Source organism: Brassica napus, chromosome A1 (assembly GCF_020379485.1).
Source record: "Brassica napus cultivar Da-Ae chromosome A1, Da-Ae, whole genome shotgun sequence".
Lineage (NCBI taxonomy): Eukaryota > Viridiplantae > Streptophyta > Magnoliopsida > Brassicales > Brassicaceae > Brassica > Brassica napus.
In genome coordinates, this window is record NC_063434.1 from 24,569,192 (window position 1) to 24,637,941 (window position 68,750).

The following is a 68,750-nucleotide window of genomic DNA, read 5'->3' on the forward strand; positions in this document are numbered from 1 at the left end:
GTACCAATGTTCCAACGGTTACTTCAGGGATAAGAGAGTTCCAAGAAGTAAATCGGCACTGCTCATTCACAGACATGAAGTCTCATGGTCTCAACCTAATATGGAGTAATAAGAGAAAGGAGGACTTATTCAGAAAAATCTAGATAGAACCTTAGTGAACGAGGTGTGGCTCACAAAAATTCCTCAATATTTCTATGTTTCCGAGGCTGGAGGTTGTTCTGATCACCTACAATGTAGGTTTCAGATACAATTAGAACCTCTGAAAACACTACGCCCTTTCAAATTCACCAATGCGGTGGCTGAAGCACCGGGTTTCATTCCTTTGATAGCTGACTACTGGAGGTCTGCTGACCCGTTATATAACTCTACATCTGCTCTTTTCAGACTATCAAAGAAACTGAAGGATCTCAAGCCTGCTCTGAGAGATTTCAGTAAACAAAACAATGGTGATATTACAAAGAGAACAAGAGAAGCCTACGACACACTTTGCAAGAGTCAAACTCGGGTGATGACTGATCTACTCCTGACTTACTAAATGAGAAATCTCGTGCTTTTGATCGATGGATACTATTATCGAACATAGAAGAGAAGGTGCTTAGCCAAAGACCAAAGATGCTGAACGTGGGGGATGGTAACAACACAAGCTTTCGTAACTCTGTCAAGTCTCGAGCAGCAAAAAAATGGATGGGTCCATAGTATCAACTCAGGAAGAAATTAAAGCAGAAGCTGTGGACTATTTCCAACAGTTTTTGGCAAATGATGTAGTGGATTACAGAGGAATGGAAGTCAATGATTTAAAACAAATGCTGAGATTTCAATGTGAGGAGGTAGATACCAATCCACTTGCTCATGAGGTAACATCAGCGGAGGTAAAAAAACGTTTTATTCGCGATGGCAAACAACAAAAGTCCGGGGCCAGATGGGTACACATGTGAGTTCTATAAAGCAGCTTGGGATAATTGGAGCTGATTTTGTAGTGGATGTTAAATCTTTTTTTACTACTGGCTTCTTGCCGAAAGGGGTAAACTCTACAATCCTTGCTCTCATCCCGAAAAAAGAAGATTCAACAACCATGAAAGACTTTCACCCTATATCGTGTTGCAACGTGAACTACAAGGTCATTTCAAAGATTCTAGCAAATCTTGAAGCTGATCCTCCCAAAATTTATATCTCCAAATCATTCTGCTTTCGTCAAGGATCGCTTACTGATGAAAAATGTGTTACTAGCCTCAGAACTTGTTAAACGTTATCACAAAAGCTCTGTCTCAGCAAGATGTGCGATTAAATTCGACATGTCCAAAGCATTTGATACAGTTCAGTGGCCTCCTCTTGTCTGCTTGATCAGCTTTGGGATTCCCTTGTGAGTACATTGTCTGGATCAAAAAATGTATTTCATTACCATCCTTCTCCGTGCAAGTGAATGGAGAACTCGCTGGTTATTTTAACAGTAAAAGAGGCCGTAGACAAGGTTGTGCTCTATCGCCTTATCTGTTTGTTATATGCATGGAGGTGTTGTCCAAAATGTTGAACCAACAAGCGACTGACCGTAAGTTTGGACACCATCCGTATTTCCAAGATTTGAAACTCACCCATCTTAGCTTTGCAGACGATATGCTTGTCTTCTCAGATGGACAGAAACAGTCAATTGATGAAATTCTGGAAACGTTCACAAAATTTGCAGAGGTGTCGGGTCTGCATATTAGCATGGAAAAATCAACCTTGTATCTGGCCGGAATGAGCGATGAGGCAAAGCAGGAGATGCTAAGCCAGTATACTTTTGCCAATGGAGAACTCCCTATTCGCTATCTTGGATTAGCACTAATGACAAACAGATGTCGTCTGAGGATTATGCTCCTCTTTTGGAGAAAATTAGAGCTCGAATCAGCTCTTGGATGGCATGTTTCCTCTCGTTTGCTGGGAGAATGAAATTGATAAGCTCAGTCATATTCAGCCTCGCAAATTTTTGGATATCTGCTTTCAGGTTACCAAAAAAATGCATTGAAGAAATTGATAGCTTGTGTGCAGCTTTTTTGTGGTCAGGTCCAATGCTAAACACAAAAAGGCTAAGGTTTAGTGGAAAGGACTGTTGTAAACCTAAAGAGGAGGGAGGCTTGGGTTTGCGATCAATCTCTGAAGCAAATGACGTGTCTTTCTTAAAGCTAGTATGGCGCATCCTCTCCTCTGCAGACTCGCTATGGGTCAGATGGATCAGACGATATCTGATTCAAAAAGGTTCTTTCTGGTCGGTTAAGGAAAGTAGATTGCTTGGCTCATGGATGTGGAAGAAAATACTTAAATACAGAGATATTGCAGCACAGTTCGCGAAGGTGGAAGTCCATAGCAGTTCCTCAACGTCGTTCTGGTATGACAGTTGGTCTCCTCGTGGAAGACTTATTGAAAAAACTCAAGGTGGAGGAGTCCTGGATATGGGGATTCAGCTAAATGATACAGTAGAGAAGGTGGTGAACTCTCACAGAAGTAGAAGAGGCAGAGGGGATGTCTATAACCTATTTAAGGAAGAGATACACAACTTAAGAACAAGAGGTTTAGATCAGAGAGAAGATACTCGGTTATGGAACGTGGGGGAAAACTTATACAAAGAAAGCTTCAGCTCTAAAGAAACTTGAGGAGACTTACTAGAACAGCCCACCCAGAGGTTGACTGGCACAGAGGTGTCTGGTTTCAATTCAACACTCCAAAATACTCGTTCATGGCTTGGATAGCTATCCAGGATAGACTTCCAACAGGCGACAGAATATCTAACTGGAACATTGTAACAAAGACATCTTGCTGTCTCTGTCCTGCAACGCTTGAAACTAGAAACCATATGTTCTTCCAGTGTTCTTTTTCGGAGGAGATTTGGAGAAATCTTACTCATAAGTTACTGTCAGGGCAATACATAAGCGAATGGGATGAGGTCACCCGCCTTATAAATGATCAAACACGGCAAAATGTACATTTGTTCCTCCTCAGATACATGTTTCAGGCCACACTATCAACCGTTTGGTATGGAAGGAATGGGAGGCGGCATGGAGAGAAGGCTAATCCCCCTGCAGCTCTGATTAAACAGATCGACAAGCTGGTCAGGAACCGTATCTCAAGCTTAAGAATGATGGAAGATCGAAAGTATAAAAAAGCCTTGGAGACATGGTTCTCCTTTCGATGATCAAGCTTTTTTCTTTGGTTTCTAAGTTTAAGTCTTATTTTCAAAAAAACACTCAGCTAAAGTTACAACCATTGTACAAATGTTTTTTTGAATATATTTAACATTATTTCAAAAAAAAAAATCAAAGGATTATTTATTTATTTTGGACAAAAGACAACTATCTCCAAGTGAAATACATGCGAACAAAAGAAATTTCCCATGCCTTTAAGATAATCATTCACACTGGGTAATTCTGATAATTCTGCAGAAATTACGGACGATTTGAGAGAATTTCAAACTTTTGATTTAGCACAACAAAAGTTCCCCTACTTAAATAATTATAATTAAGACCAAATTTATCGCATATATTAATCATACGGAAGGGTTGATAAAAAAATTACATATGAAAACACGTACCCAATTAAATCTGGTCTCCAAGCCAGAGTTAAAACCCCAGTTGTTCAGTGATAAGAAAGTACATCGATTAATAATACTTCCTTCTCTTGGACGGCTGCAAAATGGAAACGAAAGAAACATTTGAACTAATGTGTTTAGTGTCAATGTACTCTTGTAAATTAATTAGTAACAGACCTAAAATCTACAATCTATATACTCTAGTTCGACAAAATGCAGTTAAATTGTATCACTATATAACGTGTACGACCAAACAAACTTTGTAAAAAATACCCAATTAACAGACAAACGACGATAATCAGCTCCATATGAACAGAAAATCATGACTCTTCACTTGGAAACTTATGTTAACTGAAACAATTTTAGGAGTTGTAAATCTTACTTCTACTGGTTGGCGTTTCAACACAAATGGCGATTCAGTCTAGAAAAGTACCTTTGAAATAGAGTGAAAAGAAAACGAATAAGTGGTTTTGAATCACAGATTCAATAGATATACATATACTGGCCCTAAATGATGTATGGGCAATTTACAGAAGCGATCAATGAGTTTTTGAAGAATATATGTTTTTGAGGTTGAGTAACATAATAGGAGAGATGGCGAGAGAACAATTGCGAACAGTGGTGGTGAAACCGGACGAGGGATAAAAACTTATTGATTCGTACTAACCCTAGATTCTTACTCCTGCGAAAGGAATAAAAATTTTATATTCTCCTCGAGCTCCATCCTGTACTCTCTTTAATATTCAAAAAAGTGTAGGACTTTCGTAAAATAGAACACAAAATGTCGAGCCAAGAACACCTATAACAGTAAAAATTTGAGAGAATGTGTTGGTTGGGGGATGACAAAAGATGTCGTTTGCTATAATAAAGAAACAAAAGACGTTGGTTCGGGGATGGCAATAGACGTCGTTTGCTACAATAAAGGATGACATCATTTCTTAAAAGGAAACTAAATCTTGTCCATTAGATTTCATAGTTAAAACAAATTTGACCAAAGGATACAACTTTTTTTTTCCTATAAAAAAATGATGACAGCAGTAGTTAACAAAACCAAGTTTGCTATTATATATAGATTAGAGGGAGAAAAAACAAAAGTTGATTTTTTTGATCAAACACGAATGTACTATTGAAGCACATAATCTGTCTTTGGCAACCCCTCATAGTCATATGCATCAAAGACGGTAAAAGTCATGGTTAAAGATTGTAATCATGATACAGATTTACCTATAATTGATGATGCTCCACAAAAAACTTCTACTTCAAGATCATATGTTTGATAATAATCAATTCACATTCCCTATGAAAAATGCAGTGTTATATACTCTTTAATTTAAAATGTTAGATATTTAAAAATTTCTTAAATATTTCAGAAAAATATAAGATCATAATTCAATTTTTTTAACATTATTAAAATAGTATAGATAAACTATCTATTTTTATTTGCAAGTAACTTTTTATTTCTGAACTTCACACTAGAAGTTAGAGCGTTTAAAATATTTAATACTCTTAATAAATTATTATATAACAAAAAGAAATTATATATTAACAACATAAATATATGTATTATGCATAATATGTAAACACGTCAATATGGTTGGACCTAAAATATATCTCAATAATATTATTTGAGAAGTCAGCTTCCTATGTGTCGCTCTCACGTTAACTCTCACGATGGTTGATTACACTGATACCCTTAATGAATTAATTTACATTTAAAATACTATTATTTATTTATTTTATTTAGTTTCCTTTTAAAAAAATTTCAAAAAATTTACACATATAATAAAAAATTTACACATATAATATTATTTGAGAAGTCACTTTCCTAGGTGTCACGCTCACGTTAACTCTCATGGTGGTTGATTACTACGATACCCCTAATAAAATTAAAAAGTACAATTAAATATTATTTTTTACTTTTTAAAATTTTCCAAATAACAATATAGATAAAAAGGAAACATTTATAGTGTTTTAAAAATAATTTAGAAACGAAAAATATATGTATATAATATGATTTCATAAAAAAATGAAAGTTCACAAAATAGTAATATTCCATTTAAAAGATATCTTTAAGTAACAAAAAATATAGTTTTGAAGTAATAAAATACTTTTTTTTATCTACATCTTCTTAGATGAAAAATTATATTTGTATATAATGTGATTTCATAAAAACAAAAGTTCACACAAATGATCTTGATATTAGAAAAAGAAATATTTTTCTCTTCTAACATAATCTTACACAATACAAATATATATTTTCAAAGTAACTAAATTTTTTATATATATCTATATATTTTCTTAGATGATTACACAAAATAATTAAGTAACATAAACGTATATAGGTTTAATTGACAAAAAAAATTTATTATTAATATTATTGAATTTTTCTTAATCTTTTTTCATATATTTAGTTTACTATAATATCTTACGATTACGGAAAAATAAATAAATTTTATTTTACTTATATAATATAAGTTATAAAATACAATCACATTTTTACTTCATATTTTAAGAGATGTTGAAAAAAACTAAAAATAAATTTTAGCAATAAACATATTAACAAATGAACATATTAGAACTAATCCAACTTATATCTTACAGGGAAATTGCCACAAATAACACATTTATAGTACCATTTTTCATGTTTACACTAACTATTTTTACCTTCACTTTTAATGAAGAGCAAAAGACAATTATACCCTTAGGGTTAACTAATCTAGACTTAGGGTTTAGAGTTAAGGGTGGGATAGGGTTTTTGGAATGTGAAATTTAAGATTCAAATAAATATATAAATAAATATTTAAAAATATATAAAAAAATTTTAAAAATAGTTTCAAACATAATTTTCGTTTTTCAAAACGAAATTTGAAAAAAAATAAAAAAAAATCGAAAACAAATTTCAAAGAAATAAAATTAAAAAAGTTCGAATTTGAAAAAGTATAATTCAATAACATAAAAAAATTATTTTTTATTTTTATTTTTATTTTATTTTTATTTAAATAATGATTTATTATATATATAAATAACAAAGGCATAAGAGTCTTCTGCCACTTAATGAATAAGGTATTTCGAAAATGTCTCTTTAGTGGTGATAAAAATGAAAAGTGGTACCAAGAAAGTGGTAAACATGTAATTTTCCCTATCTAAAATCATAGATGTAACTACAATAAGAATGTATAATTTTTTAGCAACTAATCCAACTTATATATAAAATCATAAACTCATAGATGTAATTACAATAAGAGTGTATAATTTATTTATTTTGTTTATATAATAATAATTTATTTATTTTGTTTATATAATAATAATTTCTTTATTTATAAATTTAAATTATATGATGACTTAAAACATATTAACAAATGATAAATAAAATATTAACTCACTATTACAATTTAGATCTTTTGTAAAATTTATATATATACATGCGACTTTAGAATATTATCATTATATTAATTTATGTAATTTGGAATTACACATTTTATTTTATTTTTCATTTCATTCTAATCAAAATATATCTTAAATTATACATAATCTTAATAAAATATACTTATGTATTTAAGACAACAACCAACCTAAAATACAAATAAGAAAATTAATCAAAAATTAATATATTCACAAGAAATAAATATTATAGTTGAATTCAAATAAATAGACAGAATCCAATATGTGCAAATGACAACTAAATTGACTGTAAAAATAACAAAACCAATTAGATAAATATTTAATTAAAGTAATATGATATAATTAATATAAATTATACATACAAATTATAAATTAATTTAAAATTAAAAACAAATATCAATTAATTATTATATTATATTTATTTTATAATTATTTATATCCGTGCATGAGCACGGAAAATCACCTAGGTACATTAACTCTATAATATTATTTGAGAAGTCAGTTTCTTATGTGTCGCTCTCACGTTTACACATATAATAAAAAAAGAAATTTTTTTTAAACTTCAAAAAAATAAGAATTGAAAAACAAAAATATATGTATATAATATGATTTCATAAAAAACAAATTCACAAAATAGTAATATTACATTTAAAAACTATTTTTAAATAACATAAAATGTAATTTTGAAGTAATAAAATACTTTCTGTATATCTATATTTTCTTAGATGAAATTATAAATTTATATATAATGTAATTTCATTAAAAACAATTTACACAGATAATCTTGATATTAGAAAAGAATTATTATTTCTTTTAAAACATAATTTTAAACAATAAAAAAATCAAAATAATAAAAATATTTTTTATATATCTATATATTTTCTTAGATGAATACATAAAATAATTAAGTAACATAAACTGATATATTTTTAATTGTCTAAAAATAGTTTATAATTAGAAATATTCAAATGTTTTATTTATTTATTTTATATATTTAATTGACGATATTATCTTTCAATTACAGCAAAAAAATATCGATAAATTATATTTTACTTATATAATATTATTTTTAAATACAATCACAATTTTTTACTACTTATTTTTAAGAGATATTCAAAAAAAACTAAAAATAATTTTCAAAATAAACATCGTTTGATCAAATAGTTACAAAATAGTTTAATGAGGTAGATATATTATATTTTATAATTATTAAAATTATTTATTTCTTAATATTAAATTGTCTTTTAAATTTTATGTTTTTATGTTTGTAACTTAATAGATCCATAGTCAAAATACCAAAGTAAATCTGAATTCTCATTTTTAAGATTATTTAAAATAAATTTAAGTCTCCATTCAATAAATCAAAGGCATAAAGTTATTTAGAATTTATAAAATATTTTAATTATTGTATATATTGATATGTGCTTATGAGCTTTCAAAAATGTATCCGCTACTTACGCATGTAACTTCCTATTGATCATCGCTTTATTTTCTAATATATATTTTACAAACCTAAACATATAATTTGATAAATATTATGGAAATACATGCACATTTGACTTAATTATAATAAAAATAATTACACTTCATTTTGAATTTGAAAGAATATATGTAATTCAATATACTCACAACATGAGTAATTCGATAAATCCAACTTATATCTAAAATCATAAATTTAACTACGATAAGAATATATAATTTTATAAGAATAGTAATTTATTTAATAAATATAAATCATAAGACAACTAAAAGCATATTAAAAATGAAAATAGAATATTAACCAACTGTTACAATTTAGTTATTTTGAAAAATTTATATATATGCGTGGGATTTCAGAATATTATCATTTCGTTATATTAATTTATGTAATTTGGAATCAGACAGTTTAGTTTATTTTTTTATTTCATTCTAAGCACAATATATCATAAGTTATACATAATCTTCATAAAATATATTCACATATCTAAGACAACAACCACCTAAATGCAAATAAGAAATTAACCAAAATTTTAATATATGGAATAAAAATATTACGGTTGAATTCATAGATGCAGTCTAATTTACCCAAATGATAACTAAATCGAATGAAAAAAAAAATTGATTAGATATAACATATATAAAAGCATATGTATAATTAAAGTAACATAATATTATTAATATAAATGATGCATATAAATTATAAATTAATTTAAAATTAAAAGTAAGTAGTAATCAATTATTATAATATATTTACTTTAAAAATATTTATATCCGTGCATGAGCACGAAAAAATCACCTAGTAGTAAACTATTAATAAATAATGAAATTTATTTATTAAATTAGATAATTGTTAATAAATTCATGCTATCAAAAAAAAATTAATAAATTCATACAATTAAAATTAACCAAAAACTAAAAAAAAAATTTTCAAAATAAAAACATAATTCCATTAATGTGTTGCTATCTAAAAACTATTTTCAATCATAAATGTTTTAATAAAAATGCATAATTAAGTATTAATCAAATATAAAAATTAAACTTTGAATAACTGAAAATAAAATATTCAATGATTTCAAATATTTATTTATTAATATTGAAGGTAATGCGTAAAGAGATTTTTCAATTATTTATAATACGTGAGAGTTTCTAAAAAATAAAATAATAACAAGCATATATTTTAGATATATAAATAATTTGATGTTTTAATTTTTTAAGAATGCAAACAATAATTTATTATGGTGATAGGTCTTTGAATTAACTTATCATAATCAAAAAAATTGGAAAAAAAAAAATTCAAAATAAGTATTAAAAAATTCAAATTTTTGTTTATTTAAATATTTATTTATTTTTATAACTGTAAGAGAATGATATACTACTCATCATTTATCTCTTTATTGAAGGCACTGGTCACTTTAATCTTTGTGGACTAATTTGAAAACAGAAACATGTTTTGGAGCTAATTGAAGCTTTTTCTATATTGGAAAGATATTGTTTGTTTAATCGTTTTTCATATTACTGGGAGGCATGCATAAAAATATGTTTATAATTAAAGATGCATAATAACGTTTTCCTAACCATAATATACTTATTAAACAATTTAAATAAATCGCTTTGAAGGGTTCCATTACCCAGAACAGAACAAATGTACAGCAATGTAATATAATATCATAAGAGAGATGATAGCTGGTGAAGAAAAGGGGTAATGGGAAGAGAGACAAGTTTCCCATTGTTGAACTCAAAAGCAATTCTTCTGGGAGAGATGATTGATCCCTTAGCATTCACACCCTGTAGACCTCTGTTGATTGCTTGTCCCGACATCGATTGTGTCTGGCAAGTACCTAGAGAACAAAAGAATAGACCAAAACGTTGAGACCACCAAACTAATGACTTCAAAAATTGTTTTGAAACTTACAGCTCTTCCTCTTCTCCACTCTTCAGGGCGTTCTTGGCGATGCATTCGAATGCTTCCTCCACATTGGTGCCTTCCTTGGCTGAGGTCTCAAAGTAAGGGATGTTTCCCTTTGAAGCACACCAAGCCTTAGCTTTTTTCTCTGAAACCTATGATCAAGTACTTGCTCATTTATGTTAACATCTCAGAGACATTCCATGAAGAGTGGAAAAGTAAAGCACATCATACATACCACTCGGCTGTTTCCACCATCAACGTCGACCTTGTTTCCAATAACCACAAAGGGAAAATTCTCTGGATCCGATGGACTCGCCTGTAAGGGACAATTACACACTTTGCGTTACTGCTTCTGCCTAGTGTTTACAGAAGGGGGGTGAGAACAAGATACCTGGATGAGAAACTCTTCTCTCCAGTTGTTGAGATTGTCAAATGATTTCATGGAGTTGACATCATATACAAGAACACAGCAATCAGCACCCCGGTAGAAAGCTACACCAAGGCTCTGGAACCTTTCTTGTCCAGCTGTATCCCAGATCTGTAATTACACACCCATTGAACAGAAAAAGAAACAAACAAGTGAGCTTTGTTCAAGGTAATGATAGATTGTGCTTATATATTTATCTATGTTTCTGGCAGAAACTTGTTAGTTAGTTAGTTAATGACTAAACCACATATACAAAATAAAGAAAGAGCCACTAGTAATACAAAATAAAGAAAGAGCCACAAGTAAGAACCTGTAAAGTGAAAAGGCGATCTTCAAACTGAACTTCCTTAGTCAAGAAGTCAGCTCCAATGGTGGCCTTGTACTGGTTGCTGAACTTTTTATTAACATATCTGAAGTTTTATCGTGTTAAAACCCAAAAACAAAAAAGTGCGAAATCATATAATGAGGACCAAACCAACCAAACAATCAAATTTTCCTTTTAAAATCAATTCAAGACAAAACTAATAAAACAAAAAAAGAAGGATACTGATTCATCAAAGAGGTTTTCCCCACCCTGCAAAAAAAAAAAAATCACAAATAATAAGAGAATTGCAAAATTAGTCTCACTCTAATAAACATAACATATAAAAAACAAGTACACGATTTTGATGTCCACCACAAAGCTGTGATTTTGATCAACAACACAGAAAGTAAACCTCAACCAAAAAAAAAAAATCACATCTAACGACAGATAAGTAGAGTGAGTAATTGAAATAAAGGGATAACACAAGTCAACAGCAACGAGATCAGCCAAATTAAGAGATCACCAGATCATATCAGTATCCAAACCGCAGGAAAGGAGTCACTAGTCAGACACCTAAATCTTAAAAAAAAAACCTAAATCACGGGTTTGATCGCATACATGTAGAACAAATACAAACACACAAAAAAAGAGAGTGTATTTGGAGAAAGCTAAACCCGCTATCGCCGAGGATGATGACTTTGAGGAGGGTACGTCTACGAGAAGGCATCGAATCGGAAGTAAACGGATCTAAAAGACAGAGAGAGAGAGAGAGAGGGAGATGTTCTACGATCTCTGTTTGGTTTAATTTGAGGAAGAAACACCTTCTCTATGTGTCCTGAAGAGTCCAAGCTGTGTTCCTGATCTGTTAAGATCTTTAGGCGACTACTCTTTTGTCTTTATATTAAAAGAGAATCATTCTGTTAACGTAATCTACAATATACTTAATACAATAGTAACTACCAATTAGCTCTCGTAGCTCAGTTGGTTAGAGCACCCGTTTAGTAAGCGGGAGGTCTTGAGTTCAACTCTCAACGAAAGCATTATTTTTTTTTTATTTCCCTTTTCCTTATGTATTTTTCACCAGTAATTATTGTCTATTTATCTCTCGCTTCTTTCTTCGGTACACCAACCGATTTGTTTGTAATAAAACATCGACTTCTAGCCTGTAATTTTCTATTACAAATTTAGCTGAAGGTACATAATTTGCATGGCTGTATCAAATCCCAAATATAGACCCTACAAAAATAAGACATTTGAAAATCTGAAAGCATTCTTAAAAATAGGATTTGGAACACAACAAAGAGCTTTGTGTGTTCTCTTTGTTCAAATCCTCTCTCTCTCTTTAAGAAAAAAAATCTTAAGGAGAGAGCTTCCGAATAAAAAAAAAACAAAAAAGAAACATCAAAAAGATATTATGGCGGAGGGGCAATCCCCAGAGAACTCACCTCCGTCATCTACACCTCCATCTCCTCCCTCCTCCGACACCACTCAACAGCAATCTCCTCCGACTCCTGACTCATCCTCCTCCTCTCCTCCTTCGTCTTCGCCACCAGCTACTACTCCTCCGCCCGATAATGCTTCCTCTCCTCCACCGCCGGATAATGCTTCCTCTCCTCCACCACCTTCTTCAGACTCACAATCTCCACCACAAGGCAACAATAACAACAACAACAACAATGGTGGAAACAATGACAACAACAACAACAACAATAACAATGGTGGAGGAAGCAACAATGGTAATAACAACAACAATGGGAATAGCAACAATGGGAATAATAACAACAATAATGGCAACAGTGGTGGAGGAAGCAACAATAATTCTCCTTCGCCTCCTTCTAGAAACAACAATGGTGGAGGAAGCAACAATAACTCTCCTTCCCCGCCAAGATCGCTAGCTCCTCCTAGATCAAGCGGTGGTGGCTCAAACTCGTCACGTAACGATGTTAATACGGGCGCTATCATAGGTATTGTGGCTGGTGCTGGATTGTTGCTTCTTGTTATGATCTTGTTCTGCGTCTGTTGCTGTCGCAAGAAGAAAAAGAAGCATCAGATGCCGTACTACGCAAGCAATGGCTACGCCACAGGCAAAGGTAAACACATTAATAGTCAACACCAAGTCACAAAAAAAAACACCAAGTCACAAACCTAAACTAGTTTCTGTTTTTGAGCCTTCCTTGTGCACCAAGATAACTCAATAAATAACCTAACTCAATATAATCTTCTTACCTTCAAACCACATTTCAAAGTTTTGTGGAAAACCCAATAAATTTTATTTTCTTGTTACCCAAGAAATAAGATTAAACAAAGTCACCAACCATAGCGTCCTAGCAGATTACCTAGTTTCTGTTTTGGAACCTTTCTTGTGCACCAAGAAAACTCAATAAATAACCTAACGAAACAAAATCTTCTTACCTTCAAAACACATTTCAGTGCTTCATAATCTTTTTACATACAGCGAATTTGATATATTGTGGAGAAGCCATTAGATATTGTTTCTTGTATCCCTAGAAACAACGTTAAATAAAGTCTTGTTTTGTTAATCTTAGGTGGGGGTGATCAATACCAACAACAGTACAACCAAAGCGGTCATGTAATGAATATGTCTGGTCAATATTCTGGATCAAACCACGGTAATAACAACTGGATGAATTCGCCACCTCCACCACCACCTGGAAGCTGGCAACCATCTCAACCACCCGTCTCAGGAGGTTTAAACAGCAGCGAGATCTACTCAGGTCCGCACGGTCCGGCTCTACCACCACCTCACCCTTCAGTGGCTCTAGGTTTCAACCAGAGCACATTCACCTACGACGAGCTAGCTGCAGCAACTCAAGGCTTCTCTAAAGATAGACTGTTAGGGCAAGGTGGTTTCGGGTATGTTTTCAAGGGAATACTTCCCAATGGTAAGGAGATCGCTGTGAAGAGTCTTAAAGCGGGAAGTGGACAAGGAGAGCGAGAGTTTCAAGCTGAGGTCGAGATCATTAGTCGAGTTCACCATCGGTTCCTTGTGTCTCTTGTTGGGTATTGTATTGCAGGAGAACAGAGGATGTTGGTTTATGAGTTCTTACCTAATGACACACTTGAGTTTCATCTCCATGGTAAAAATGGTACCATGCTTGATTGGCCTACAAGGCTCCAGATTGCTTTGGGATCAGCTAAAGGGCTTGCTTACTTGCATGAAGATTGTGAGTCAAAACAAATCTTTCAATGATCCTATAGAGGTCTAACTAGAGAGATGTGATCAAACTTTTAACTTAAATTTGTGTGCTTAGGTCATCCAAGAATCATTCATAGAGACATTAAAGCTTCAAACATCCTGCTTGATGAAACATTTGAAGCCAAGGTATGCTCATGATTTTGAACATCATTCTTATAAATTCTCTGTGTTGTGACTGGACTAGACGCTCTACAAGAGCCAAGATGTTTGTCACCAGATGTCCAACCCTTTGCGTTTGCTTTGTATGATATTGTCCGTTTTAGGTCTAAACCCTCACAAGTTTGTTTTTGGAATGGTTGATTTCCAAAGAGATACCAGACCTTTTTGGTTTAGTATCTGATTTTGGATTTGGATTTTGTCCTAACATTTTAATATTTTTGTTTTTATTTATAACTGGACTTGGCTCAAATCTTCAGGTTGCTGACTTCGGTTTAGCAAAGCTGTCTCAAGACAACGTTACACATGTGTCCACTCGTATCATGGGAACTTTCGGGTAACAAAGAAACATGAAACCACACATTCCATCCAGTAGCTCATTCTTCTATTTCAACACACTCTAGATTTATAGTCTCACCCAAGAATCTGTTTCTCTAAATCAAGAATCTCATATTCTGAATCAAATGGCAGGTACTTGGCTCCAGAGTATGCGTCAAGCGGGAAACTAACAGACAGGTCAGATGTTTTCTCCTTTGGAGTGATGCTTCTTGAGCTCATAACCGGACGTCGACCTGTTGATCTCACTGGTGAAATGGAAGACAGCTTGGCTGATTGGGTCAGTAACATATATACAAACATCACAAATTGTGATAATCTTGGTGGCCTAACGATCTATATACAAACTATGTTACTTGGTTACACAGGCAAGACCCTTATGCTTAAACGCAGCTCAGGATGGAGATTACAGTGAACTAGTTGATCCACGTCTCGAGAACCAATACGAGCCTTATGAGATGGCAAGAATGGTGGCTTGTGCTGTTGCAGCCATCAGACACTCAGCCAGACGCAGGCCTAAGATGAGCCAAGTAAGTTTTAGGACATAATTAATCATAGGTACGATCCAAACCACGTGTTCTGAGTCACTCTATGATATTTAACAGATTGTTCGAGCTCTAGAGGGAGATGCATCGTTAGATGATCTAAACGAAGCGAAGCCTGGACAAAGTGCACTCTTCGGAAGGGGTTCAAGCTCGGACTATGACTCGGGAAGTTACACTGCGGATATGAAGAAGTTCAGGAAAGTGGCGTTGGATAGCCAGGAGTATGGTGCAAGCAGTGAGTATGGGAACACGAGCGAGTACGGTCTTGACCCGTCTTCCTCGAGCAGCGAGGAGGCTCGTAGGGGAGGAGCTAACAACAACAAAACAACTCCTAACCGAGAGTTTTGATTTAGCTGTTAGATTCAAACAATTCAATCCTTGCTGTGTTTTTGTGTGTTTTGTTTCCTTGTGGAATCTTTAAACTTTTTTTAATTTTTTATTTTCGTGTCAGATTCTGACCGTTAATGTGTTTGTGTCTGTGAAGAAGTATTCAAACATTTGATTGATAAACTATACTAAATGTCTCTGCTAATATTGAATTACTATTTCTCTCTCTCCATTGACAAAATCTTTTCTAACTTCAGATTTCATAAGTGAGACATGAAATAAACGAGGAAGGAAGTCAACAACCCAGATTGAATCAAATCTTCAAGTTGGACACTCATGAGTCCTCTGGCTGCTAATATACGAACAAATGCCAGGGGGTAATCTCTGGTTGTTTCAACTTATGTCACTGCATCTGTCTTAACCCAACACTAGATTTTCGTTCTCATTAGGAAGAAGAAAGTAGTGATAGCGATCTAGAGAAAAAAAAAAATGATTCTGTGACCGCAAGAATTGCAATACAAACAAAGTACAAAAGGCAGTGCTAACATACGAGAATAAGAGTTTGTTTCTCACACTTCTCCCACCTTATGTCCCACACTATGTTCCGAGAGGCAAAGATCGCTTCTATGCCATAAAAACAGCTCATTTAGACTGAGAAGGTATAAAGATTGATCAGTCTCTCGCATTTATCAAGATAGTACAGTAAACAAAATATCCTTTGCAACCACCAACTAGGCAAGGTTTTTGTAACTGGCCATTGAAGTAAAAGTTGCCGCATATATCTATCTAAACTCCATCCATAACGGTACTAACTAATATATAGAAACTAAAAGCTAAACAGATGCAATCATCACCTTGTGGGTGAGTGTTCTATCTATGGATATTGAGCATAGCTTTAGCCTCCTTCTCCTGCTGAACCAAATCCTCACTAGCATACTCCCTCAACAACTCCATCTTCTTCTTCAGCAACACCATCTTCTCAATCTCCTTCTCATCAGGCAAAGGCACATGCACCACAAACTCCCTCTCCTTCTCCTCCTCCTCCCTCTCCCTCTCCTTCCTCTCCTCCTCCTCAAACAACACCTCCTTCGCAGCTCCAACGCTAACAACCTCCGCCGCCCCCCTCCTCGCCTCCCTCCTAACCTCATCCAACCCCTCCAAAACCCCATCCTCCTCATCTCTATAACCATAAAAGCTAGCGTCTATCCTCTTATAAATATCGTACCTCGTCCTCCGGCGGCTTCTCGAAAAGCTCCCTAACTCCGGGAAGCTTCTTCGCCGCGCCGAAGTAACGGTAGCCAGGACCGCGTCCGCTTCAACAATGTTTCCTTCCAAATCCGTCATCTAATTAGCGCCGTGTCTATTGTAATTAGGACCGCCGAGCTCGACGATCCGACGCTCCCAGTGCCATCTCTCTCTGAGAAGCTTGTTGATCTCGTCGTTGAGGTCTCGGAGGCGGTGCTCGCCTTCTGAATCTCGGCGACTTTGCGGCTGATCTCTCGCATGATCTGGTGTCTCCATTTGTCTGCGTCGGCGAGGTCTCGGCACTCGGAGGCGAGGTAAGGACGGCGCTGTACGGGCTTCTTGTTCTCTGATTCTTTCATGGTGACGAACCTGTTGAGCATCGACTGCGCTTTCTCTTCGTTACGAGCCATCTTTGATCTTCTGGAGTTACGATTTAGGATTGATTATCTTCGGAAGAACGAAGCTCAGTGACAAGAGATCGACTCTTCTCTAGTTTTTTTTGCGGGTAAACCCTAATTTGCAGGAGTGCGAGAGGGAGGGAAGAGAGACGACGAAGGAAGGGGGAGTGAGTAATTGAATTCGATGCTGTACTATTTTTTCTCAATCCTATGGCAGCCCAAGTTAGAAGCCCATATTCAAGGCCTGTTTAATGAATAAACATGGACGGACCCAGTGAAAACTTGGTTCAGAGTATTGATCTCTTCAACGACTTGACTTTTTATAAACAACGTTTACCAAATGTGCTCATAATATAGCTTGAGCGTACATACTTAACTTACTTTATAGGAGTAATAAAAATTGCGATTTATACTCAATTTGTTTTTTTTTTTTGAAAAAAAAAATGAATATATGAGAGTTATTTGTTAAAGTAAGTTATACTCAATTTGTTAAAAAGAGAATACTTGTTTCCGAATACTTGCTCAAAATATGTTATTTGTATCATTCTTTTACTTGCTATTTAGTGGTAGATATGAGAGTTACTTGTAAATAGTTTAAAATATTTAAGAATTACTTGTTAAATAATATTCTATTAGAAATTAATATCAGTTTTTCTTTTACTTACTTTAATAGGAAAAAAAATGTAAGTTATTGTAAACTAAATAATTGTGCATATTATAAACTAGAAAAATGAACAAAAATATGAATATCTCAATGTAGGAGTATTGGTGATGATTGGTGATGATTGGTTCGACTGTGGCTTTAAAATTTAGTTGTAGATGTTTAGCTGTAGATAAATTAGTTGTAGTTGTAAAGTTATTACTGTAGATTTTTTCTGCAGAGACTTTTGTTATAGTTAAATTTGTTGTAGCTGTAAGTTATAGGCTGTAGATATTTTAAAATAAAATATATGAAATATGTGTTGCATGTATAAAATTATTATTTTATATGAATTAAAATAATTTATATTAATATTTTTTATAAATTATCAAAATTTATTGTAATTTAAAATGTGATATGTAAATGATATTTATATTATTTAAATATCTTAATAATTAAAAAACACTCAAATTCAAAATTAAAATATTTATAAAAGTTTTTGTTATGATTATATAATTTATTTGATATTATAGATATTTTTTTTCATTTTACAGATTCTACAGCCTATAAAAGGATGATGTAGCATTTTTGCCTAAAATACATAAGAAAAAGTTTTGATTTTTTTTTTTTTTGTATCTTTAAAAATAAAGGTAAAGCATGACTGGTAAAACTAAATAAAAACTTGATGTAGACTTTAATTTTTAAAAGTAAAGTTATAGCATGATTGGTAAAATTTAATGATTTAAAAATAAATAATGCTAAAGTAAGAAGATAAAGCCCAACCAATCACCTCCATTATTTACTTTTAACAATAATAAAATATTTTTTTCTTCAACAAACAATGAGTAAATCAAGCTGGGTAACTAACATTTGTTCCAAACCTTTTTTATTAAAATATATTATAAAATCTTCCCGTTTTAAATGGGAAATAGTTTTTTTTTTTTTTTTTTTTTTTTTTGACGTCAAAAGGCCATTCTATTACTCAAACTTGAGGTGGTCTGGGTAACCAAACCGGAATAGAACAACCAATAAAAAGTAACTCCCTATGGAAGGATCTTGCAGTCTTAGCTAAAAAATCTGAAATCTGATTGCGCGCCCGTGGAACATGAATGATGCTGAAGTCCGGAAAGCATATCTGTAATGTCTCTATTCTCTCCAATTCTGTCGCAAAGCTTGGCCAATCTTGAGGGTCCTTTAACATTGCAATCAGCTCCTTGCAGTCTGTCCCAAAGTTCTGGCATGTTGAATGTTGAAGCATATTTTCCATCGCCCACCGCAGTGCTTCTACTTCCGAATGCAAAGCTGATTCACGTCGAGTGAAATTCTTTGTTCCCATAAGTTGAATATTCCCAACACTGTCCATCCATACCCAGCCGCATCCGCTAAAGTGAGCAGAAGATGTCCAAGATCCATCTAGCAAGCATATATTACCCAAACGTATGACTTGGGCTATCCCAGGGATATTAGCTTGAACCACTGGTTGTAACACTAGTTGCACCGCTTCATTAGCATCAAACCATGCATGACATTCACTCTCTGCGTGTCGAACTAGCTCCAATGGATCTCTATCTATTCCTCTGAAGAGTTTGTCATTTCTAGCCTTCCAAATGTACCATAATATCCAGGGATAAGGATCCCTGTCTCTTTCTGGCTCGATGATGCTATTCTTCCTCCAAAACAGATAATCCATATTTGTGTAGACACTTAATGGGAAATAGTTTAAACATAAGCTTCCTAGTCTATGTATACTTGTTCCATACTTGTTAACTGTTTTATTTATAAGTATCTAAATTCTTTTACTTTAATATATGATCTAACAACAATGAGTATTTGAAAAATCAAACGGATATATATTATTTATACCCAGCCCTAGCTCATAATTAGTAAAAACAAGATCAATTTGAAATTCCTGTGACTTTATTATAATGTCGTCTATCATGTAAAAGTATTATCAAGGTTCTAGTAACCAAGAGATGCACTTTGGAACTAGTTTGGTGGTTCTTTTGGCTAAATATAAATATCAAAATGAATATTAATGTGTTACACAATATGTGATGTCAACAAACTAGTATGAGACTAGGATAAGATCCGCGCCTTGCGCGGGATTAAGTTATTATTTTTATTATATTTTGGAGAATGAAACAATAGTTTGGCTTCATTTGGATTACGGATGTTCAATCCGAATATCGGGTTGATTTCGGTTCGGTTCGGTTTTTTCGGTATTTGGTTAGTAAAATATAACTACTATTCTAAATCCATATTTACTTTGACTTTAGTCTTTCACATACTTTTGAAAGATTTCAACTGGACGACTAAATTGATCAGCCAATCTTATTGCTTTAAATTATTAGTGTTTATATATATATATATATATTATTTAGTTTGAATATTTATTAAATAAAAATTCATATGCGTTATATTTTATGATCATTTGTAACTTATTATAACAAAAAAATAATCTATTGATCACAAAATTTTCAGAGTGGGAATATTCAAATTTCTAATAATATATAGACGTTTTCAAAAATTCAAATATAACATATAAGAAAAAATATAAATGTTTTTATTATATATTTAATGTGATTTTTTAATATCTTTCAATAATATAAAATTAAAAAAAAGAACTAAGATACCAAAATTGTTATCAAATATTTATTATTCATAATAATTAATTTTCATATATACGTTAATCATATTAGGTAATTTCGTAGCTTCTAATTAAGGAAAGTGCAAAAAAAAAATTGGTAGATTATTTATCAGTTCGATAGTTAGTTTAATAAAAAATATAATGTAAGTCAAGATGGACCAACCTATTTTTCCAAGAATAGTTTATTTTATATAGTCATTTATTAAATGAGAATTTATAATCATACAGTTCTATGATCATTCATATCATTTTATAACTGAATATTTAAAGCATCGATAACAAAATTTTCAATGTGAAATCTTTAATAAGTTTATAATTTATAAATGTTTTTGAAAATTCATTGAAAGTTTTAATATTAAAATATTTATGTAATCTTATGATATATAGTATAATCTATATATATATATAAATATATATGTTTTATTATTAAATTATATTTTTTACTCATATGGTTTTAGTTTTAATATTAAAATATTTATGTAATCTTATGATATATAGTATAATCTATATATATATATAAATATATATGTTTTATTATTAAATTATATTTTTTACTCATATGGTTTTAAAATAATGTGTAGCTTCTTATAATATTAAATAAAAGTTCATATTAATACAATTTTATGATCATTTGTAACTTATTATGACAAAAAAAAAAATCTATTGATCACAAAATTTTCAGAGTGGGGATCTTCAAATTTCAAATAATTTATAGACGTTTTGAAAAATTCAAAATATAACATATAAGAAAAATTATAAATGTTTTTATTATATATTTAATGTGATTTTTAAATATATTTTAATAATATAAAATTAAAAAAAGAACTAAGATACAAAAATTGCTATCAAATATTTATTATTCATTATAATTAATTTTCACATATACGTTAATCATATTAGGTAATTTCGTAGCTTTTATTTAAGGAAAGTGCAAAACATTTTTTGATACGTTATTTATCAATTCGATAGTTAGTTTAATAAAAAGTGTAATATAAGTTAAGATGGACCAACCTATTTTCTAGGAATAGTATATTTTGTATAGTTAATTATTAAATAAGAATTTATAATCATACGGTTCTATGATCGTTCATATCGTTTTATAACAAAATATTTAAATCATCGATAACAAAATTTTCAATCTGAAATCTTTAATAAGTTTATAATTTATAAATGTTCTTGAAAATTCATTGAAAGTTTTAAAAAGTTTTAATATTAAAATATTTATGTAATCTTATGGTATATAGTGTTTAATATATATATATATTTATTTTATTATTAAATGATATTTTTACTCATATGGTTTTAAAATCATGTGTATCTTCTTATAATAAAAATGTTAAACCATTGATCATTAATTTTTAATATAATAATTTTAATAGTTTTAGTCATTTATTGTCGTTTTTAAAAATTCAAAATATAACATATACGAAAAAATCTAAATTTTATTTTTATAGCTAATTTGATTGTTTAATTTATTTTAATAATATAAAATTAAACAAAAAATGATGGAGGAGATATACATTGTTATCAAATCTTTATTATTAAACTCATTAATTGTCATATATATATTAGTCATTTATGGTAATTCCGTAGGTTTTATTTAAGGAAAGAAAATATCATATCATATCATTATATCATATAGTTTGACCAACTTATATATCTAACAACATATAAAAATCGAATGTGGACCTGCTTATTTTTCAATTGAATGTAATTGACTACCTAATTGAGTGTCACCTATGCGTTGGGGCTTCTTTTAATTAATACAAAATTGAGGTTACATCTTTTCAAATGTTCCTCAATTAATATATAAGGGATTTAAGAAGATTGTGCCACATTAAAATCAATAGAATCGTATCTCATACAATACGTATATTAACAAAACAAAGAGTATCAAAGGTTCTTCTTCCCAGTGTTGAAAGAAATTATAGAAAAATAAGAAGACATCAAATCGGTCACTCGAGTAACAAAAACAATGGACTATAACGCAAAACGAAAGCTGTTTCTTTCAAACGCAGACGTAAGGTAAAATCCCATAAGAGTTTTGTTACACGCAAAGTGCACAGAAACAAAAGAAAGAAAATGAAACAAACAAATGGAGAAGCAAATAGGATAGGGAAAAAAAAGAAACTTTGATCCCATTCATAAAACCCACAGCCTTTACTTGAGAGAGAGAGAGAGCTTAGAAGCATTTTCTGTGAACAATCCCTGGACCTGCCTCATCATACTCAGCCTTGGAGATCCACATCTATTCAAGAACAATCATATAAATGATTATCAGTGCCTTTAGTTATAAGAAAATAAATAATCATGTTCATGTCAATGTCATACCTGCTGGAATGTGCTGAGGGAAGCAAGAATGGATCCACCGATCCACACACTGTACTTCCTCTCGGGAGGTGCAACCACCTTAATCTTCATGCTGCTAGGTGCAAGTGCTGTGATCTCTTTGCTCATACGGTCTGCAATCCCCGAGAACATAGTGGTTCCACCACTGAGCACAATGTTACCGTACAAGTCCTTCCTGATATCCACGTCACACTTCATGATCGAGTTGTAAGTCGTCTCGTGGATTCCAGCAGCTTCCATTCCCACGAACGACGGCTGGAACAAGACCTCCGGGCACCTGAATCTCTCGGCACCGATGGTGATCACTTGCCCGTCAGGTAACTCGTAGTTCTTCTCGATGGATGAGCTGGTTTTGGAAGTCTCCATCTCCTGCTCGTAGTCGACAGCGACAAAGGAAAGCTTCTCCTTGATGTCTCTCACAATTTCCCGCTCGGCTGTTGTGGTGAACATGTAACCTCTCTCGGTAAGGATCTTCATGAGGTAGTCAGTAAGGTCACGACCAGCGAGGTCGAGACGGAGGATGGCGTGGGGGAGAGAGAAACCCTCGTAGATTGGCACAGTGTGAGACACACCATCACCAGAATCCAGCACAATACCTGTTCAACGGAAAGAGACAATCAGCACTCACTCAGTTTCAAAATGATAGTACAAAGAGATGCTTAAGATGTACTAACCGGTAGTACGACCACTGGCGTACAAGGAGAGAACAGCTTGAATAGCGACATACATAGCCGGAGAGTTGAAAGTTTCAAACATGATCTGAGTCATCTTCTCTCTGTTAGCCTTTGGGTTAAGAGGAGCCTCGGTAAGAAGAACCGGGTGCTCCTCAGGAGCAATACGAAGCTCATTGTAGAAAGTGTGATGCCAGATCTTCTCCATGTCATCCCAGTTGCTAACAACACCGTGCTCGATCGGGTACTTCAAGGTGAGGATACCTCTCTTGGACTGTGCCTCGTCACCGACGTAGGCATCCTTCTGGTTCATCCCAACCATGACACCGTGATGCCTTGGCCTACCAACAACACTGGGGAAAACAGCCCTTGGAGCATCGTCGCCGGCGAAACCAGCCTGTACATATAAATTATAAAATCATCAAAAAAGGAGAACATTCCACAGATCTGAAAAAAAGAGAGTACAGAGAGGATAAGTAACTAACCTTGACCATTCCGGTTCCATTGTCACAGACGATGGGTTGAATGTCATCAGCCTCAGCCATTTTTTTTAATAAGCTGCACAAATGAGCCACAATCAGACTACTCAACCACAGTGTTCGGTGACCGAAGTCAACCGACTAATCTTGAATACATCCATGAACAGAGCGTTCCTTAATCGGTTAACTTCATCTGAGTTCAAGATTTCAATCTAACCTTAAGAGTTCAGATTCTAATTGGTAAAAACAGTGAATCTGAATATGGATCTATGCCTATAGAGATCAAGATCAATCATCAAGACTAGTCAATCTAAAGACGATCGGTCAACTGAAAACTCAAATTCTAAGAAAATCATAAGGGATCATAGCGATTCCAGATCTAGATCCAGCAGATAAAGTAGATCCGTAAAGTTACCTTGAATTAGAAAGATCGGAAGAAGAAGAAGAAGAAGATGAGATCGAAGAAAGAAGAACTAAGGAATCAAGACGATTCTCTCTCTTTCTTCTCGCTAAGTCTTCCTCCTCTCTCTTTCTCTTACTTTCTTCGTCTTCGCTGAGGATAACGAGAGACAATCCAAAGAGGGAGAAACAATGTTGAATTTAAATAGGCGGGCTTATTATCTCTACAACTTTATTTTCCGCCTTTCAAATATAAATAAGAATTAAATAATTATCGACAAGGACGAATCATTTCGACCATAAGAACAGATAACGTGACCTGGCTGTCAGACAGCCTTTTCCCTCGTGTTAACTCTACTTAACTGCCCTTTTTAATTTAATTTTTTAATCATCTCAGCCGTTTGATTAATTAAGATTTATTTTCGCCATCCGTTGGATTAGTTAAGATTTAATTTGTTTTGCTGAGATGGCTCCACTGTGATCGGTTCGGCCTAAAATGACAGCTCCATTTTCTTTTATTTTTTCTGATTGTTTTTCTTTTTTTTTCTTCTTATTAGCTAGTGTTAAGCAAGCCGAGTCAATCCAGGCAACGATGGTCGTGGTTGCTTGTTCGATTAAATTTCACAAAATTCAACTTAATTAATTCATTTTCTATTAGGATTGAATCGTATTTCTTTTATTTTTTTAAGTGGAATAGTAAGATCAGGCCGTGAAAGAAAGTGACTTTCATGATGTGTTAAAATATAATATTTCATTCCATTCACGACTAATGTATTAAATAGTTCCTACTACATGTACATCCGAACTCCGAAGTCGTCAAAACGATTGTAGATTATTTATACTATATTTGCTGACACACAAATAAGAGTTTCTGAAATAGTTATTTATTGTTTACCATATGTCATTGCTATAAGTAATGTCAAGTTGAGATACAAAATACATGGAGTCTAGCCCTTTTTCTTGTGCCATATATATATATATATATATATATATATGCAATTAGATAATGATAACCTATATAACCTATCTATCGATTCAATTGAGATATGTCTTTTCTAACGTTACTAACGGGTATCTTGACTCTTGGCATGGAGCTATGTATTAATAGTTTTTCTATTGCGAAATAGATTTAACCTATGAATTTGAAGTGTTTTAGGTTACAAATGCATGTATTACGTGGCAAATTTCCTCTGGACCTCATTCTATAGTTTTTCAGGGACCACATCTTAGTTAGATTACGAACTGAGTGTATTTTATTTTTTAACAAACTTAGTATATAAACGTATGATAGTTAGATCATATCATCCTAGGCATAACAAGTTTAAGTGTTAGCAGTAACGCTGCAATCCTCATATTCAGTCCCTAAAAACTAACAAAATTAAACGACTATGACCCATCCTCATTAACTTTTTCGTTAGACGAAAACCCAAAAAGTCAACTTTATGTGATCCACGTGAATCGCACATGCTGAGTACAATCGAATCAGGCCAGAGAGAGGGAAAGTTGGAAAAAGAATGTGGGAAGGTTAAGCTGGCACGTACGAAAACGTTGTGTCCATCATTACGAAACTACTTGTGGTTTTCATTGCTGCTATTATGATTACATTTGATTCTCACTATTTATTATATGATGAGGCAGGCCATGTTCATGTTTTTAGCATAATGTAATATTTTCTAATATAAAAGTCACCTATATGCTGTCAAAAAAAAATACACATATATATAGCAGGCCACATTCATGTTCTTTTGTTGGAGAAAAGTCAAGTAAGGTTAGTTATTCTCTGGATTTAGAATGTAATTAATGGGTTGCTTGATCCTAGAGATATATAGCTTTTTCGATCCCTCTCAACTTAGCTAGTAGTGGCACACCACAATCATGAATCCACCCATAAAGTTGTATTGCTTTTTTTGGAATATGAATTTAGTTACCTCTAAATTCATGTGGTGGTTTAAGGCTTTAAGCTTACATGTAACAATAAAATGAAATGGATACTATATTAATACTTCATTTTTTTCAACCACGAAGTTCCAGATTTATGTTTTTTTTTTTTAAAGTTCCAGATTTATTTATCTAATAATATATTGTTCCAAATATATATATATATATATATATATATATATATATATTGTTTCCATCGATAGTATACTTTATATTTAAATCTGTATAAGCAGTAGTAGTATAAATTCGTACAACAAAGAAAATGATACAAGCATATGAAGCATCTATCCCTACAATAATGTAATATGAAATTCGTTTGCTAATTTTTATTTTAATACTTTTAACCAACTTATTCAACAACTTATAAAATAATGCAGTTATGATGTCATTGTTAAGATAACTAATTAAATTAAATAGTTGAAAATAATTAACCACGTGCTAGTGGTATGGTGGTAGCATAGAGTTCCAGCGTCGCTAAGCGAACTGAATTCGAATCCGACTATATCAAATATCCCAAACACGTGACCATCGGTGATTTAATATTCCTTCGCTGGAAAGTGGTTTACCATTTTTTTAGTTGAAAATAATTGCTTAAAAAATAAACAAGAAATAATACCATAGTTAAGCAGATGAATGAACCGAATTTTAACGACTACCATTTATTGCTTTATAGATCAAGTAATCTTCATACAGAGGAGGTTAAATACATGATGGAACATAAAATGGGAAATAAAGCTCAAAGTTTTTTATATAGCTTTACAAAATGAACGACGTCGTTCAATTATTAAAGTTATTGAATTCTTGTTGGAAAGAAGTGTGAATTATTATCAACAAAACATGACAATAATAGATGAAGACCTAACCATTACTTGTTTATGGTGATTCAGTTCACGCGAACCATTCAAATATCCGGTACACCGTACACCGGACGCTTACGGGCTATGATCGTGGAAGATCAACTCAAGGAATTATGTAGAAGCAGAACTAAATTATTGTTTTTCAAGCAACAAATGATGATTATACTGTTTAGTAAACTTTGGTATGTTGGGCTTTATTAATAGGTTCAAAAAAAGACCTGACTATACAATCTTTGGTTTTTATCTAATGCACAACTAGCACAAGCATTCATGTATAATTGGTTTGCTATTTCTTTTTGAATTCCAGATGTCCATGTCTATATTTAGTTGGAACTGAAAACCATGGGCCTTTGGACCATAGTTTGAAGCAGTTTGTCAAGTTTACTCAACTAATTGCTTGTCTCTCTCGAATACTCCAAGATTGTCTCTTTAGGTGCAGTACCAGTATAAGCCACACCATTTTTGTTGGTACTGTTACATTTGATGCTCACTCAGTGGCTTTTCAGTCTTGAATGATTGAATTTTTTGGCACTTAATGTCTATAGATTCTGTAACCTCAATTTTGATATTTGACAGCACCAACACTGGTTGTTAATTCATCGTACCATATTTACTTTCTATCTTCTGATTTGACTCTATGGTGGTTTTCTTGCTCAGATTCCATTCTTCTTTAAGCCGTTTGTTCTAGGTGTGTCACCTATGTATCTTTCTCAATCTTGGACTTGTTCTCATTTGGGTGGATTATATTAAAGCATCTTTTCTCTTGTAGGGTCTTTTTAGTATTCCTTGTTGCTTATTTTGGTCACGTTTTTATATTATCCGATGCCTACTCACTTTAATACAAGTTTGATAACCAAACAAGAAAGGTCTCCTTCTTGTTCTTTAGTTCGAAATTATTTTAATTTACATAGCTTGTTATGTTATTAATCAATATGGTAATCACTATTAAACAAACAAGTTAGTGGCATTACATGATTAAGGATTTCTCTGAGTTGATTTTATACGCTCACTGTAAGTGTTTTGCCTTCTCAGCTTCCTTATCTTTGGAGTTTCACGTGACTCAAAAATCTTATATTGTGATGTCTTATTGTGAAATGTACACTTTCAGACGTTCATGAGTGAACAAAGCAACATGTCATAATAATCTTTAAAACTGTACAGCGGAAATGATAACGCTATCTTGAATATGAAACTACATATAAACCCTGATTTTATATATCAAGTTTTACAACATAACTGCGCCCAAGTCTACTTGGACTGTATTTAGAAACCGAGTATCAATCTTTCTGGTCCTAATGGTGCTATATCCACGCTAATGATGCCATGTGGTGGTTGATTACGTGATGAGGACGCCTCACTGCATCCAGCTATCTTCTGGCAAGTCTGAATGAGGCAGTGCCTGCATGTGGGACAGGAAGAGTGTGAACTTAGCCATTTGTCTATACACCGGACATGGAATCCATGGTGGCACTTTGGCAGAAGCTTGACTCGCTCCCCGGATACAAACTCTGAGAGACATATGGCACACTCTGTATCTAGGCCAGGCAGCTTAAGCTCCATAGAGTAACTTAGCGTCTGGAAACTCTTCAAGGCTTTTCGTTTGACCCCAGTGTTGGCCAAGCGAACTGCGAGCTCGTTATTAGCTTCGGATGATAACAAATTGGAGTACCTCATCACCACTCTAATGATGGAATGTAGTCCAAGTGAGCAAACTAGTGCAAAGAAGAGAACTGAGAGGACTATGACAACGTTTGTATCAAGGCTCATATGGTGGGCATAAGAGAGTGAAGCTTCTTGAGTGTCTGCAAATGGGGGCGACGCTATGGTAGGTGGTTGAGAAGATAAATGAAGTAGTAGTCGTCTTGAGTAAAATTTTCCAAGAACATTTTGGAAGAGCTCACTTGGTTTGATTGTGGGAGAAAAAGTTGCAGTCGACATGATAAAAGATAGATCTTCTAGGTTGCATTGCAGGTTCTACATATATATATAGTGGAAAGGTAAAGGTTTCATATACTTTCTGATATGTAATCTAAATTAGTTTTAATCAAAAAAAATTTGAATTGGTAGAGGCCCTTTAGTGTACTGTTTTATTTATTAGTCTGCACCTTATATGGATTATCAACTGAATTTGTATGATCTTAGTGTGCTTTCTTATTGAGAATGGGCCCTTCTTACCATTTACTGCAGTTGTAGACCCATGTGGCAGTAAATTTGGCAAATCAAATCCTCAATAGTTGCTCATAGGGACCCATGAGCTTTAGCTGGAGCAGCCATGAAGCTTCCCTAATCTTTGAATTAGCATTGAAATATACACCTGTTGGGTGTATACTGACCTTTATCTGTTCTGTCTTAGATATTATGGTTTTTAGTATATCTTATGCCAAAAGATGTTTGATGCAAACAATTTTTTAGTGACTATGAGGTTCTAGACCCTAATTCTTGTACATCTTCTACGATGAGGCACAAACTATATTAAATTAATTCTCCTTAATATAACAGATCTCTCCTAACGGAAATCAAACCTATGACTATCTGATCCAAGAGTTTAGGTAAACTCTTTGTTGGTATGTTAGATGCAAACTAAGTTATGCCGTGACATCCATCTATACATTATCTTGATTTATATCCAACAAAATTCTCTCATATTCTTTCATCGTTATTATGTTTTTCTTGGTTGGTTGTTACTTATATTCTTATGTGTTTTTGGGACACTGATTCCAAGTGATGCATTAGTTAGTGGTAGATTTTATGTATATTGATGTTGCAAAGCAGGGGAAGATCTATCTTTTTTGGCACCAGTATCACTCTGAAAATTACTTAAAGACTGTAAGCCTATCTGAAAATGATTTGTCTTTTCTTTTGTATGTGCCACGAGGTTCCATATAACAGATAGTGGACTGTTTTCTTATCCCTTCCTGAAAGTGATTAACTTTGCCTTTATTGCTTTATGTTGCTTGGAATACCATGTGATACTCGTGCGTTCTTTGGTTGACATTCTTTATTTGGTATTCTTCCTACTACGTGATTAAGTGAAGGAGTAAAATGTCAGTAGATTAAAGTTTAGAGCATGATTTAATGATGTATCAGTTTACTGCATCTCTCCAAATGGCTTGAGAGAAATGTAACTTAAGTGGATCAGCTGATGATGTGATAGGGTGGTAATTGGAGGTATCCAGTATCCTTGGGACACCAATTTTAAGAATATTTTTTTCAAAGTGCATTTGATTTTGAATTGATCTGGCCACATCGAATGTGTTTGAAGAGATCTAAACTTGTTATGTGAGCGCGGTAATTAAATATCTTCTTGTGCTGGAATTTGCTATTCTCTAATAAAAAGCTTTTGGCTCTTTTAGTTCTATTATTGATCTTCAATCTCTAGCAAAGCCGGATCTGCGAACAGCCTAGTGAAACATTGGCTTTGGCCACCAAATTTTTTTGTATAGAGATAGGCTTCCAAATTAAGGAATTTAAAAAATAATATTTATATCCCTTGAAATCTCAGATACGGTCTCTGGTTTGTCTCTGAAAACCATGTGCTTGTACATGGTCCTGCCACACAGGTTTGGCTTTTTAGGGTAATAATAGATGGTTCGTCCCCTCCCACCAAAGGAACAAGTGCTTTCGGTTGGATTTTCCGTAAAGCTAAGAACTCTACAATTACATATATATATATATATATATACATACACATATATGTGTTCTAAGAATCCATGAGCAAGAACCACCCCCCCCCCCCCCCCCCATTGAGGTTGCTCTGAGTGCACCAGGAACCAGTTTCTCATTAATAAAAGGTTGATAATGATTGGTTGCTTTCTAGCCAGCCTCAGTTGTTTTTGTAGTTGTACAATCTTAGTCCAACGGGTAGCTTAACTGCAACTGTCGAGTGTTGACCACTGTAAAGTCCTACGTTACCTGTAAACCAAACTCTTAAGTTGTTAACTAATGTATTAATTACCACGGTTTGATACTGAAGCTTTCCATTAATGTCTCATACCACGTGTGATCTGTGTTGCCTCTTGACTGATATATTACAAAAGTATAATTAAGTATTCCTCAAAATAGCTTTTAGGTTTGACTATTACCCACTCACGTAGTGACTTAGGTGGGTTTCCTTGACCTTATTACGGGTTGGGTCCCTTACCATATACCTTTCCAGGCACACCGAGATTTGTTTATCATTAGGACCAATAATCCATAACATAGTCTTACCCAATATACTTACCATGGGGTCGGTTTTTGAGACATATAGATGTTACTATACCAAGGTTAATGAGTGGATGTGGATGGATTTGTAACTGATCAGTGCAGGCCTAAATGGCATCATGTATTCTTTGTTCTGCTTGGTCGTGCAATACTCTGGCGTCCCTGAGCTTCATAGAAACCATAACTTTCAGACCGTTCAAAAGTAGTAGTTACTTAGTTTTACTCTATGTTTGTGATATGAATATGCAGGTGAATTCTTTAAAAAGAATTTATCAAAACTTTTCTTGGTAGATGATGGTTTTGATTTTGAGTATTTCATAGGAGTAAATAATTTAAATGTTGATGAACTTATGATGCCACGGGAAGCTTAAGATAAATCCTCTTTGCATTTTGGGTTTCAAGAAAAAAATAAAAAAATAAAAAGCTCCATTGTATCTTGACTTTGGAATCCTATTGTCTAGGAACATAAACTGTGTTCAAATCTAATTTTTTGTTGGCGTACTCTAGCTGTTTTCTCTATAAGTGTTTACTCTTGCTTCACGTTCAAGAGGAGCAATCATGACATATATCATCTCCGTTGGTGTTGCTACAACCTGATCAGCTTCATCGCCTAAGATCTTTTGGCATGTCTCAACCAGACAGTGTCTGCATTTCGGACAAGTCACATGCTGCTTAAGCCACTTGTCGATGCAGCGAACGTGGAAGCCATGATTACACTTTGGAAGCAGCCGTACCTGTTCTCCAGCTACGAAATCAGACAAGCAAATGACACACTCCTCACCTAGCCCTGAGAGGTTCATCTCAGGTGAGTATTTTGTTACCGGGAACATCTTTAGAGCTTTCTTCTTGATCCCTTTGTTTGCTGTTGCTGAGCCACGTGGTGTGGACGGGCTAGAGATGGGATCAGCGATCATGAAACTCGAGGAACGTCTGAATATGCAACCGATTACGTAATGCAACCCGAGGGAGCCGATGATACCGCAGACAAGGATAGATAGAACCATGAGAACGTTGCCGCTCAAGTTGTTCTTGTCAGGTACATGAGCTTCTTGTTGGTGCATGTTGTGATCAAATGGCAGTTGCTGAAGCAACTTTCTGGAGATGAAATGTTCTTGGAAGACTTCAGAATACATCTTTATTCTCTTTTAGCTTTGCTTTGGTTTCTCTTGTGATGTTTTGCTCTGTGTTTATTCCCTTGGGTGATTGAAATTGGTGTTTATATATAGCTTTAGTGCTACTTACTTAGTGGGGGGGGGGGGGGGGGGGGGGGGGGGGGGGCTATAAGAATTAAATATTTTAAAGAGCATTTAGTTGTTGGTTTTGGAAAGTTCATTCTCTATCTCTTAAATGGGTTAAAATGAGATGAGGAGTTTGGGACCCAGAAAGTGCCTAGCCAATGCCATGAGTCCTCGTGTACATGTTGTGCCTCCGTCCATATCTTTTCCAAATACAAAATGCTTTTGTAGGGACATTTATTTAGTATTTTTTTTGTCAACAAATTTAGTGTTGCTAAATAACTTGTATATATCCCGTTACATATTATACAAAAATATAACATAAATAAACGTGATACCAGTTATTGTATGAATCTTATTATAATTATGAGGAAGGGACCTAGTTGTATCTCTATAGTGATGTGGCGAGTTGTAAAGGAGTGCTGTGTTTGTGCATAATTCTCTGTATTATATAGTGTACTTCTCATTACATGTGCCGTGTCGCTTCATAATTCTATTTATACTGTTAAAAAATATGTACAAAATCTGGCATTTTTAATAAATCAAAAATTTAGTTAGTTTTCTCGAGTAAAATTTCCTAATCTTGGAGATGATTTCAAATAAGGTCAGTGAACTTATTTTATATGTAGAAATAGAATTACAGTTGCTTATCGTGGACGGTAAAAAGATAAGACCTATGTTGTTTAGATAACTGTTCTTTTCATTTCATATCTCTATGCTTTGTAGGATATATATATATATATATATATATATATATATACAAAATTGTTTTTGATCAGTTTCCAAGATTACAAAAAAAAGTGATTATTCCAGATCTAAGCGATGAGCTTTTTTGCATATATTGGAACCCTTTTCTGAATTATCAAGTTTTATATAATTTACACCAAAAAAAAATGTTTTATATAATCTATTCATTTATTCGTTTTGCAAGAAGCCAAAAGAAAAGAATAAATGTAACAGATGTTAACTGCTCTATTGCCCTATCTCGCCTCTACTCCACAGACGTCATCGTCTGAATTTCGTTGACTTTTGCGTTCGTGATAATCTTCCCTAACCTTTTTTGAACTATTTTAATGCATTAAAATTCGTTACAAGTTTGATGAAACCATAAAAAGCTATATAATTTGTTACAAGTTTGTTATAAGCAATAAAAATTTACGACATTTGCAATCCATAGAGCTTAATAACACCTTAAGCTAAAAATTAAAGACAGAAGACTAGAGCCAAAGACAGAACTTGACTAGAGCCAGTTATATAACATCATCTTCCCTAACCTTAATCTCTGATTTGATGCCATGTTTACTAGCTTTTAATCAATGTTTTCGTTGATTCTATATGAAAATTTATATCTGATACGATAATTCATTTACGGCAATGACAAGCTACAAGCTTCATCAACTTTGACTGAGAAACTTAATCCATTGGTCCATTGCATATGCCACTTACTAAACACAGTACTCATCTAAGTGAATTATACATATTTTCTAACTAGAAATGGGCTTTAACTTTGCTTTTTAAACCTATTTTGGCTCTTTAATTTAACGAGCGGTTGATGAAAAGTCATGAGATACATATTTATCTCTGTAGTACTTGGTGCTAATATTTTGTTTTGCATGCCCCGTAGCCTAATGACAAGTTATAGATTTTGCATATAATCTTGTAGTAACCCCATTACCAAAAAAAATGAATTTCTTGTAGTGCGTTAAAAGAGATTTTCAGATGAATGCTATTTCCCATATCGAAACAAGTGTCATACTTAAACGTACATGCAGCATAAAATTTGTCAGAAAGATTCGCGTAACGATACTTGATATAGTATTAGTTTTGTCAACGTGTAGACAGTCTTGCCTTCCCTTGTTTGAGTAGTATTTACGATCACCTAGCATAAGATTTTTCAGTGAAGCTGGAGAAGCTTTTTTTTTTAGAATTCGGTTTTCACAAATATCAGATATCGGTTTAATTTTATAGGTTGATCTAAATCGATCTGATATACAATTTACAGTTAATGTAAGTTTGGAAGGTTCAGGAGTTCCCAATTTCAAACTAGTTTACAACAATAATTACAATACATTTTCTTATTTCGTTAGATATATTAATTACTACTTCATTACAAATCTGTTGAGAACAGTTATAAAAATAATTTTTTACATGACAAAACGGTTAAACGTGTAACACAATGTAGTTTTTAAGTTTCTTTATTAATGTGCAGAAATCACATAGAAACTCATTTTTTTTTGTATAAAGCATTACTGCCATACCTGAAGGGGTGAAGCTTTGTTATTTTATTTGTAGTGTAACCAAAAAAATTGTGATAAAAAAATCGATACAATTCAATATACTAAATTATGAAAAATCAAATCAAACAATTATTAAGATTTAGTGTGTAGTAGTGTTCTGTTGTATGAATTTTTTAAATATTACAAGTTATGTTTTTAATGCAATTCTGATTTAATATTTATGTTTCCTATTTTCTAAAAAAATATATACCCATTTATACAAAAAAACACCAATATATTTACAAATATAATAAAATGAACTTAACTACATGAAATTAAGAAAATAATAGTCCAATTTCAATATAATTAAAAATCATTGTTTAATTTAAAATAATATATATAATTTAACACAAAAATAAATATTTGAAACTATACAAAATATTATATGTGAAATCATATATCCAATTAAGATGGGAACATAATAATACATAATAATCTGACTTTTCAAATAATATTATAGAGATTAAAAATTAACTTAAAAGTTATAAACAAAGAATTTTTTTAATCAATTGTTTTAATTCAATCATTACATAAATGTTTGTATCCGTGCATGAACACGGAAAAATCACCTAGTATATACTTAAATGTACTGATAAAGTTTTTTACTGAATATTGACCAATTGAATTCTAACTGGGTATCATCAATAAGTTATGTTACTATCAATTTTATTTTTTCAAATTATATAATTCCAAATTATCTAATTAATATTTAGAACACATGGTTATATATATATATAATATAGAAAAATTTCTTAAGATAGTTCTTTTTAAGTTTTTGTCATAAAAAAAGCCCTCATTGAAAAAAATGACAATTTTTTTTATTAAATGGTAAAAGTATATTTTTACCCTAGGGGTATATGGTTTCAAATTTTAAAAAATAAAAAATAAAAATGAAAATGAAAAATAAAAAAAGACTATTTTGGTCATTTTCTTTTTTAAGAAATATTTTTGTGACAAAAACTAAAAAATAATTATTTGAGAAAATTGCCCTTAAGAACATAATTTCATACATATAAACTAGAGCTTACATAAATTATATAACCAATATTTTAGCATACTGGATTTTGTATAACTTAGTAGTGTTATAAAACGTAATTTGCATACATATAAACTAAAACTTACATAAGTTGTATGATAGTAATGATAAATTAAAAATAATAATTCGAGAGCTGTATATAAAAATTAGTTCAAGAACAAAGGAAGCAAAAAAAAAAACAAAGAAAGTAAGCATTGAAAAGAAGAGATCAAATAAGCAATCAAAGTAAAAAGGAGAAATAAAAAAAAGGATTTTTACCAAAAAAAAAAAAGAAGTAGAGCAAGCAATGATCTAAACATAAAATCAAGGAAGCAACAAATCACTAAGCAGAGAAACACGTAATGAACAAAGCATATGAATCAAAGAAGGAAGTAAACAAGTTGACCAATAAGGAAGTAAGAAAAGAAGCACCGTTGAAATAAATGAACAAAACAAGAAATCAAGGAATCAAATATGCATGAATGATTTTACCCAAAAAAGAAGAAGATATATATGCATGAATGCATGAATGCATGAATGTATGCAATGTGTTCCCATATCACAATAGTCAAACTTTATGTGCATCAAGGAATCAAATATATATGATGTATGGATGTTAGTAATGATGCAGATATGCATGAATATATGCATTATGTTTCGAAATTGCAACAATCACACTTTCTGTGGACCAAACAAAAAAAAAACAAAGATATATGAATGTATGTATGTATGTATGTATGTATGTATGTTATGTATGCATGTATGTATGCATGTAACTGATGCATGTATGCATGAACGCATGAATGTATGCAAGGTGTTCTGAAATCACAACGATCACACTTTCTGTGGATAGCGTCGTTGTGATTTCGATTGTACAAGTTCTTCTTGCAAATCATAGGGGGAAAATGTAAGACCTGATAAAAAGAACGAGACTGAATACCTGAATGGTGAAGCTTTGTTAGTTAAATGATGCAAGTACTTCTTGCACTCCCAACTCTCTGGCATATTTTTATAGGCCACAAAACGAATGATAAGAAGACATATACATTGTCATATCAAGATTCAAAACAAGGTTAAACTGTAATACCTTATTCGGTATGGTACATGTATATAACACTTTTCATCATTTTTGGTGCAGGTTTCTTGGAAGAACCAACACATCACCTGGGCGGAGTATCTGACCATTCTGTTGATGTGTTTGGTGAAGAAAGTAAGTATCATGTTTTAGTACCTCCGCGATGACTGATGCGTATTATGGAGTTTCAGACAAAGATCTCACAACTGAATAGCCTGTTTATAAAGAAAGTTAAATCAGGAATGGTGCAGATAACAAAAAGATGTTTTAGTAACTCTTACTACCTGTTGCGGGATGTACCATGCTAGCTGCAGCACCAAAGGTGAGATTCTTTTGGCAAGGAACCACTGACTGGGATATAAGACCATTCATGTAATTAACAAAGCCAACCAACAGAAGATTTTCATTGTTGTTCAACAAAGTCGAGCTTTACTTTTTTGTCTTGTATAGATTTAACTCTTAACATGAGCTTCGTTTTTAGCAAATCAATGGGCATGATGACATCTTTTGAGGCTAGACATGTCTCCTGCAAGGGATTCCAGGTGATGAGCAACGGAACTTTCGTGGTGACGATTGTAATAGAAAGAGAGAAGAAACAAACCTCAAAGAACACTTGTCTTTGTCATAGGCATGGCGTACAGAAACGTTGGATACTCAGCTTCTAAAGCTCCTAACTTTCTGGTTCGCATACTCTCCGTAATTCATGAAAACCATCTGCTCTGGATCATACGGACTGTCTTCCACTTGAAATGTTCAAACAGAACAGTCTCAAAAGATTCATACTATACCTCCACCTCTACGCCATATACAGCTTGAACAGGGATATTCTACGTCTTCCAACTTCGTACTGCAAGAGCTTCTCCGGAAGAAACAGTGGCAAGCCTGCGTTTGCCAAAAAGGTCAGGACCTTGGCATTGTTCACAAAACGTTCTTACTACTAAGACAATAGTAACATATCACTGATTCCACTCTCGTACCTGCACGGAACAATGGTGTTTTTTTTTCACAGGAAATATCCCTAAGGCCATCATTGAGCCATCACTTGATGTAGTCCCTGTTCATTGAGGGACGACGAAGCAAGCATACCTGATAGCAAAAGAACAGTAATATGTTCAATTCCATGAGGTTTATTCAAAACAATAATAGCACTAAAATTAACCCACAGTTAAGATCAATCAATCTAAATAGCATTAAAAACAAACCAAGAGTTCAGAGAGTTCAATACCTTGTATGACACCAAACTGCAAACGAATTTGTGCTCTTCTTCACTGCAATGAAAGCTTTCTTTCTAGGCAGGCGGCTGCGCATCATTGTCTATAAATTATATCTCCTACTTTCAAGGACTCCTTAGCTGCCATCAGATAACATCAGCTTCTTAAAAACAGTTCTTGTCCCCAATCAAAAGATGGCAGAATAAAAATTACCCTTTTAAGCTCATCGCTTCTTTGTAGTTCACCACCGTTACAACTCAAGAGACATTTTTCTCTTCTAACCTGAATCACATTTACAATGTAAGAAACTCAATCACGTAACATTTTCTGAAGCAGTTGAGAGGTTGGAGAGACAAGTACATGTCTTAAACGCAAGAGTTTCTAAACGAGATTCCAAAGTAGATTGGGACAGCTACAAAGAATCCACCTAAGGGCCGTCGTTGAGCCTTTGATGGCGGAGTCTGTTGAAAGAGAGCTCCTTTCTCAACGAAGCTGCGTCGATGGTGGGAGAAAAAGGAGGTAGCGTTAGCCATTTCCCTCTCGGATACGAAACGGTGTGGAAAAATAAGCTACTAATATTGCACAAAGAAGCATACTCTCTTACGGTCAAAATTGTAAGATAATATATGTAGTCCATGATATGTTTATGCATCTAAACACTTAGATTCTTAACTAAACCCAAAAATGGTTTCAATTTAGCACTTGAATTACTAAAGTTTAAGTGGAAATTAACTTACGCATATTCCTTTTTTCGGTGATTTAAGCTCTGAACCAATCATAAACAAAATTATGGTTTCTATCTTATTAAATGGTGTGTGGTAACAACTAACAAATATGTAAATAAAAATATATACCTGAGAGAAGATACCAAGACTACTTGAGAGTTGAGGCACCAAAGAGGACAATGTAGTACCTATAAAACGCGCAAGTATAATCAATGAGTCTGCATTCTAGCCAAAGACTTAACGATAATAAGTTAATAACACTCATTAAACAAAGACTTATATGCTTTGAGTAAACACCCCCAGTGAGCATGAACATTTGGCCACATGTTCTTGACTTTTGAATAAGCGTATTTTGAGTGGATCATCACAATTTCAGCCTGGATTGTGAACAAAATATAAAAAAACAGTGATTAAGCATTGCATTCATATATTCTGAGAAAGAAAGGTTGGCCTGAGGCTGACAATGAAAGCACGAGATCGAAAAAGACGCTTAAAGCAACAGAGATGAAGAGCAAATATACCTTGACTGGCTACCGCAATTAGAAGTGGCAATAACCACTGATCTTGCTGTGAGCTCTTAGAAGTTCCATCTACTGCATATTGGATATCGTTTTGCACAACATAATCTGATACAGGTACATCCTTAGACGAAGATGTACACTTAAGAGGAATTACAGGGTTAGACTCCCTGCCAAAAAAGAATAACGCTTTAGGAAGACCATACCTGCACAAGGCTTACTTTATGGAACAAGGTACTGTGTCTTTTATTGCTTTGTTAGGAGCAGGCGAAGCAGTTTTAAGACCTCTTATTATGTGATTAGCTCCACTCTGCCTTTTAAAAGCTCTACTTCTTCCCTTATTGGCATCTGAAAATAACAAAGAGCTTAATCTAAGGAAAGGGGAAATTACATAAGTGTAAGAGTATTTATTAGTACACAAACTACAGTCACCAGTGTAGGTTGAAGCTAAGTTCCTCCGTCCATTTATGCCCCTGTCTTGAGTTGTTGGCATAAAATTCTGCAACAGGCAGTAAAAGTAATCATGAATTACCTACAGAGGACAACATATATTGTGATAACGCATGTTCTAAGAGAATGTGATCCACAAAAGTTCTGAACATTGCAAAGTGACTCCACAAACAAAAAGAAACTGAAAAAAGAGAGCTCAAAACAGCACTTGTGCAATAGGAACGATTTGTAACATTGAGAAAGCCTACCTCCTGAAACATCAGCAAGAACCAAAGTTTGATGCAAATATTTTCATGGAATATGACCATTCAAGAGTCTCAATCTGCTAAAAAAAGAAGAAGAAAAGTTGAATTGCTCTGACTGGATGATTATTTAAAATGTGTTAATACGCTGGTACCTTATCTGATTCAGCTAAGGGATGGTTATATGTGGCAGCAATGTTGATGAAGAGAAGGATTTTTTCTTAAGTAACGCTCAGGGCCATCTGTGGTATGTACTGTTCACAGAGTAACCTGAAACTATGTTTAGATACTATAGGAACAACTGAGAAGGCGAACTAAAGAGTTAGTAAGGAAGGAAGTTAAGGAAAGTAAGTAGAGAAGTTAAACAATCTGAGTATGTGAAGAAGAAGTTAGCATGTAAGAAAGGAAGCAAGTGAAAGGAAACTAGTACAGAGTCAAGGACGAAAATAAAAGAAGCAAACAAAGAATAGAAAACAAGGAAGAGACAAAGACAGCAACGACGCACGCAGAAAAGGAAGGAAGCAAAGAAAGTAGACAACAAATGAAGAAAAAAAGTAACTAAACGGAGCAATCAGCAATGAATCTAAACAGAAAATAAGGAACAAAGAGTCAAGGACGCAAGCCACAATAAAAGAAGCAGACAGGCATGTAAATAAGTAGAGGATCAAAAAGTATAAGCTAAACAAAATCTAACAAAGAAAGACAGACGAACGGAAAGTAAGTGTGAATCTACAGAAATAAACAGGTTTGCAAGTATGTATGTGTGCATATGAATGTATGAATGCATGTATGTATGGTATGCATGTATGTGCCAATATGTACATTCCTTTGAGAAGAACCCATTCGCCAAGAACACTAAACTAAGTTTCTGCTCTGCTACACAAGAAAGAAACACAACATCAATTTGTGATATATATCAAAAGAATTAAAGCAAGAACTGACTTGAGAATAATTTCTAGAAGCTTCATGATCAATCCCGAAAATCAAAATGATCGTATGGGGTGAGATTATTGTTATACCTTTTCTCAAAGAAACCATTAAACATACACTAATCAGAGTCTGCATCCATGGAAGATCGCGAAGGAAGGTGAGAGAAGCCGGAGAAGAATCTAATGGATGCCCTTAGATTCAAACCCTAAAAATAACAACCATAGCAAGTAAATCGGAATCAAAACAAAACTCTAATTTCAATTTCGGATTCAAAAGCGTACCGTTCAAGCTAAGATCTCTCTCTCTCTCTCTCTCTCTCTCTCTCTCTCTCTAAACGGCTATATCTTCTTCCTCTTGGGCATCTCTTTACAATGATTCATTTTAATCCGTTATGTTGAATTATATACTTTCAATTTTTAATTTGAAAACCAAATGCCCAAAATATCCTACGGCCGGCGCGTTTCATTAATGTAATTTTATGTAATTTTTTTTTGTTTTTGTCAATATTTTATGGATAATTAACTTTCTTGCCTGAAGTGACAAAAAAAAAACCTTCTGCCTCTTTTCTTTATGGGTAATTAACTTTTTTTTTACCTGTGATTTCGCGGATATATTATATATTATATTTATAATTTTGAATAATAATTATAACTATTAAAAATAAACTTTTCATTTAAAATAGTTGAAATCAAAAGTCTTAGTCTTGTATAATCTTAGAAGATTATAATGATATAGTGATAATTCTATAAATTTTAATATAAGTTTCCAATTTTTTTTTGTAACATAATTTGTGATTAATAAAAAAAATTAAAGATTAATGAACAAAAAGTTATTTTATAGCACTTTCTATTTTCGCATTATTTTGTCTAACACTTTATTTAATTTAGAAGTAGTTACAAAATTTCCATAATTTTATCAAATCACAAATCACATTTTCTCACATTTTTTATTTAGCGTTTAACATAACATTCACAATTGGTTAGCCAAACAAATGTATCCTTAAATTTTCTCCAATCATCACACTCTCTTATCAAACACTGTTTAAAAAATATTATTTTTAAAAGTTACTTTAATACATACATATTGAGTTAAATATGTAACTAATTATATATCCAAAAAATAATATCTACAATTTTAAATAACATGATGTCACTATTTTAGACATGTATACTTAATATTAATCCGAGATTCATTAAATATTTTATTACATCAAAATAACATGATTCTATTTGTGTAAAATTTCTTAGAAATTTGTTATCATACATTGTAAAAGTTTATTTTGCCAAAAAATACATATCATTGTTTTGTAAATATTTTTTTTAATCAATTTACTTTATATTTTCCTTCTTCGACTATCTCAATTTTAGAACTTATCATCTATATTGATCTTCCTTACTTAATTTTTCTTCATGTTATAAAAACAGTTGAAACTAATTAATCTCCGAGATATTATTTGCAAAGTGATTTTGACACAAGTCTTATGTATAATCATTTTCACTAACTAAATAAATATAACATGGTATATTAGAATTGGTGACATGACTTATGATTAAATGTGACATGGATAATTACAATTAATGCTTATTTATATTTTTGTTAAATTTTTTAGAATATGATAGTAAATTATATATCATCATTAAAGTAAATATATTCAAATATGACATTAAAGAACATAATAAAAAAAATATGATAAAATTTTATAAATTTAGAAATAGTATTTATTTCTAATTTTATACATATACAATTTTATTACTAAAAAGGATTTACAATTTTTTTAATTAATTATAATATTATTAGCCTTCTTATATATCTACAAATTTTAGAAACAATTTTAGTTTTACTCTTTCATAATTATACAACTTTTATATCAAAACAAATAGATAAAAATATATCTAAGATTATAGTTTTAAATTATATATATATATAAATATAATTTTAAATAAGAAAAATTAATTATTTAATCTTAATTTTATTTTCATTTAAATCAAAATTTACATTAAATATTGAAAAGAAAATAATAAAATAGAAAACAATGATAAAATTTGGTTTTTAAATATTATTTAAATATTAAATTTTTATCAATGCACATGGTGCAGGAAAACACCTAAAACAGTTATAGTAATATGTAAAACACATGTATTTAGGCAAACAAAAAAAAATAAGTATGTAAAGTATAAAATAACCAAAAAAGGAACAAACAAGTTTTATTACTCTTTAATCATGTTTTATTTATATATCCTCTTTTTTTTTCCTATTACAACAACAATAAGCATGTCAATTTTATTATAATCAAAACAATATCAATATAGTCTTAACTCTAGTCTCGTATTAATATTTTGTTTCCACTTTCAATTTACATTATGATAAAAATATCATTGATTAATGTTATTTTAAGTGATTTACCATATAATTTTATTATAATCAAAGTTATAATAATTATATTATTATTATTTCATTTATTAATATTATTTTTAAATACTTACCATATATTTTCTGTTTTTAAATGTAAAAATACTTTAATCATTTTTGAAAGTGATAATTCAACTATACTATCAACATTTGTCATTGAAAAATGACTGATTTTTTAAGTTGTATATTTTAGTGTTTTGCATTCGTTGGACACATTTTTAGAGAAAGTATACATATTTTGAGTGTAAAAAAATATCATTAGGTTTAGGTTATTTAGTTTTTTGTAATCTATGATTTATTGTATCCACTATTAATAGAAATATTTTTAAAATCGTTTGTAATAGCATAATTAACCAGTGTTAAAAAAAAATTATTTCTATCATATCATATGTATTTATATGTATATTCATCATTTCTATAAAGTAATATATGATATTTAATTGTTTCTATAAACAAATTATTTTAATTTTTCTATCTTTAAAATGTTTAATTATTTGTATCTTAATATAGATTAGATTAGGTAGTTCTACGATTAGTTTTCTTTTTAAAATTTTAATTAAATAAATAAAAATTCAAATACCAACAACCAATCAAATTAAGAGAATTAATTCTAAACTTCTCCTATGAATGACACCTAAGCAAAAATCACTTAAGTGACTTCTCAATTAATGTATAGTAGGATTTTTCTATCTTTAAAAGGTTTAATAATTTGTATGGTAATATAGATTAGAGTAGGTAGTTCTACGGTTAGTTTTCTTTTTAAACTTTTAATTAAATAAATAAAAATTCAAATACCAACAACCAATCAAATTAAGAGAATTAATTCTAAACTTCACATATGAACGACACCTAAGCAAAAATCACTTAAGTAACTTCTTAATTAATGTACAGTAGGATGAATTAAACTTAAACACATTTCAAGAATGTAGCTTTTTCATATTTATTATTTTATGCATTAACAATTTAAAAATATTTTCTAGGATTTCTTTAAGCCAGGTAAAGTAAAAATGAAGTATGAACAAAGCAGTAATTGCTTATTCTGTGTTTGTGTGGTAATTAGTAAAAATAAATTTACTATTTTCATAGAGAAAGATTTGATGACATTGTTGGCAACAGCCAACATGTACTATGTTGCTCTCTAAATACTAAAGCGCAGATCAGGATGTGTGGAGCATTGGTGACTTGGTGTAATCACATGATTCACATCTATATTAGTATATTACTATGTGAAAGAGGACCTTTTTGGGACAAAACAGAAGATAGTGTGTTTAAGGAGGGGTGTAGTTTGAATTCCACTTTTTTGGTGTTTTCTAAACATTTTCCTGTTAAATTATTAATTTTGTTTTTTTTGTTGTTACTACATAGATATTACAGAAGAAACCGGATTTCTTGCTTAAACCATGGCAGAGATTCTGAGCAAGAACTCCGAAGGATTTTGCGAAGAAGTTACTTCCAAAAGACCCACGAGAACGGTTACCTGCTACACAAGCCCTATGTATGTGTGGTTCTGTCTTCAACACTAATGATGTTTTTCCACTCACTCTCTTTTGTGGCACATGAGTGGGTTAGAGAAGTCGAGAATGCAACCAGTGGCGGATGTAGAACTACTATTAATCGGGGGCACAAAATTCTAATCAACTCATTTAAAAAAAAAATGTTTCATTACTAAAACAAATCCTTACAAAATTATCTTAGGAAATTTCATATTTTGGATATCCATTTATTATATTTCTATTTCCAGGATCACTAGATAAATTCTTTAAATCATTTCTAGAGTTTTTTTTTTTTGAAATGACAAATCATCTTTAGAGTTTTCAGACGTAAACGCAAAAAAAAAAAATTAGGCTTGAAATATTTTCCATTAAAATTTTCTATGAAAAAAAAATTAATACATTATTATAGTTTCTACGTTCTCATAATTTCTTATTACTTTAATCATATAAATCAAAATTTCATTTAGTTTTACGGTTAAACTTTTACCTTTTAGTTTCTCTCTTGAACTCTTCAATCTTTTTGTCTGCGGTGTTTAAATTTTTGTGATTAGGAAGAAGACATAGAAAAACGTGGGTGTAGTTAGTTCTGGGTGTAGTGTAATTAGGTAGATTTCAACTTCATTATTATTTCCTTTAGCTTTCGATTGAACTTTTTAAAACTGAACTTATATTCATTTTGGGCTACAATAGATTTATGTCATATAATAATGTGTTATAGATTGTTTAAGCTGAAAATATAAAGCTTTGTTTCTTGACCAATTATTACATAACTATATTTAATTAATATACATATAATTTTTTTTTAAGTAGTGGGGGGCACGTGCCCTCGTAGTCACCTATGTACATCCGCCCCTGAATGCAACCAGATATATAGATAGTGGGTTAAGGCCGATCTTGTTACGCCCCCAAAGTTTTTGAAAAAAATTATATATAGATAGATCCCAAAATTTGTAAAAATAAAATTTTAGACTTCCAAATTATTAAAATCTTTATTAAATCGTCTAAGATCTCCAAAATCTCAGAATCCGCTCCCGAGAAAAAACCAATGTAACTGAATGATAATAACAAACCCACATACGACGTTTTGGGGAATCTATGTTCAAGCGCTACTAAATGTATTTTGTTTTTATTTTTCTACTAAAGCTACTTTTATCGTAGGCCAATCAAGTTCCATTCTATGATTTAGTATACATATTTATTTTGAATTTAAGGAACTCTTGAGAACCTCCTAAGTCCTAACAAAAGTGTTTAAATAACCTAATAAATGTCATGTTTAAACGATCTTGATAGTATATAAGGTTTACGTTCCTAACTCAAATTTTCAACACCCACCAAAAACCAAGACTCTCAAGATTTTGTTAGAAACAAAAGGTTGGTTTTGCTTAAACCTTCGGTTTCTAACAAAATCAACGACAAAACTCCACAACAAGAAATATAAAACGAATCTCTGAAAATAACAAGTTAGTTGTTATGGATCAAGAAAACTGATAAATGAAAATCTCTAGAGACGTAGTCAAAAGCTATTAGATTTCAAATATAGCCTTCCATGCCTCTTCGGTCTCCATGGCCATGTCATCCATGGTCCCATATTTTGAGAAGATGAATAAAAATGTTGAAAGGTTCTTATATTCCCTTTCCTTCTAATTAGCAATCAAATAGTTCCAAAGGTGTATATGTTCCAAAGCTATTATCATTACTTTTAAGGTATTAGAAAAAAGTAAAAAAAAAGATATTTTTCAAAATTTTGTATGTTTCCAAAGCCACTGTCATTAACTTTAATCTATCTAGAAAACATATATTCTCTTATGAATTAACAACAAAAACATATCAAAACCTTAGATAAAGCAAACTAGTTGAGCAAAATGGAGTTGGTTCAATGGTAAATATCTTATAGCTAGTTAACTCTTTCTTTAAGGAAATATTGACTTTATCTAATGAATTTGGTTTATATTCAGTCAATGTATCATATAAAATAATGTTCAAGAAACACATTTATTATACATCCATATCTCATGCAATGACAAAACTAAATCAATTGCATCAATTTCTTTTAGTCAGTTGCAACAGATTTTCCTTAATAACATTTTACTAAATATAACAATTTTTTGATTGGCCAAGCAAACGATTTAAAAAAAAGGTTTTCACTTTGGAGCCATAATTGGTATATTCGTAACTTCCCTTACCTAAGAATGACCCACTCCAAAAGCAAAAATAATAAATTCGAAAGAAGAAAAAAAAAACAAATTAAATAAAAAAAAATTGAAAGTATAAGTGTGTATCGAACGAGTCATGAAGAAGATATCATATCATCACCGTCTCTGAATAAACAAAGTAAGAAGTGTTTGAAGTTCGAAAGTCGACAAAACCTCACTTGATTCAATCCAGTTTCGGTTTCTAAGGATTTGAAACCGCAACACAAAACAAGTTTTCAGATTTAGTAATCGAAAGTTTTCTCCTTTTTTTCCTTTTTCATCCTTAGGGTTCTTCCAATTTCGCCGATAAAAGCGTGAAAAAATACCAAAAAAACAGTTCAAAGAAGAAGACGAAGATAGTCTTCGACGTTTAAAGGAGCGACACGAGCGAGGAAAGGAATCGTTGGTGAGTCGATACGGTTGTGATGCTTAAAGTTTAGGTCTTGGGTTTTGTGTACTCTGTTCTGTATACTCTGTTCTTGGTTTTGTATACTCTGTTCTGGGTTTTGTAGATGATACTTAAAGTTAAGGTTTTTACTGAAGATATTGTTCTGTTCGATTAGTTAATTTTTAGTTTTGATTCCCAGGAACAGTGTCTTCAGACCCAAAAAAGATGAACAGGAGTAGCAGCAATTCAGAAGGTGCTAAAGCAGAGCAGATCATATTCGAGTTCTTCGCCAAAAGCCTCCACATAATCCTCGAATCAAGGACTCCTTTCATGTCTTCCCGAAACTTCAGCGGCGACCAGATGATCTGCTCCCCTTCCCCTTCCTCCTCCTCCTCATCTTCCTCTAGCGTCAGGCCCCGCGACAAATGGTTCAACCTAGCCCTCAGAGAATGCCCTGCAGCCTTAGAGAGTTTCGACATCGGCCGCAGAAGCAGCCTCGAGCCTCTGGTCGTGGATGTAGTTCTTGTAGCGAGACAACCATTTCAGATGAGTTTGTCAGATCAAGATGAGACAAAGAACGAGCAAGTGATAGAACGGTGGTTGGTGCAGTATGATAACAGAAAGGTTAGGGAAGCTGCTGCTTCTCGGTCGAGTAGTAGTAACAGTAAGCTGCAAGTGATGTATAAGAAAGCGACTTTGCTGCTGAGATCACTCTTTGTGATGGTAAGGCTCTTGCCTGCTTACAAGATCTTCAGAGAACTCAACTCCTCCGGACAGATCTGCAAGTTTAAGCTCGTCCCTAAGGTCCCCACCATTGTCGAGCCGTTCACTCGGAGAGAAGAGGCGGAGATGCAGAAGTTCGCTTTCGCGCCGGTTGACACCGTCTGCGGTAGGCTTTGCATGTCGGTGTTGTATCGTTCTCTCTCTGACGTCAGCTGTGAGCACTCGGCTCCTGTCTCTCCGACGTTTATAACGGACTACGTTGGGAGTCCTTTGGCTGATCCGTTGAAGAGGTTCCCTTCTCTGCCTCTCTCTTACGGTTCGCCTCCGTTGCTGGCGTTTCAGAGGCGGCATAGCTGGAGTTTCGATAGGTTCAAGGCCTCCTCTCCTCCGCCTTCGGTTTCTTGCTCGCCGTCTCCTACGCGGTCGGATTCGCAGGCGTTGGTTCGTCGTCTTCCTGATATACCTACTGGTCGTAGGAAGGATGAAGAGAGAGACTTCTCCCCTCCTTGCTCTCCTTCAGGACCTGTCTCGAGAGGCATCACGCGTACTGAGAGTGCTCCTGTTAGAATCCCGGCTCCTAGTTTTGAGTCCAAGCAAAACTTGGTGGCGCCTTCTCCTCGTTTGAAACTGTTGAGACAGGCTTCTTTGAAGCCTGTGAGGAACAGTGGTGGTGCTGTTGAATCTGGAGCAGGGTTGGAGAAGGTTAACTAACTCTCTCTCCACGTGTTGTATCTTTTATCTTCATCATGTGGTTGAACCTATGTATTGTTTTTTTGTTTCTCTTTTAGCTGTTTCTTTATGGGAGAGAAGACTTTAGGAGGAGCTCTGGAGTGAGGCTGTCTACCAACAGCTCACCGAGGATATCGTTTTCTCGAAGTTCGAGTAGATCATACCAAGAAGATTTTGATGATAATGACTTCCCTTGCCCGTTTGATGTTGAGTATGACGAGATTACTGATCCTAGCAGCAGGTATGTTCTAAAAGAGTTACGAATCTCACTTTGATTTTGGAACTGCTTGTATGAAACTGATCTTGCTTTATTATTGCAGACCAGGGTCTTTCGACCAGAGAGGAGATATACATGAACCACCACTTGAGTCAAGCGGCTCCTACCCAAAGAAGTCACAAGATGCTGCAGTTGGTGCTCTTGTGAATATGCTGAAGAAAGCTCCGCCTCTTAGGCAAGACGTCTCTGAATCTTCCATACCTGAGATTTACTGGAACAACAACAACAAGAAACCTGCAGGGGCTCACGAGGTGGCAGCGGCGTCTATGACAGCTTCGGGGATTGCTCTGGCGGCGAAGACAACAGCTGATGCGTTGGAAGAGTTGAGGTCGTACAAGGAAATGAAGAATGTGTTGCTTAGCCAATCCACAATGGGTTCTTCCTCTGTCACTACTTCACCCTTTGCTGTTTCAGGATCTTGACCCTTTCTTTGGGTTTCGGTTTGTTTCTGGTTAGTTTCGGTATTGGTGTTTTGGTTTTGATTACATAATGTGCCTATGTATAATTAAGCTCTCGTAAGTTTGATATTGGTCGGTATCCATGTAAATAAACTTTGTACCCAAAAAAAAATCAAAAAAATCTGTAAATAAATGGTAAACCTTTAAAAAAATATATATAAAAATATATATAAATAGTGTTTTTTTTCATCAAATCCTTTAAATAGTGTAAAAATATTATTTACATGGGAAAAACAAACTATGGTGCCCTGCCTTACTTTATTATGTACGCTTTTTAAATGGATAGAATATATAGTTTTATGATGAATAAACAAATCTTTTTCTTGGCACTTGTATATGTCAAAAAAAAAAGAGAGAGGATATCAGTACAAGCTTTAAACATCAACCTCAGCATATATGTACATAAATTCGCCATCAACGTCGGCCTATGGATTCCCCATTCGACCCGTCTTGAAACACGAACTAAGGAGTCTGATATGTGTGTAAGTCAACGGGTGAGTAAACCCGTAAGGCGCAAAGAAGCTGATTGGCTGGATCCCTCACAGGTGCATAGCTGACCGACCTTGATTTTCTGAGAAGAATTCGAGTGTGAGCATGCCTGTCGGAACCCGAAAGATGGTGAACTATGCCTGAGCGGACGAAGCCAGAGGAAATTCTGGTGGAGGCCTGCAGCTATATATTATTAACATAAGGCCTGTTCGTTTACTAAACGCGCTGCGTCAACACTAGCGGCTGAAATTTGTTTGTAATTTTCTTCTGCACTGATCGCTGGTGAAGGAAAAACGAGAACGCGCGTTAGAATGATCGATGGAATCCAGTGATGTTTTTGCCGCTGAAATAACTAGCGTCACTGTTTATCTTTTCTTTCTCTTCTTTGCGACTGAAAAACATGGATGCTCTTCCATTCTTTCTTTTCTCTCTTCGTTAAGTTCTCTCATTTTCCCTTTAAACTCAGCCGCTAGTATTGACGCAGCGCGTTAAGTAAACGAACAGGCCTATAATTAAATATGGCGCAGGAACAATTGATGCAAATAACAGTGGCGGCGGCTACTCCAAACATGAAGAACAAGGAAGACAAACTCCTCCGCTGGCTCCTTGTTAAGATTGGATCATCCGAGTCTAACAGAGTTACTAATAGGAGCGAGCATATATGATGAATCCTCAACGGATGAAGAAAAACAATTGTTTGTCCATCTTTTCTCATATGGGCCGGTCATTGACTTGGTGGTGGTGTTTTGGTCACACAATGAAATAATAATTGAGCTTATGAGATATTTGGCTATTTTCGTAACAAGAGAGATTACAACGTCAGCAATTAAATGCCACATGTATTGACACGTCATATTGTATGGGCAGGAGAATCGTTTCTCTGTTTTTAGAACAAACTTGAAAATTTTCATTTATTTGTAATTATTTATAAATAAAGGAATTAAAAATAGAGGAGGGGGTGATAAACTTGAAACAAACACTTGTTGGTTCTATTCCCCCAGATTTTTTTTTTCTCAATTAGGGTTTTCTGATCATTGTTCCTCTCCGTCTCCTTCTCACGTTGGCGATTTGATCATAAACACAGCAAACGCTTCATCTCTAGGTAAAATTCAAAACCGGAGCTCAGAATCTTATATATCATTTTGCTGGATTTAATTAGGCGATCGTCGTGCGTTTTGAATGCATGGACATGGTTCTCTCAATCTCAATGGTTGTTTTTATTATATATATATTAATGATTGAATGAGTCAATGGTAATTGTTTCTGGAATCTGACTGTTGACCATAATGCAATCTGGAAAAGAAAGAAGAGGAATATTGAATTGTGTTTTTAAAAAAATAAATTAAATTTCGACGAGCTTCACTTTGATTCTTTTTCTTATCTATTGATCTGAGCTGGTTTTTTAAAGGACTAATAATGTCGTCTTTGAAGAATATTCGTTCGAATCTTAAGGATTTGTTTATAAGATTCTGTGCGTATTTCGCTGATCGTGTATGTGCTAACCTCTTACAGGTGGATACCTTTTCAAATTGTGAGACTAATATGGACGGTGCAGAGGATGCTGCTCCAATTCATGAGCCTCCTGACCCTGAAGTCCTCGAAGTTGATCCTACTCTTCGTTACATTCGGGTATCACACTATCTTTTATTTAAAAAAAGTTTTGATTTTTATTGAGTGTGTGCGTGTGTGCTGATTAAAAGTCTCTTTTATCTTGTGGAACTTTCAGTATAAAGAGGTTATTGGAAAAGGCGCTTTCAAAACTGTGTATCCTTTATTAATAAGAGATACTTCTTTTTTGAAACACAATAAGAGATACTTCTTATATCATGTTTTATGTTCTGCATTGTTTGTAACCTTAATTTGAAGGAAACAGTTACAAGGCTTTCGATGAAGTTGATGGGATTGAAGTCGCGTGGAACCAAGTCCGAATTGATGATGTTTTGCAGTCTCCAAACTCCTTGGAGAGGCTCTACTCTGAAGTGCGTCTTTTGAAATCGTTGAAGCACAGTAATATCATCAGGTTTTACAACTCGTGGATCGATGATAAGAACAAGACTGTTAACATCATTACTGAGCTTTTCACTTCAGGGAGTCTCAGGCAGTACGTATCTCTTTGCTACACAACACTTGACTTCTCTTCTTTTTTTTTTCTGTTGTGGAGTTTTAAGTAAGTCTTTTTGGTCTTAGTTACCGCAAGAAACACAGGAAGGTGAATATGAAGGCCGTCAAGTGTTGGGCGAGACAGATTTTAATGGGTTTGAGATATCTCCACACTCAAGTGCCACCCATTATACACAGAGATCTCAAGTGCGATAACATCTTTATCAATGGCAACCATGGAGAAGTCAAAATAGGAGATCTTGGCTTAGCCACTGTCATGGAGCAAGCTCATGCCAAGAGTGTCATTGGTATAGTTTCTCTTTCCCGTTTCTTGATGTTGCTCACCTATTCGCATTCCTGCTGTAACCAAAACTTTGAACATTTTGGTTACTAACAGGAACCCCAGAGTTTATGGCACCTGAGCTGTACGATGAGATCTACACCGAGCTAGCTGATATCTATTCATTTGGGATGTGTATGTTGGAGATGGTGACATTTGAATACCCATATTGTGAGTGCAGAAACTCTGCTCAGATCTACAAGAAGGTCTCATCGGTGAGTTAGAAACAAAAGTCATATATCAAATATTATTACTAGTTTATTGACAACATTATAACCCAATCTGGTTCTTGGTGATTTCAAGGGAATAAAACCTGCCTCACTCTCCAGGGTTCAAGACCCAGAAGTAAAGCAGTTCATTGAGAAGTGCTTACTCCCTGCATCCGAGAGGTTATCAGCAAAAGAGCTTTTATTGGACCCTTTTCTTCAAGTGAATGGTTTAACGATGAACAACCCTCTGCCACTACCCGACATTGTAATGCCTAAAGAAGGTGCGTTTGGAGAACGTTGCCTTATGTCTGAAGGCCCTCCTGCAACACGGCCTAGTAAACCCACGTCTATGGATCTCGATGAAGACAGCAACCTGCCGATTGTTACTTTTAGCGACAACTCGGGGTCCAGGTGTATCGAGGTTAGACGCGCAAAGAGAGGGAACTTCTTCGTCCTCAAGGGTGAAGAAAACGATGAGCAGTCTGTCTCGCTGATTCTTCGTATAGTCGATGAGAATGGTGAGCGTTTTGGGTTTAAACTCGTTTCATTTGTGTACATTCTGAAACTTAGTGTTACTGTTTGTTGTTACAGGACGAGTGAGGAACATTCATTTCCTGTTCTATCAAGAAGGTGACACTGCTTCCAAGGTGTCGAGCGAGATGGTTGAGCAACTCGAGTTAACTGACCAGAACGTTACGTTTATAGCGGAACTGATCGACATACTGCTTGTCAACATGATACCCACCTGGAAAACTGATGTCACGGTCGATCATCTCATCCATTCGCAGCTTAATCAGAGCTCAAGAAGTCATCAGAACGAAGCTAAGCCGCAGAGTCAAGAGGAGAGCACTTTTCACGATGCTTGCGAGTCGGTTAGACACTCTTGGACCTCGGATTGCCCACGTTCAGAAGAGGAGGAAAAGCAGTTTGTCGATGCAATTAAAGGAGAAAACGGGAGTGACAACCAAGAAGCAGAGGAGGCAACCGAACCGGTGAGTTTGGAGGAAGAAGAGAGGTTAAGACAGGAACTGGAGGAGATAGAGGCTAAGTATCAGGAAGAGATGAAAGAGATAGCAAAGAAGAGAGAAGAAGCAATAATGGAGACGAAGAGAAAGTTATCTCAGAAGAAGGTAGAACAAGCTGGTTAAGTAGTTAAAAAAAAACACACACAACAAAGACATCATTGGTGGTTTTCTTTTTTATTTTCCGAGTTTAATTTGTTTCTTGAACAAGCACTTCGCTCTCCCTGAAAGTGTAGAAAGTTTCCTACAGTGTGAAGAGTTTTGCATTGTTTTGTTGTTTCTTAAATATTGGAGGTTGAAGCTTTTTTTATTTCGTCAAATGATGCTAGAAAATATCAGAGTTTGGTTTTGTCGTATGAAGGTGATAGAAACCATTGGCTGTAATAGAAATTGAGTTTTCCATTTGAATGGAGACAATAATAATACCTTAAACCATAAGGAGGAGATTAGAGAAACCAAAATATCATTAACCATAAGGAGTTTTAGAAACCAAAGACAAACCTAACCATCTTTGAAGAAGACATAAGAGTTTCATAAAGCAGAGAGATAGGATAACAAAAACATAACAGCTCGTTCAAAAATCAGAATCACTGGTCTCCAGGAAGTGACTTGATGATGTCGGAATCACCAGGATCAACAATGCTGAGGCATGAGACACGGAAGTATTTTCCACAAGCAGTGCCCAAATCGACATTGTTGCCATTGTAGTGATGAACACCAACTTTAGCAAGCATAGCGTAGTACTCAATCTCTGATCTCCTCAACGGAGGGCAGTTGCTAGAGATAAGAATCAACTTACCTAAAAAAATTAAAATTGAAAAAATCCCTCTTAACAATTACCTAACAGAGTTTTTAAATACTAATCACAATTAAATCGAGTCGGTGAAGAAAGTGTTTTACCTTTGGAGCTGCGAAGGGACTTGAGGACAGATTTGTAGCCAAGAGTGTACTTGCCACTCTTCATGACCAGAGCTAATCTGCTGTTGATTCCCTCATGGGACTTCTTCGTCTTCTTTGCCGCAACCATTTTCACAACGCCGGGAAGAGTCGCAAATCGCCGAGGTAACAAGAAGAGAGGCCTTCGTGGGGTGACGCAGAAGCTGTTGGGCGGCGCAAAATGAGAAGTTAAATAGAGAGAGACGAAGGAACCCTAATGGTTTTGTTCTTTTCGTCAAGATAACAGGCTCACGGCCCAAATTAAATCAACCTAAGGCCCAAAATCTCAATACGGCCCAACAAGGCACTTTCAGGTCAGAACAATTATTTTCCTTGAATCTTTTGTTGTAGCCACAAAATGTCTTCTCATTTTCGAACTAACTAAAGCTTTTGCCAATAATAAGAATCTCGAAGAGCTTAATATTTCTGTGAATGCTAAAATGGATGAGACTGTCTCGAAGAGCTTAATATTTCTGTGAATGCTAAAATGGATGAGACTGTGTTTGGTGAGCCTGTGTAGAAGAAGATCAAAAATGGGCAGAAAGAACGTGGTGCATGTAGATCCATCACCGCGATGGATAAAACCCATAGTGTTGATACCAATTACCAAACACCATTGCCACAACCCAGACAAAGAACAAGAGTTATATGAAACCAATATGGTTATATGGAGTATGATGTTCTTGAAGCTGCAGACAGCTAAGATATATGAGCAAATAGAGGAACGAACTACAACGTCAAGTAGTCCTAGCTTACCACGCAAGAACCATATCATCAAAAGAGCTTCTGACCGCGCTTGGAGTGGATAACCAATTGCAGATTTTGGATCTAAGCTACAGTGGGTCAGTTGAAGCCTTGGAAACATAATACATGGCATGGTCATCATCCGGATCTCGAACTGGCACAGCTCAAAGGCATGTGAAAGATGAGATTGTCCATTTTTATGTCAAAGGAAAGATGTGTTGTGGAGTAAAATCATGTTGCATAACGGATTGAATGTCTTCAGCTATAAGACCTATAGTAGGTATATATTGAATTACTACAAAAAAATATAACAAGGTTTAATTTAAATCTGTCGCCAAGAAGCTTGTTCATGTTGATATTACGGTTTTGTTTGGTTTGGAGCTTTGGGATCATAAGATGTAGAACAAATTAAAGCTTAACCTTTTGTTAAAACGGCACATCTTTCGGCTTCTTGTCTAATGTGTACCTTGATCTTTTTATAAGATAGATACTTAATCATGGTGATCAAAAAAAAAAAGATACTTAATCATGTTTTCCATTAAACATATTAAATAACTTAAAATGAAAAATGTATTATACATAAATGCATTTACATATATAACTTTTTATCATAAATTCACTATGCAAAAATTAGTTGGTTATACCACATAATCATTCATTACAAAAATAAGATGAATCTTTCCTTTTCATGGTTCTCGTTAAAAGTTGAGAACGGCAACCAGTACTCAAAAATTTAGGATCCAGTCTAGTGGAACACACCAGAGATATAGGTTGGATGAAATTAGATTAAAAAAATTGAATTAAGTAATTTTGTTTGAATCAGATTAATTTGTAATTGAAACTCTTATCCCAATTTTGAGTTCATTTTATAAAATTTGAATTTAAAAAAAAAACTCACATTGTTCTTCTGGTGCAATATATGTGTTAGATTAATTCTTGACGACAGATTTAGATTAAAACCTTGCTGGATATTTTGTAGTAATTCAATATATAACCCCTGGTATATAACTATTCAGTATTCCGTTTCATAATCTTGTACATGTTGATAATACAGTTTGGTTTGGAGTTCTTGCCAGCATAAAGCATTTAAAAGATATTTTTCAAAATAAAATAATTTTATAATAGAATTGAATATTATTCTAATTTTATCTATTTTTTGGAGTGAAAAACAAGGCCAATGAACAAAAAAATAAAATATTATTCAATTTATAAAATAAATTCATTTTTTATTTAATTCACTATAGAGTAAAAAATATTAATTGGGTTATAGCATTTTTTTATTTTAAACTTCATTTTTGAGTAAAATTTTAAGTGAGGTTAGAGATGCTCTAAAATGTTAGAACAAACTTAACATTAAATACCAAAATAAAGATGTAGGACTAGTACAATTATTTTGGATCAAAAGGTATGGTTAATCAAGATTGAAAACCCACTTATGAGTATACAACTTTTGATAAATTAGAAGATCATTTAAAATTTTGTGTTGTTGATTAAATACAGTAAAGTGAAATAATAATGAATAATTGAGAAGGTACACATTACATACGTGTATTTGTAATTTTAGAATCGATTGCGGAATCATCGGATACTAATCAAATCATTCCTTACGATTTAACGGGTAATACAATTATCCCCATTATATCCTACGAGTCATGCGGTGTTGGCCATTTACTCTTGCAATTAAACGAGTCATCCTTTTACATAATTGTTCTAGCATTTAAACAAAAAACAATTGTTCTGGCTATAATTAAATAACGGTGTTGTTATATAAATAAATATAAATGTAATTAGTAACCTGGCAGTTAGTAAAGTAATTAAAAGGGGAAAAGTCATTATCAAGATTAGTGCAGTTTTGGGTGAGCTTTTTCTATGTAGCGAGAAAGAGAAAAGTAAAGCTTTTGAACATTTTTATGTATTAGAACCTTCGACTAAAAAATTAAAGCTTAACCTTTTGTTAAAACGGCACATCTTTCGGCTTCGTGTCTATTGTGTAGCTTGATCTTTTTAATAACATAGAATACTTATCATGTTTTTTCCATTAAACCATATTGAATAAATTATAGTGAAAAATGTATTACACATGCATTTACATAAATAACTTTTTATAATAAAGTCATTATGCAAAAATTAGTTGGTTATACCACATACTCGTTCATTAAGGCTCGTGTTTTCTTTACAAATATATAGTTTTTATTAGTTCGAAACATCTGATTGACAAGCAAATGAGTCTGTGTCCACTATTCTTTTCTGTGAAATTTTAATATAATTTTGGACCAAACAAAATATGTAAAAGTAAAAATAAAATTATTTGATAAATAAGACACCGTAAACGAGTGTCGAATCAATCCGGGCGTGGCGGGATGGGTTATTGCTCTGTACATGACGGGCGAAGGCTATTATTATTATTTTTACCGATTTTACGCTAAATAATAAACCAAGTGATTTTTTCGCAATTTCACTCTTCCTATTACTTTTTTATTCTGTATTATATCTTACAATATAAAATAGCTTCAGGCACTTATCTTTTTTTGTGACTAATTCAGGCACTTATCTTACTATAAGACAAATGTTCTTCATCCAAGAATATATAATTTTGAGAGGACATATAATTTATTTTTCATATCTCATTGGTTGAACGAGTAAAAGATGGTGATCCACGGACCACGGTAACGATAATGAAGTCGTTGGTCTTTCTTTTTTTAAAAGACGATAATTTTTCAATTTTTTACCAATTTAAACTTTACGAATTGAATTATCAACGGCTTTGATATATTTAGAGATCAATGAATTGGTTAATTAGGTGAAAAAAATTAAAGATGTTAGTATGTACGCTTTGAGGTAACGAGATTGTTGCATTCAATACCTCATTTAATTTGTAAACTTTAATTACATATACAAAGGAAAAAAGACTAAGAATAACAAAATCCAGACTAACCATATTATCCTCTCTCTTTTTGAAAGAAACCATATTTTTACTTCTCTACTCTAAAAAAAAAATAACATTATAAGATTGAGCAACAACTCTAAGAGGTCAAACATCTGAAACCCTAAGTACAAGTCAAAGGAAACAGCAGAGATCGATTAATGGTATTATACTTTTGTGTATGAGTACATGCATTACATTATATTGTACAATAATGTACTCTAGAGAGGGAGAAAAAGAGAGAGCGCATGATCATGGAGACAACAAGGCTTGTATACCAATGTCGTTGTGTTTTCGTGAAGGACCAGAAGCTGGAACAGGGAAGTGTCTTGGCAAGAACCCCAAGAAATGACCTCTCCTCATGGTATTTCTGTTGTGGTCATTATTAGGATTTCTGTAGGAAACGCTTGATGGAGACGAGGCTCTCGAGGCGTCGCAGTGGTGGACGAAGAAGAAGCAGATGACCAGAAGAAGAAGAACTTGTGGTTGTGGGTTTAGTGGTATTCTTTTTCTCCAGTAATGCGGATGTGGAGGAACCATTTCTTGATTTCAAATCTGAATCAGAGAAAGGGATACATAGAGGCGTTTTTCTTTGTTTCAATGTGAGTGAAGTGGGTTGGTTGAGGATTTTTGATGGAGTAAAAGATGGCAAGTAGTAGTGAGATCAGCAGATTCAGTGAGAGAGATGAGCTTTTGAAAGCAACCCCTTTTGAATAAGTCTTTCTTTGGCTGGAACTGGAACAATTATAATGGCCAGTAGTAAAACTAAATAAAGGTAAGGGTAAGTACTGAACTTTCATTTATTGCATTTTATATATTTGAATCACTGAACTGAACAAATCACTTGTGTAAACATTTTTTTAATAAATAAATGTTTCTTGTTTTGAGCCCCTTTTTATATAAAATGGACTCTGATAAAAATCATGGATTTGGAATTTATTGTTTTTATATATGCAATGTCAGGTGGACCGGGGGACATGAGAAGCAGACTATAAGGAAACGAATAGTTTTTTAAAGAGATATTTACGCCCACAGACACAATTCATCTTATCAATTACACATTAAGTCACTTTGGTCTTTGTGGACACTTTGTCTAGGTGAAATGTCTACCTTAGCCCCCTCCTCTTACTGAAAATCGGTTTCACGAATCCTGTCTCAATCCTGTAACTAGAACAACTGAATTAGATTGTCTAACTATTAACAATAAAGAGAATAAAACAAATAATATCTTTTCAGATATTTTTTAATTCAAATTTTGAAGGAATCGATCTAATATCTTTGCAGTTTCCAAGGGACAAACCCTAATTTCATCTCTCCCCCGACTGTTTGTAGATCTACAAACTCAACTCTCCTTTCCGGCTAGAGATTGTCGATTTCGTCATTACACACTAAGCCAGCCACCGTGGTTGATTCATCTTCTCTGTTTCGTCATTACACACATGGAAGGTGAGTTCCGTTACCTTCTCTGTTTCCGCCGCCGTGGTTGATTCATCTTCCACTGACAGCCACCGCTAACGATTTTCCCTTTTTTCAGATTCTGCAGAGGACGCCGTAGACCACCGTCTTCCCGTGAGACTCTTCGCGACTGATAGATTCCCACGCCGCCGTCTGAATGTCTACTCAAGGCCGAACATCCTAGCTTTCCTCCGCCACATTCTTCGGGGTTCTCCGGTGTTTACAAGGATTAGAGAGTCTCCGTTTGGAAAGCTTTTTGATCTCCCCGCTCGACAGTGCCCCGTTTCGTGCAAGCTTATTCACGGTCTCCTCTCTCGTCAGTTGCTCTGCAACCAAGAACACACACTGTGGACTGTGTTTGGTAAAGACCCCCTGAGATTCAGTCTTGAAGAGTTTGGGACCATTACTGGTCTTAACTGTGGAGCATTTCCAGAGGGGTACGAAGCACCCGATCACAACCAAACGGGTTTAAACAAGCAGAAGGGCGCACACAAAGACCCGATGTGGAAGGAGTTAATTGGCAAGTACAACAACATCACCATCGCTGACTTAGCAGACGAGCTTGAGAATGACGAAGAAATGGATGACGAGAGGCGATTCCGGCTCGCCCTTATCATTATCGTGGATGGAGTGTTGATTGCCTCTCAACAGGTTCATCGCCCCACGCTTAGGTACGTCCAGATGTTAGGGGACGTAGATGCTTTCCTCGAATTTCCCTGGGGCCGTGAATCTTTCCTCCACACTGTACGGTGTATGAAACCACCAAAGTTCGAGAAAGGCAAGCTAGTTGAAGACCGCGTTGGTATGCTTGTCCAAAAACTCAAACAATCATCATTCCGTCTCACCGGATTCCCATTAGCACTGCAGCTACTCGCTTTCAGAGCTATACCAATGCTGCAGTCGAAGATCCCTGCTCCTTCTAACGAGCTGACAATAATGGAGCTTACCGAGCCTAACCTGCCTAGCCACCCTTCGATTGAACTTGACTCGGTTTTACAAGTTGAAGTTAACCCCTCTGTAAGTATATCTCTTGATTTGTGACATAAGAACATTAATTTTTTGTTTCACTAGTCCAGAGTTCTTATGTGTGTGTGTATTCTGCAGCTACTCGTGACACCAATTATCCCAATTGCCCGCGGTCCTCAACCTGGGTGGGGTGTTTGGCCTAACGTAGAGGCTGATGAGAAGGTGAGATACATGGAGCAGCTGATAGCCAACAACCATCAATTCACCAAATCTATGTGGCCTGGAGGAGACTGCTCGGAACCTGTATTCATAGTTACTCCGCCACCACTACAACCGGAACACAAGAAGCATACTGTTCCCAGGAAAAGGAAAGATTCAAAACTGAAACCCAGGAAATGCTCTAAGAAAAGAGCATCTACTACATCCCAAAGGCGCATCACCCGCTTGTTTGCTGCCTCGTCCTCAACCCCCGTTCCTACCAACGACTTGTTAGAAGCCAGAGTAATTTCATTGGAAGCCAAAGTTCCAGTTTTGGAACATCAAGTCACCTCTTTGGAAGCCACCGTCGCCACTCTTGGAGCCACCAACGAGCGTCTCAAGACTCGTGTGAACCACCTTCTAAATCGCAAGCGGAAAAGGAGCACAACTGGTTCTTTACTTTCACAGCGCCTTGTCAAGCATCGGCGGAAGAGCACACCTCAAACCCCACAGGACATTCAGGTGATTATTTCCTCTAATTTATTCCGCAGAACAACAACTTTCAAACTACTATATTTTTAGAAAATGCCACAAAAGAGAAACAATGTGAGCTTATTCATGGTTACAATTTTCTCTTCAGGAAAAGAAGACGGATGACTGCTTAGTGGGGTCTCAATCTCCCATTCTCAGTCAATATCAGCTCCACCAACATGAAGACTCTCTACGTTCCCCTCAGCACCCATCTCCCACCCACCAACAAACTGACCACCCATCACAAGATCATCAACCACCCGCTGACCACGATACGAATAACCACAAGTCACCTACTCGCTTTGCATCCCCCACAGACGATCACCAAACCCCCAACACCCAAACACCCACACAAAGTGACTCTCCACACAACTCTCCCGACAACCTTTTGCCTGTTCACGACTCTCCTGCCCACCACTCTACGGACCACCACTCTCCTGAATACCGCTCTTCCAACCACCAATCTCCTAACCACCAAGCTCAGCACCAACAATCACCTATCCACCACTCTCCAGCCAATCACCCAATTGTCGACCACCACTCTATTGACCACAGCTATTCTGAACACCATTCTCCTAACCACCCAATTGTCGACCACCATTCTCATAACCACAAATCACTTGACCACTGCTCACCTAACCACCATTCCCAGACACCCACAGCACACGCATCCCACCAAGCTAAGCACCCCTCTCCAGCCGATCACCCAATTGTCGACCACCTAATTCCCGTACAGTCTGAATCGCCTCTAGTCTCTTCTACCCGCCACGCTCCTGACCAACACACCCCCGCCCCTCAAACTCCTGACCACATAACTACGCCCCACATAACTACCAACCAACAACCACTCGAACACAAATCATCTGATTTGATATCGCCCACCCACCCCTCACCTGTCCATGTCTCTACACCATCCAGCCCTCCCACACATAAGCCCCCCGTTGACGCATTTAACGTCACTCAAGGAAGCCATTCACAAAACTTCGCTCAAATAGCTACTTTACCCCTGTTTGACGCTACCCCTCTTGGGAAACCAACCTCACCAGAGGTCATGTCAGGATCAGACCCCGGTACATGCTATGCTCCCTACAAGCCTGCCGGTACGTCCACACCAAACTCAACCCCTACCAAGCCTGCTGTGTCCCCACAAGCGTTTTCTCCACATTGCTCGTCACCCAATGCTTTCGCAGCACTAAAAGGGTCCACCAAATCGTTCATGTCTTCTCCCAACCGCGAAACCGCCAAGGTAACTTTGTTTTCACATCCTCAACCCACTACCTTGTATATTTGTTGGCTAACCACTTCTATAATGGTTGCAGGATGGCAAAAAAGAGGAAGTTGATAAAGAAGATACCTACTCGGGCTCCCCAGACACTAAAGTACGAAAGATTGTTGCTGAAGTTAATGTATTGCCTCCACTCTACACCCTAATTCTTCATATTTAAAAGTTTTAGATAGCGTAATACGTACTCAAACAAATAAATGATAACTTCACCTCATATTCTGCAGGTGCAAACGGCTGAGGACGAGGTTTGCGAGCTTAGTGACTCCTCGCCGGCCAAAAAAAACAGAGCTCACTCACTGTCTGCAGAGGAAATTGCACTACACAAAGCACTCAACCGCCCTGATTTCCCACAAAATCTTCTCATCACATCTCCGCCTGTCGACCTCTGGAGCCTCTTTTCAAAAACACTAAAAGCGGCCAGAAATGTGTAAGTACACCTTATGTTGCACTTACAGTCCTCTCTCAATACCTTCTCCTACTTTACTGATACACCTTATGTTGTACCGATCCCTCCGGCCAGCTTCCACGTTACACCTTCAAAGCTCGATTTCAACAACTACTTCCTTCTCCAGCTAGCCACCCCCCAACAATGGACAAACACACTTGTAAGCCCCTACTTTTGTGTGTTATATTATGTCTGTACCTCTTCGTTTTTTTCATACACTATATAAACATGTCTACCATTTTGTCTCCAGCACATGATCGTACTAATGCACGTTCTTGGGGAACGTCACAAGAGCGTACTTCTTATGCACAATTCCGTGTTTACGACGCCTGAATTGACTTCGTTGATGCTGTCCAAAGATCGCCAATTCCAAGCCGCAGTTAGAAAAGATAGGCTTCGTTGGGACTCTCGACTGACAAAATTGATCCTGGCACCCCGTCTAACTTGGATGAAAGAAGTCCACACAGTCTACACTCCTATGATATGGGCAGACAAGCACTGGGTTGGTCTCGCTATCAACCTCGCCATTGGACATGTTGAAGTAATGGACTCAGCCCCCACCCTGTACGACGATGGCAAGGTACTGAAGTTCATGAAGCCCATTCTTCAGATGCTACCCTACCTTGTTCGCTATGTGGCAAAGAACAACGCTCGCAACCTCTCACCTTTTACATGGGAGCGCATCCCCGGCACCTACGAAAACCTTAGGTCTGGTGACTGCGGCCCCGTTTGTGCGAAGTTCATGGAAATGCACCTCCACGACAATCCATATCCACACATGTCAGGGATCACAGATGCCATGGTTGACCAGTTCCGCAAGGTCTACGCAATGGATGCGTACAAAACCATCATCCTACCAGCTTACCAGCCTACTACAACTGGGTAGTCTTCTCATTACTAGGACTTTTCTTGTGTTCAGGAGGCACCTTATCCTTTTTTGTACTACTATTGTGCCCCTATCGGCTGCTGCTACTTGTTTTGTGTTTTTCTTGCACCTCGGCTAGGACTTGTTATGTAAACTACCAACTAAAACTCTAATGCTAGCTAATCAACTACGTATTTCTCATTACTTACCATTTTGTTCTAACCACACGTGACTATCCACAGATCCATACGCACCAAAACACTTATAGTTCCAACCACCGCTATCCGTCCACGAATTCAAACCTACCCTGTAACGTTTTCCTGTTACAGGACCCACCAACACATTGATAAATCTCGTTAAAGACTAACAAAAGTAGATCTCCCCTCATAATATCTCCAACTCACAATACCTCTTCTCTCTTCATCTCAGATCTTAAAAAATATTTGCCTCCACCAAATGGAAAATGTACAAGGAATACCCAGGCAGTGCCATTGTGGGTCTCAGACCATTGTTCTCACATCCAGAACCCAAGAAAACCCAGGGCGAAGGTTCTTTCGTTGCGGGACAACCTCCGGTCCAGGACACCTTTTCAAGTGGGTTGACGAAGCCAACTCCGAAGAGTTGGGAATGCTGGCAGATAAACAAGCCACTCTCCAACAAGACATGACACAACTTAAGCAAGATCTTCTCGACCTCAAGACAGATATTTGTGAGATTCTTGATGTCCTACAGAGTATTAGATCTAATGCGTAGATCCAGTGTTTCACTTATTTCAATGCTCTAGTAGAGAACAATGTATCACTTCCACTATGCAATTATGTGTCTTTATTGATTTTCTTAACAAAAGCATCCTCTGATTTCCCAAATAAGTCTCTCCAATTGCAAATACCTCGCATACCTCTAACCAAATAATCAAGCGCGTAAACCACACACATAACATCCACGCTCACACAACCACGTACATAAGGACGGCATATATACCATTCGGGTTTTACCATCCACTACACTGAATCCACCGCTGCGAAAAAAGGTTTCGCAACCCTAACAGACAAAGCTAGTTCAGAACTGCTGCCTACCACAACCAACTTCTCGACCCATCCAAATCGGAACAATACATTTCAAAACAATTTAATCAACTGGTTCCGAGAATCCATATCCGAACAACCTCAAGTTCAGAAACATTGATTTACAGGTCTCGAACACAAACCGATCTCACTAACTACAAACGTATATCCCAAACCATACACCCCTATACCCTATACACCATACCCTTAACCCTTAACTCAAAAGAATACTTATTTCTTTCCCAAATCACTCAGCTCGCTAAAACAAAAAAATGGTCTTCACGTATTTAAAACCTCCCACCAAACTCTCTGTCTTTCATTATACCTAAGAGATTACCTAATCTCTTATATTTACACATAACTATGTATTAGGATCCCAACAAACCAACCACACACCCGCCATCCACAAGCTTACAATTTCCGGCTTACCAAAACTATTCTTAAACCCTTTACCCTATATTTCTGTATACTAGTCAATAGCGGTTATCAAGTCGTGGTTAGCTAATTCACAAAATCATTTTCTGCCATATAGCAACCTAGTGGTCAAAAATCTATGTTCCAATTTCTGTAAAATAAGTCAACAAGCAGAACAACAATAATAACAAACTTCACCTTAAACACATCATCCAAATCCCAACATGTCTTTTCAGTGTGAAAAAACCTACAATTCCTCGCCCATAAAACATCATAATAGCATCCATCAACCGAAAACCGAAATACATATGTTAATCCTATGGGTGGTTTGTTCTCAAACAAAAAAAAATTAACCACATCACCCAAACGCGTCATCGCCCCAAAAGCCTCCTAAGCCTTCCTCTCCCCAAAAGCCTCCTAAGGTCTCTTCTCCCACTCATTTCAGCGGAACCGTACAGTTCGTCCTGTTATGCCCTGTCCCCCTGCATCTTCCACACTTGTTCGGTACCGCCTTCTTATTTGGTCCCTGCCACACATGTCCACATCTGAGATTATATACTGAGAAGGGGGGGGGGGCTCAAACATGATTATACGACTAAAGAAACAACTTACAGGGATTTCTCCTGTTGATAGGAAGCGTTTTGTCTTCCGCCTTCCTGCCGGTCTCTTCGTCACAGGTGGCATCAAAACCTTATTCATCACCTCTTCAGGAATATCCTCATCCCTTGGATCGCCAATTGGACTGATCACATCGGCGTATGTTTCTCTCCAGGCCTCTGTCTTGTACCAGTGCCCAACTAGTGTATCGTAAGGTACCCCAAGGTTGTCAGCAGCGAGCATTGCATGACCACATGGTATCTTCATGTGGTCAAAGTACTTGCAGGAACATTTTTTCTGATCTAAAATTACGCTGTCATAACCTCCATACTTCCCTACAACCTGACTGCTCCAACTAGAAACTGAATTGATTTTGCTTCCACTCATCAGTGCCATGCTCTTTGTCATTACCTTATCCACCTCAACAGTCATCAACCCCCTATGCCTCTCAGACTTCTTCCTACGAGCACTAAACCACCTTGTCATCATCTCTTGTATAAACATAAGCAACTCAACTATTGGGGATGATCTGCCTTCCACCAAAGCATTGTTCAGCTGCTCAGCTATGTTACTTGTCATTATGTTGTACCGGTCACCTTTGAAGTATGTCCGCGACCAGTGCGCTGTTCCAATCTTACCTAAATAGATAGCGCAATCATTGTTTGCCGCCTTAATCTTGTCACAGTAGTTTTTGTAGTCACGCATCCTGTGAGCACAGGCTGCGGCTGTCACCATCCTTGCAAGCCCCTTGCATGAAAATCTAGCATTCACATTCCTTGCTAAATGAACAATGCAGTACCCGTGCTGTGCCTGTGGATACACACGACTCACTGCCGATGCAATACTAGTTGCTCTATCTGAAATTATGGTGACATCTGGAGAATCAGCCAGAATCCTTTCAAGCTTCTGGAAAAACCAGGTCCACGCATCCACATCCTCAGCGTCCACAACAGCAAATGCCAAAGGAAACACTTGGAAATTTCCATCCTGACCACTAGCTGTTAACAAAACACCTTTGAACTTACCACCGAGGTGTGTGCCATCAACCACCAATACCAGCCTCAGCTTCTTGAAACCTCTTATAGAAGCACCAAACGACAAGAACATGTACACAAATCGCTCCACTCCACCCTTGTCAACCTCTGACTCTATATCAGCTATTGTGCCTGGATTTGCAAGTTTCAGCATATACAAATACTCTGCCAACTTCGTATAAGAGTCATCATCTGGTCCCCTTAAATCAAATACAGCTTGTTGCTTTGCTCTATAACACTTCATGTAAGAAGCTGATATCCTCAGATCTTCCAGAACAAGCCTCTGCAATTCTCCCACTTTAGGGCCTTTGCTTGGCTCCTTAAATTTGGCTTTGTACACAGCCGCAATTACTCGGGCTGTTCCTCTCTTCATGTAACCATTCCGGCTCTCTATTGGGCAAGAATGAACAAGCTGGGCTTTCCGAATTTCATAGTACCCAGTTCCGCGTATCTCATGTGCTGTAACTCGCCAATCGCACTTCTTTTCGGGACACTCGCAAACAAACGAGTCAACTTTCGTACGGGTCTGACTGAACCTGATCTGATTCTTGATGGCATAAATAGCCAAAGCTATTTGACAATCAACCTTGCTCCCATATACTTTTCCAACATGCACCACACCATCTGCCTCTTCGATATCGAGTCCAGGTATCTCAGCAGCTTCGTACTCTGTATCATCATATAAAGGAGGAATGTCAAACTCTTCGTCGTCCACGTCGCATAACTTCCGTTTATCTCCGTCGCGTCCGCCAGTATCATGTCCACGTGGTTTGTTTCCACCACCACGGTTTCCTCCCATCCACGAGAAGTCATCCATGGGTACCTCTGCTTCAACATCGCTTCCCCCCCATCCACTGGACGACTGACCATGCTCTCCATTTTTAGCGGGGCCGCCGTTGGCTCGCCTAGCCGCTTCCATCTTAACCAAACCAGGGTCCTCTTTATCGTTGAATATGACCTCCACAGCATTTGATCCACCCAAATCACCAGCAATTAATGGTTCCCAGAATTGATAGTCATATCCTCTTGGCCTAACATCCCTCTCATCTATCTCTTCTGGACCAACATAATCACCATCAATACCTTCACTGCAACCACCAAAATCATCTCCTCCGCTGGCCTTACTCTGAGCCTTCATTCTTTCTTCAAACCTCTCCACCTCCTCCACCAGCTCAACATCGTCGTCATTGATGAAGGTATATTTTGGATAAGTTTTAGACCCTACACTAGACACGTTTTCCCCCTTCCCACCAAAATGGCTACCAGCACATTTCTTATCCATTACGGGTGTATCAAAACCAAC

The 68,750-nt window shown here is 35.0% G+C and overlaps 11 protein-coding genes, 1 long non-coding RNA gene, 1 other non-coding gene and 1 pseudogene across 54 annotated transcripts in view; 5 read left to right on the plus strand and 9 right to left on the minus strand.

The window, feature by feature from the left end:
- Nucleotides 1-9,965: 9,965 nt before the first annotated feature.
- LOC106346764 (ras-related protein RABG3f) lies at nucleotides 9,966-11,985 on the minus strand. Its single transcript, XM_013786198.3, has 7 exons — nucleotides 11,752-11,985; nucleotides 11,321-11,347; nucleotides 11,084-11,183; nucleotides 10,738-10,884; nucleotides 10,582-10,662; nucleotides 10,353-10,498; nucleotides 9,966-10,278 (listed from the first exon to the last, which is right to left on the minus strand). Exons 1-7 carry the CDS (start codon nucleotides 11,802-11,804, stop codon nucleotides 10,212-10,214), a joined length of 621 nt encoding a protein of 206 aa, XP_013641652.1. The 5' UTR covers nucleotides 11,805-11,985; the 3' UTR covers nucleotides 9,966-10,211.
- A 58-nt stretch (nucleotides 11,986-12,043) lies between these two features.
- Nucleotides 12,044-12,117, plus strand: TRNAT-AGU. The gene has a single exon. It is a non-coding gene; the product is annotated as a tRNA-Thr (tRNA).
- A 231-nt stretch (nucleotides 12,118-12,348) lies between these two features.
- LOC106379870 (putative proline-rich receptor-like protein kinase PERK6) lies at nucleotides 12,349-15,844 on the plus strand. The gene is made up of 7 exons (XM_013819726.3): nucleotides 12,349-13,167; nucleotides 13,624-14,262; nucleotides 14,350-14,420; nucleotides 14,711-14,787; nucleotides 14,922-15,066; nucleotides 15,155-15,316; nucleotides 15,392-15,844. The coding sequence occupies exons 1-7, from the start codon at nucleotides 12,492-12,494 to the stop codon at nucleotides 15,677-15,679; spliced, it is 2,058 nt and encodes a 685-aa protein (XP_013675180.2). The 5' UTR covers nucleotides 12,349-12,491; the 3' UTR covers nucleotides 15,680-15,844.
- A 227-nt stretch (nucleotides 15,845-16,071) lies between these two features.
- Nucleotides 16,072-17,511, minus strand: LOC106379888 (annotated as a pseudogene).
- A 5,060-nt stretch (nucleotides 17,512-22,571) lies between these two features.
- On the minus strand, nucleotides 22,572-24,809 carry LOC106346772 (actin-2). Its single transcript, XM_013786210.3, has 5 exons — nucleotides 24,503-24,809; nucleotides 24,094-24,166; nucleotides 23,612-24,005; nucleotides 22,920-23,533; nucleotides 22,572-22,836 (listed from the first exon to the last, which is right to left on the minus strand). Exons 2-5 carry the CDS (start codon nucleotides 24,151-24,153, stop codon nucleotides 22,771-22,773), a joined length of 1,134 nt encoding a protein of 377 aa, XP_013641664.1. The 5' UTR covers nucleotides 24,154-24,166; nucleotides 24,503-24,809; the 3' UTR covers nucleotides 22,572-22,770.
- A 3,528-nt stretch (nucleotides 24,810-28,337) lies between these two features.
- Nucleotides 28,338-30,339, minus strand: LOC106379900 (RING-H2 finger protein ATL78). The gene has a single exon (XM_013819750.3). It carries the CDS (start codon nucleotides 29,217-29,219, stop codon nucleotides 28,545-28,547), a length of 675 nt encoding a protein of 224 aa, XP_013675204.1. The 5' UTR covers nucleotides 29,220-30,339; the 3' UTR covers nucleotides 28,338-28,544.
- A 1,512-nt stretch (nucleotides 30,340-31,851) lies between these two features.
- LOC106379911 (RING-H2 finger protein ATL77-like) lies at nucleotides 31,852-32,731 on the minus strand. Its single transcript, XM_013819761.3, has one exon. The coding sequence runs from the start codon at nucleotides 32,615-32,617 to the stop codon at nucleotides 31,988-31,990; it is 630 nt and encodes a 209-aa protein (XP_013675215.2). The 5' UTR covers nucleotides 32,618-32,731; the 3' UTR covers nucleotides 31,852-31,987.
- A 1,294-nt stretch (nucleotides 32,732-34,025) lies between these two features.
- Nucleotides 34,026-41,526, minus strand: LOC106346830. 39 transcript variants are annotated; one of them, XR_007315520.1, is made up of 18 exons: nucleotides 41,443-41,512; nucleotides 41,251-41,366; nucleotides 40,387-41,107; nucleotides 40,238-40,314; nucleotides 39,972-40,038; nucleotides 39,746-39,887; nucleotides 39,543-39,647; nucleotides 39,319-39,398; nucleotides 39,151-39,209; nucleotides 39,034-39,062; nucleotides 38,657-38,788; nucleotides 38,510-38,578; nucleotides 38,311-38,436; nucleotides 38,063-38,171; nucleotides 37,687-37,967; nucleotides 37,370-37,611; nucleotides 37,098-37,300; nucleotides 34,664-37,008 (listed from the first exon to the last, which is right to left on the minus strand). It is a non-coding gene; the product is annotated as an uncharacterized LOC106346830 (long non-coding RNA). The 39 variants fall into 39 exon arrangements; XR_007315528.1 differs by having other exon boundaries at nucleotides 39,298-39,398; XR_007315545.1 differs by lacking the exon at nucleotides 39,034-39,062 and having other exon boundaries at nucleotides 37,098-37,174; nucleotides 37,242-37,300; nucleotides 37,370-37,436; nucleotides 37,519-37,611; nucleotides 39,151-39,398.
- Nucleotides 41,527-47,359: 5,833 nt separating this feature from the next.
- Nucleotides 47,360-49,984, plus strand: BNAA01G26540D (autophagy-related protein 13b). Of its 2 annotated transcripts, none has more exons than XM_013786336.3 (4): nucleotides 47,360-47,661; nucleotides 47,843-49,068; nucleotides 49,155-49,336; nucleotides 49,416-49,984. In XM_013786336.3, exons 2-4 carry the CDS (start codon nucleotides 47,869-47,871, stop codon nucleotides 49,792-49,794), a joined length of 1,761 nt encoding a protein of 586 aa, XP_013641790.1. In that variant the 5' UTR covers nucleotides 47,360-47,661; nucleotides 47,843-47,868; the 3' UTR covers nucleotides 49,795-49,984. The 2 variants fall into 2 exon arrangements, with proteins under 2 accessions (XP_013641790.1, XP_013641796.1); XM_013786342.3 differs by having other exon boundaries at nucleotides 47,849-49,068.
- A 1,184-nt stretch (nucleotides 49,985-51,168) lies between these two features.
- On the plus strand, nucleotides 51,169-54,310 carry LOC106346887 (probable serine/threonine-protein kinase WNK6). 2 transcript variants are annotated; one of them, XM_013786354.3, is made up of 8 exons: nucleotides 51,169-51,421; nucleotides 51,832-51,948; nucleotides 52,046-52,083; nucleotides 52,193-52,420; nucleotides 52,507-52,727; nucleotides 52,817-52,974; nucleotides 53,063-53,486; nucleotides 53,560-54,310. In XM_013786354.3, the coding sequence occupies exons 2-8, from the start codon at nucleotides 51,862-51,864 to the stop codon at nucleotides 54,114-54,116; spliced, it is 1,713 nt and encodes a 570-aa protein (XP_013641808.1). In that variant the 5' UTR covers nucleotides 51,169-51,421; nucleotides 51,832-51,861; the 3' UTR covers nucleotides 54,117-54,310.
- Nucleotides 54,311-54,436: 126 nt separating this feature from the next.
- LOC106346897 (putative 60S ribosomal protein L30-1) lies at nucleotides 54,437-55,132 on the minus strand. Its single transcript, XM_013786365.2, has 2 exons — nucleotides 54,891-55,132; nucleotides 54,437-54,789 (listed from the first exon to the last, which is right to left on the minus strand). Exons 1-2 carry the CDS (start codon nucleotides 55,015-55,017, stop codon nucleotides 54,578-54,580), a joined length of 339 nt encoding a protein of 112 aa, XP_013641819.1. The 5' UTR covers nucleotides 55,018-55,132; the 3' UTR covers nucleotides 54,437-54,577.
- Nucleotides 55,133-56,347: 1,215 nt separating this feature from the next.
- Nucleotides 56,348-59,342, minus strand: LOC111198626 (protein IDA-LIKE 4-like). The gene has a single exon (XM_048738281.1). It carries the CDS (start codon nucleotides 59,131-59,133, stop codon nucleotides 58,846-58,848), a length of 288 nt encoding a protein of 95 aa, XP_048594238.1. The 5' UTR covers nucleotides 59,134-59,342; the 3' UTR covers nucleotides 56,348-58,845.
- Nucleotides 59,343-63,225: 3,883 nt separating this feature from the next.
- LOC106428690 lies at nucleotides 63,226-65,998 on the plus strand. Its single transcript, XM_048738277.1, has 3 exons — nucleotides 63,226-63,455; nucleotides 63,549-63,633; nucleotides 63,724-65,998. The coding sequence occupies exons 1-3, from the start codon at nucleotides 63,226-63,228 to the stop codon at nucleotides 64,357-64,359; spliced, it is 951 nt and encodes a 316-aa protein (XP_048594234.1). The 3' UTR covers nucleotides 64,360-65,998.
- The window catches only part of LOC106446199, a 6,495-nt gene continuing 2,286 nt past the window's right edge, over nucleotides 64,542-68,750 (minus strand). The window contains exons 2-3 of one of the 2 annotated variants that reach the window (XM_013887900.3): nucleotides 66,429-68,750; nucleotides 64,542-66,342 (exon numbers count right to left, since the gene is read on the minus strand). The exon at nucleotides 66,429-68,750 is cut by the window's right edge and continues 372 nt beyond it. In XM_013887900.3, the coding sequence (XP_013743354.1) occupies nucleotides 66,253-66,342; nucleotides 66,429-68,750 (2,412 nt within the window). In that variant the 3' untranslated portion in view covers nucleotides 64,542-66,252. The remainder of the gene's footprint in view (nucleotides 66,343-66,428) is intronic. The other variant, XM_022693238.2, reaches the window with a different exon arrangement.

Excerpts from the sequence above, each read along its gene's own strand:
- LOC106346764 (XM_013786198.3), bottom strand. The coding sequence starts at position 11,804 with ATGCCTTCTCGTAGACGTACCCTCCTCAAAGTCATCATCCTCGGCGAT. Across the intron at positions 11,184-11,320 it reads AAAACCTCTTTGATGAATCA|ATATGTTAATAAAAAGTTCA; the intron begins GTATCCTTCTTT and ends ATAAAACTTCAG. Across the intron at positions 10,885-11,083 it reads ATCGCCTTTTCACTTTACAG|ATCTGGGATACAGCTGGACA; the intron begins GTTCTTACTTGT and ends GTGTAATTACAG.
- LOC106379870 (XM_013819726.3), top strand. The coding sequence starts at position 12,492 with ATGGCGGAGGGGCAATCCCCAGAGAACTCACCTCCGTCATCTACACCT. Across the intron at positions 13,168-13,623 it reads TGGCTACGCCACAGGCAAAG|GTGGGGGTGATCAATACCAA; the intron begins GTAAACACATTA and ends TGTTAATCTTAG. Across the intron at positions 15,317-15,391 it reads GCAGGCCTAAGATGAGCCAA|ATTGTTCGAGCTCTAGAGGG; the intron begins GTAAGTTTTAGG and ends GATATTTAACAG.
- LOC106346772 (XM_013786210.3), bottom strand. The coding sequence starts at position 24,153 with ATGGCTGAGGCTGATGACATTCAACCCATCGTCTGTGACAATGGAACC. Across the intron at positions 24,006-24,093 it reads ATGGAACCGGAATGGTCAAG|GCTGGTTTCGCCGGCGACGA; the intron begins GTTAGTTACTTA and ends TTATATGTACAG. Across the intron at positions 22,837-22,919 it reads CCCTCAGCACATTCCAGCAG|ATGTGGATCTCCAAGGCTGA; the intron begins GTATGACATTGA and ends GTTCTTGAATAG.
- LOC106379900 (XM_013819750.3), bottom strand. The coding sequence starts at position 29,219 with ATGTCGACTGCAACTTTTTCTCCCACAATCAAACCAAGTGAGCTCTTC.
- LOC106379911 (XM_013819761.3), bottom strand. The coding sequence starts at position 32,617 with ATGTATTCTGAAGTCTTCCAAGAACATTTCATCTCCAGAAAGTTGCTT.
- BNAA01G26540D (XM_013786336.3), top strand. The coding sequence starts at position 47,869 with ATGAACAGGAGTAGCAGCAATTCAGAAGGTGCTAAAGCAGAGCAGATC. Across the intron at positions 49,069-49,154 it reads CTGGAGCAGGGTTGGAGAAG|CTGTTTCTTTATGGGAGAGA; the intron begins GTTAACTAACTC and ends TTTCTCTTTTAG. Across the intron at positions 49,337-49,415 it reads ATTACTGATCCTAGCAGCAG|ACCAGGGTCTTTCGACCAGA; the intron begins GTATGTTCTAAA and ends TTATTATTGCAG.
- LOC106346887 (XM_013786354.3), top strand. The coding sequence starts at position 51,862 with ATGGACGGTGCAGAGGATGCTGCTCCAATTCATGAGCCTCCTGACCCT. Across the intron at positions 52,421-52,506 it reads ACTTCAGGGAGTCTCAGGCA|TTACCGCAAGAAACACAGGA; the intron begins GTACGTATCTCT and ends TTTTGGTCTTAG. Across the intron at positions 52,975-53,062 it reads TCTACAAGAAGGTCTCATCG|GGAATAAAACCTGCCTCACT; the intron begins GTGAGTTAGAAA and ends GGTGATTTCAAG.
- LOC106346897 (XM_013786365.2), bottom strand. The coding sequence starts at position 55,017 with ATGGTTGCGGCAAAGAAGACGAAGAAGTCCCATGAGGGAATCAACAGC. Across the intron at positions 54,790-54,890 it reads GTCCCTTCGCAGCTCCAAAG|GTAAGTTGATTCTTATCTCT; the intron begins GTAAAACACTTT and ends TAATTTTTTTAG.
- LOC111198626 (XM_048738281.1), bottom strand. The coding sequence starts at position 59,133 with ATGGTTCCTCCACATCCGCATTACTGGAGAAAAAGAATACCACTAAAC.
- LOC106428690 (XM_048738277.1), top strand. The coding sequence starts at position 63,226 with ATGATAACTTCACCTCATATTCTGCAGGTGCAAACGGCTGAGGACGAG. Across the intron at positions 63,456-63,548 it reads CTAAAAGCGGCCAGAAATGT|CTTCCACGTTACACCTTCAA; the intron begins GTAAGTACACCT and ends CCCTCCGGCCAG. Across the intron at positions 63,634-63,723 it reads AACAATGGACAAACACACTT|CACATGATCGTACTAATGCA; the intron begins GTAAGCCCCTAC and ends TTTTGTCTCCAG.